Here is a 72,089-nt window from a genome sequence, read left to right as displayed (position 1 = left end):
TGTTTCAGAACGGCTCAATCAAAACTAATGTTCAACTCTTTTAGTTGAACAAACAGAACAGAAAGAAGTTTCACACAATTCTTCTCTGTAGTTTTTATTTGTAGACATTCTTTTTCCCAATATAGGCCTCCTAGCGCTCAGAATGTCCAATTGCAGTTTCTACAGAAAGAGTGTTTCAGAACGGCTCAATCAATAGTAAGGTTCAACTCTGATAGTTGAATGCACAGAACAGAAAGAAGTTTCATACAATGCTTCTGTGTAGTTTATATTTGAACATATTCTTTTTTCCGCTATTACCCACTTAGCGCTACGAATGTCCAGTTGCATTTTCTACAGACAGAGTGTTTCAAAACTGCTCAATCAAAAGTATGGTTTAACTCTGTTAGCTGAATGCTCAGATCACAAAGAAGTTTCACAGAATGCTTCTGTGTAGTTTATATTTGAATATATTCCTTTTTCCACTACTACTCTCTTAGCGCTCCAAATGTCCAGTTGCATTTTCTACAGAAAGAGTGTTCAGATCTGCTCTATCAAAAGTATGGTTTAACTCTGTTAGCTGAATGCACAGATCAGAAAAAAGTTTCACAGAATGATTCTGTGTAGTTTATATTTGAAGACATTCCTTTTTCCACTATTACCCTCTTATCGCTCCGAATCTCCACTTGCATTTTCTACAGAAAGAGTTTCTCAGAACGGCTCAATCAAAACTAAGGTTCAACTCTTTTAGTTGAACAAACAGAACAGAAAGAAGTTTCACACAATTCTTCTCTGTAGTTTTTATTTGTAGACATTCTTTTTCCCAATATAGGCCTCCTAGCGCTCAGAATGTCCAATTGCAGTTTCTACAGAAAGAGTGTTTCAGAACGGCTCAATCAAAAGTAAGGTTCAACTCTGTTAGTTGAATGCACAGAGCAGAAAGAAGTTTCATACAATGCTTCTGTGTAGTTTATATTTGAACATATTCTTTTTTCCACTATTACCCACTTAGCGCTACGAATGTCCAGTTGCATTTTCTACAGACAGAGTGTTTCAAAACTGCTCAATCAAAATATGGTTTAACTCTGTTTGCTGAATGCTCAGATAAGAAAGAAGTTTCACTGAATGCTTCTGTGTAGTTTATATTTGAATATATTCCTTTTTCCACTACTACGCTCTTAGCGCTCCAAATGTCCAGTTGCATTTTCTACAGAAAGAGTGTTCAGATCTGCTCAATCAAAAGTATGGTTTAACTCTGTTAGCTGAATGCACAGATCAGAAAGAAGTTTCACCGAATCATTCTGTGTAGTTTATATTTGAAGACATTCCTTTTTCCACTATTACCCTCTTAGCGCTCCGAATCTCCACTTGCATTTTCTACAAAAAGAGTGTTTCATAACTGCTCAATCAAAAATATGTTTTATCTCTGTTAACTGAATTTACAGATCAGAAATAAGTTTCACAGAATGCATCTGTGTAGTTTTTATTTGAAGATATTCTTTTTCCCAATGTAGGCCTCTTAGCGCTTAGCATGTCCAATTGCAGTTTCTACAGAAAGAGTGTTTCAGAACGGCTGAATCAAAAGTAAGGTTCAACTCTGTTAGTTGAATGCACAGAACAGGAAGAATTTTCACAGAATGCTACTGTGTAGTTTATATTTGAATATATTCCTTTTTCCACTATTACCCTCTTAGCGCTCCGAATGTCCACTTGCATTTTCTACAGAAAGAGTGTTCAGAACTGCGCAATCAAAAGTATGGTTTAACTCTGTTAGCTTAATGAACATATCAGAAATAAGTTTCACACAATGCTTCTGTGTAGTTTTTATTTGAAGATATTATTTTTCCCAATATAGGCCTCTTAGCGCTCAGAATGTCCAATTGCAGTTTCTACAGAAAGAGTGTTTCATAAAGGCTCTATCAAAAGTAAGGTTCAACTCTGTTAGTTGAATGCACAGAACAGAAAGAAGTTTCATACAATGCTTCTGTGTAGTTTATATTTGAACATATTCTTTTTTCCACTATTACCCACTTAGCGCTACGAATGTCCAGTTGCATTTTCTACAGACAGAGTGTTTCAAAACTGCTCAATCAAAAGTATGGTTTAACTCTGTTAGCTGAATGCTCAGATCAGAAAGAAGTTTCACAGAATGCTTCTGTGTAGTTTATATTTGAATATATTCCTTTTTCCACTACTACTCTCTTAGCGCTCCAAATGTCCAGTTGCATTTTCTACAGAAAGAGTGTTCAGATCTGCTCAATCAAAAGTATGGTTTAACTCTGTTAGCTGAATGCACAGATCAGAAAGAAGTTTCACAGAATGATTCTGTGTAGTTTATATTTGGAGACATTCCTTTTTCCACTATTACCGTCTTAGCGCTCCGAATCTCCACTTGCATTTTCTACAGAAAGAGTGTTTCAGAACGGCTCAATCAAAACTAAGGTTCAACTCTTTTAGTTGAACAAACAGAACAGAAAGAAGTTTCACACAATTCTTCTGTGTAGTTTTTATTTGTAGACATTCTTTTTCCCAATATAGGCCTCCTAGCGCTCAGAATGTCCAATTGCAGTTTCTACAGAAAGAGTGTTTCAGAACGGCTCAATCAAAAGTAAGGTTCAACTCTGTTAGTTGAATGCACAGAACAGAAAGGAGTTTCATACAATGCTTCTGTGTAGTTTATATTTGAACATATTCTTTTTTCCACCATACCCAATTAGCGCTACGAATGTCCAGTTGCATTTTCTACAGACAGAGTGTTTCAAAACTGCTCAATCAAAAGTATGGTTTAACTCTGTTAGCTGAATGCTCAGATCAGAAAGAAGTTTCACAGAATGCTTCTGTGTAGTTTATATTTGAATATATTGCTTTTTCCACTACTACTCTCTTAGCGCTCCAAATGTCCAGTTGCATTTTCTACAGAAAGAGTGTTCAGATCTGCTCAATCAAAAGTATTTTTTAATTCTGTTAGCTGAATGCACAGATCAGAAAGAAGTTTCACAGAATAATTCTGTGTAGTTTATATTTGGAGACATTCCTTTTTCCACTATTACCCTCTTAGCTCTCCGAATCTCCACTTGCATTTTCTACAGAAAGAGTGTTTCAGAACGGCTCAATCAAAACTAAGGTTCAACACTTTTAGTTGAACAAACAGAACAGAAAGAAGTTTCACACAATTCTTCTCTGTACTTTTTATTTGTAGACATTCTTTTTCCCAATATAGGCCTCCTAGCGCTCAGAATGTCCAATTGCAGTTTCTACAGAAAGAGTGTTTCAGAATGGCTCAATCAAAAGTAAGGTTCAACTCTGTTAGTTGAATGCACAGAACAGAAAGAAGTTTCATACAATGCTTCTGTGTAGTTTATATTTGAACATATTCTTTTTTCCACTATTACCCACTTAGCGCTACGAATGTCCAGTTGCATTTTCTACAGACAGAGTGTTTCAAAACTGCTCAATCAAAAGTATGGTTTATCTCTGTTAGCTGAATGCTCAGATCAGAAATTAGTTTCACAGAATGCTTCTGTGTAGTTTATATTTGAATATATTCCTTTTTCCACTACTACGCTCTTAGCGCTCCAAATGTCCAGTTGCATTTTCTACAGAAAGAGTGTTCAGATCTGCTCAATCAAAAGTATGGTTTAACTCTGTTAGCTGAATGCACAGATCAGAAAGTAGTTTCACCGAATGATTCCGTGTAGTTTATATTTGAAGACATACCTTTTTCCACTATTACCATCTTAGCGCTCCGAATCTCCACTTGCATTTTCTACAAAAAGTGTGTTTCATAACTGCTCAATCAAAAATATGTTTTATCTCTGTTAACTGAATTTACAGATCAGAAATAAGTTTCACAGAATGCATCTGTGTAGTTTTTATTTGAAGATATTCTTTTTCCCAATGTAGGCCTCTTAGCGCTTAGCATGTCCAATTGCAGTTTCTACAGAAAGAGTGTTTCAGAACGGCTGAGTCAAAAGTTAGGTTCAACTCTGTTAGTTGAATGCACAGAACAGAAAGGATTTTCACAGAATGCTACTGTGTAGTTTATATTTCAATATATTCCTTTTTCCAATATTACCCTCTTAGCGCTCCGAATGTCCACTTGCATTTTCTACAGAAAGAGTGTTCAGAACTGCGCAATCAAAAGTATGGTTTAACTCTGTTAGCTTAATGAACATATCAGAAATAAGTTTCACACAATGCTTCTGTGTAGTTTTTATTTGAAGATATTATTTTTCCCAATAGAGGCCTCTTAGCTCTCAGAATGTCCAATTGCAGTTTCTACAGAAAGAGTGTTTCAGAAAGGCTCAATCAAAAGTAAGGTTCAACTCTGTTAGTTGAATGCACAGAACAGAAAGAAGTTTCATACACTGCTTCTGTGTAGTTTATATTTGAACGTATTCTTTTTTCCACAATTACCCACTTAGTGCTACGAATGTCCAGTTGCATTTTCTACAGACAGAGTGTTTCAAAACTGCTCAATCAAAAGTATGGTTACCTCTGTTAGCTGAATGCTCAGATCAGAAAGAAGTTTCACAGAATGCTTCTGTGCAGTTTATATTTGAATATATTCCTTTTTCCACTACTACTCTCTTAGCGCTCCAAATGTCCAGTTGCATTTTCTACAGAAAGAGAGTTCAGATCTGCTCAATCAAAAGTATGGTTTAACTCTGTTAGCTGAATGCACAGATCAGAAAGAAGTTTCACAGAATGATTCTGTGTAGTTTATATTTGGAGACATTCCTTTTTCCACTATTACCCTCTTAGCGCTCCGAATCTCCACTTGCATTTTCTACAGAAAGATTGTTTCAGAACGGCTCAATCAAAACTAAGGTTCAACTCTTTTAGTTGAACAAACAGAACAGAAAGAAGTTTCACACAATTCTTCTGTGTAGTTTTTATTTGTAGACATTCTTTTTCCCAATATAGGCCTCTTAGCGCTCAGAATGTCCAATTGCAGTTTCTACAGAAAGAGTGTTTCAGAACGGCTCAATCAAAAGTAAGATTCAACTCTGTTAGTTGAATGCACAGAACAGAAAGAAGTTTCATACAATGCTTCTGTGTAGTTTATATTTGAACATATTCTTTTTTCCACTATTACCCACTTAGCGCTACGAATGTCCAGTTGCATTTTCTACAGACAGAGTGTTTCAAAACTGCTCAATCAAAAGGATGGTTTAACTCTGTTAGCTGAATGCTCAGATCAGAAAGAAGTTTCACAGAATGCTTCTGTGTAGTTTATATTTGAATATATTCCTTTTTCCACTACTACGCTCTTAGCGCTCCAAATGTCCATTTGCATTTTCTACAGAAAGAGTGTTCAGATCTGCTCAATCAAAAGTATGGTTTAACTCTGTTAGCTGAATGCACAGATCAGAAAGAAGTTTCACCGAATGCTTCTGTGTAGTTTATATTTGAATATATTCCTTTTTCCACTACTACTCTCTTAGCGCTCCAAATGTCCAGTTGCATTTTCTACAGAAAGAGAGTTCAGATCTGCTCAATCAAAGGTATGGTTTAACTCTGTTAGCTGTATGCACAGATCAGAAAGAATTTTCACAGAATGCTACTGTGTAGTTTATATTTGAATATATTCCTTTTTCCACTATTACCCTCTTAGCGCTCCGAATGTCCACTTGCATTTTCTACAGAAAGAGTGTTCAGAACTGCGCAATCAAAACTAAGGTTCAACTCTTTTAGTTGAACAAACAGAACAGAAAGAAGTTTCACACAATGCTTCTGTGTAGTTTTTATTTGTAGACATTCTTTTTCCCAATATAGGCCTCTTAGCGCTCAGAATGTCCAATTGCAGTTTCTACAGAAAGAGTGATTCAGAACGGCTCAATCAAACGTAAGGTTCGACTCTGTTAGTTGAATGCACAGAACAGAAAGAAGTTTCATACAATGCTTCTGTGTAGTTTATATTTGAACATATTCTTTTTTCCACTATTACCCACTTAGCGCTACGAATGTCCAGTTGCATTTTCTACAGACAGAGTGTTTCAAAACTGCTCAATCAAAAGTATGGTTTAACTCTGTTAGCTGAATGCTCAGATCAGAAAGAAGTTTCACAGAATGCTTCTGTGTAGTTTATATTTGAATATATTCCTTTTTCCACTACTACTCTCTTAGCGCTCCAAATGTCCAGTTGCATTTTCTACAGAAAGAGTGTTCAGATCTGCTCAATCAAAAGTATGGTTTAACTCTGTTAGCTGAATGCACAGATCAGAAAGAAGTTTCACAGAATGATTCTGTGTAGTTTATATTTGGAGACATTCCTTTTTCCACTATTACCGTCTTAGCGCTCCGAATCTCCACTTGCATTTTCTACAGAAAGAGTGTTTCAGAACGGCTCAATCAAAACTAAGGTTCAACTCTTTTAGTTGAACAAACAGAACAGAAAGAAGTTTCACACAATTCTTCTGTGTAGTTTTTATTTGTAGACATTCTTTTTCCCAATATAGGCCTCCTAGCGCTCAGAATGTCCAATTGCAGTTTCTACAGAAAGAGTGTTTCAGAACGGCTCAATCAAAAGTAAGGTTCAACTCTGTTAGTTGAATGCACAGAACAGAAAGGAGTTTCATACAATGCTTCTGTGTAGTTTATATTTGAACATATTCTTTTTTCCACCATACCCAATTAGCGCTACGAATGTCCAGTTGCATTTTCTACAGACAGAGTGTTTCAAAACTGCTCAATCAAAAGTATGGTTTAACTCTGTTAGCTGAATGCTCAGATCAGAAAGAAGTTTCACAGAATGCTTCTGTGTAGTTTATATTTGAATATATTGCTTTTTCCACTACTACTCTCTTAGCGCTCCAAATGTCCAGTTGCATTTTCTACAGAAAGAGTGTTCAGATCTGCTCAATCAAAAGTATTTTTTAATTCTGTTAGCTGAATGCACAGATCAGAAAGAAGTTTCACAGAATAATTCTGTGTAGTTTATATTTGGAGACATTCCTTTTTCCACTATTACCCTCTTAGCTCTCCGAATCTCCACTTGCATTTTCTACAGAAAGAGTGTTTCAGAACGGCTCAATCAAAACTAAGGTTCAACACTTTTAGTTGAACAAACAGAACAGAAAGAAGTTTCACACAATTCTTCTCTGTACTTTTTATTTGTAGACATTCTTTTTCCCAATATAGGCCTCCTAGCGCTCAGAATGTCCAATTGCAGTTTCTACAGAAAGAGTGTTTCAGAATGGCTCAATCAAAAGTAAGGTTCAACTCTGTTAGTTGAATGCACAGAACAGAAAGAAGTTTCATACAATGCTTCTGTGTAGTTTATATTTGAACATATTCTTTTTTCCACTATTACCCACTTAGCGCTACGAATGTCCAGTTGCATTTTCTACAGACAGAGTGTTTCAAAACTGCTCAATCAAAAGTATGGTTTATCTCTGTTAGCTGAATGCTCAGATCAGAAATTAGTTTCACAGAATGCTTCTGTGTAGTTTATATTTGAATATATTCCTTTTTCCACTACTACGCTCTTAGCGCTCCAAATGTCCAGTTGCATTTTCTACAGAAAGAGTGTTCAGATCTGCTCAATCAAAAGTATGGTTTAACTCTGTTAGCTGAATGCACAGATCAGAAAGTAGTTTCACCGAATGATTCCGTGTAGTTTATATTTGAAGACATACCTTTTTCCACTATTACCATCTTAGCGCTCCGAATCTCCACTTGCATTTTCTACAAAAAGTGTGTTTCATAACTGCTCAATCAAAAATATGTTTTATCTCTGTTAACTGAATTTACAGATCAGAAATAAGTTTCACAGAATGCATCTGTGTAGTTTTTATTTGAAGATATTCTTTTTCCCAATGTAGGCCTCTTAGCGCTTAGCATGTCCAATTGCAGTTTCTACAGAAAGAGTGTTTCAGAACGGCTGAGTCAAAAGTTAGGTTCAACTCTGTTAGTTGAATGCACAGAACAGAAAGGATTTTCACAGAATGCTACTGTGTAGTTTATATTTCAATATATTCCTTTTTCCAATATTACCCTCTTAGCGCTCCGAATGTCCACTTGCATTTTCTACAGAAAGAGTGTTCAGAACTGCGCAATCAAAAGTATGGTTTAACTCTGTTAGCTTAATGAACATATCAGAAATAAGTTTCACACAATGCTTCTGTGTAGTTTTTATTTGAAGATATTATTTTTCCCAATAGAGGCCTCTTAGCTCTCAGAATGTCCAATTGCAGTTTCTACAGAAAGAGTGTTTCAGAAAGGCTCAATCAAAAGTAAGGTTCAACTCTGTTAGTTGAATGCACAGAACAGAAAGAAGTTTCATACACTGCTTCTGTGTAGTTTATATTTGAACGTATTCTTTTTTCCACAATTACCCACTTAGTGCTACGAATGTCCAGTTGCATTTTCTACAGACAGAGTGTTTCAAAACTGCTCAATCAAAAGTATGGTTACCTCTGTTAGCTGAATGCTCAGATCAGAAAGAAGTTTCACAGAATGCTTCTGTGCAGTTTATATTTGAATATATTCCTTTTTCCACTACTACTCTCTTAGCGCTCCAAATGTCCAGTTGCATTTTCTACAGAAAGAGAGTTCAGATCTGCTCAATCAAAAGTATGGTTTAACTCTGTTAGCTGAATGCACAGATCAGAAAGAAGTTTCACAGAATGATTCTGTGTAGTTTATATTTGGAGACATTCCTTTTTCCACTATTACCCTCTTAGCGCTCCGAATCTCCACTTGCATTTTCTACAGAAAGATTGTTTCAGAACGGCTCAATCAAAACTAAGGTTCAACTCTTTTAGTTGAACAAACAGAACAGAAAGAAGTTTCACACAATTCTTCTGTGTAGTTTTTATTTGTAGACATTCTTTTTCCCAATATAGGCCTCTTAGCGCTCAGAATGTCCAATTGCAGTTTCTACAGAAAGAGTGTTTCAGAACGGCTCAATCAAAAGTAAGATTCAACTCTGTTAGTTGAATGCACAGAACAGAAAGAAGTTTCATACAATGCTTCTGTGTAGTTTATATTTGAACATATTCTTTTTTCCACTATTACCCACTTAGCGCTACGAATGTCCAGTTGCATTTTCTACAGACAGAGTGTTTCAAAACTGCTCAATCAAAAGGATGGTTTAACTCTGTTAGCTGAATGCTCAGATCAGAAAGAAGTTTCACAGAATGCTTCTGTGTAGTTTATATTTGAATATATTCCTTTTTCCACTACTACGCTCTTAGCGCTCCAAATGTCCATTTGCATTTTCTACAGAAAGAGTGTTCAGATCTGCTCAATCAAAAGTATGGTTTAACTCTGTTAGCTGAATGCACAGATCAGAAAGAAGTTTCACCGAATGCTTCTGTGTAGTTTATATTTGAATATATTCCTTTTTCCACTACTACTCTCTTAGCGCTCCAAATGTCCAGTTGCATTTTCTACAGAAAGAGAGTTCAGATCTGCTCAATCAAAGGTATGGTTTAACTCTGTTAGCTGTATGCACAGATCAGAAAGAATTTTCACAGAATGCTACTGTGTAGTTTATATTTGAATATATTCCTTTTTCCACTATTACCCTCTTAGCGCTCCGAATGTCCACTTGCATTTTCTACAGAAAGAGTGTTCAGAACTGCGCAATCAAAACTAAGGTTCAACTCTTTTAGTTGAACAAACAGAACAGAAAGAAGTTTCACACAATGCTTCTGTGTAGTTTTTATTTGTAGACATTCTTTTTCCCAATATAGGCCTCTTAGCGCTCAGAATGTCCAATTGCAGTTTCTACAGAAAGAGTGATTCAGAACGGCTCAATCAAACGTAAGGTTCGACTCTGTTAGTTGAATGCACAGAACAGAAAGAAGTTTCATACAATGCTTCTGTGTAGTTTATATTTGAACATATTCTTTTTTCCACTATTACCCACTTAGCGCTACGAATGTCCAGTTGCATTTTCTACAGACAGAGTGTTTCAAAACTGCTCAATCAAAAGTATGGTTTAACTCTGTTAGCTGAATGCTCAGATCAGAAAGAAGTTTCACAGAATGCTTCTGTGTAGTTTATATTTGAATATATTCCTTTTTCCACTACTACTCTCTTAGCGCTCCAAATGTCCAGTTGCATTTTCTACAGAAAGAGTGTTCAGATCTGCTCAATCAAAAGTATGGTTTAACTCTGTTAGCTGAATGCACAGATCAGAAAGAAGTTTCACAGAATGATTCTGTGTAGTTTATATTTGGAGACATTCCTTTTTCCACTATTACCGTCTTAGCGCTCCGAATCTCCACTTGCATTTTCTACAGAAAGAGTGTTTCAGAACGGCTCAATCAAAACTAAGGTTCAACTCTTTTAGTTGAACAAACAGAACAGAAAGAAGTTTCACACAATTCTTCTGTGTAGTTTTTATTTGTAGACATTCTTTTTCCCAATATAGGCCTCCTAGCGCTCAGAATGTCCAATTGCAGTTTCTACAGAAAGAGTGTTTCAGAACGGCTCAATCAAAAGTAAGGTTCAACTCTGTTAGTTGAATGCACAGAACAGAAAGGAGTTTCATACAATGCTTCTGTGTAGTTTATATTTGAACATATTCTTTTTTCCACCATACCCAATTAGCGCTACGAATGTCCAGTTGCATTTTCTACAGACAGAGTGTTTCAAAACTGCTCAATCAAAAGTATGGTTTAACTCTGTTAGCTGAATGCTCAGATCAGAAAGAAGTTTCACAGAATGCTTCTGTGTAGTTTATATTTGAATATATTGCTTTTTCCACTACTACTCTCTTAGCGCTCCAAATGTCCAGTTGCATTTTCTACAGAAAGAGTGTTCAGATCTGCTCAATCAAAAGTATTTTTTAATTCTGTTAGCTGAATGCACAGATCAGAAAGAAGTTTCACAGAATAATTCTGTGTAGTTTATATTTGGAGACATTCCTTTTTCCACTATTACCCTCTTAGCTCTCCGAATCTCCACTTGCATTTTCTACAGAAAGAGTGTTTCAGAACGGCTCAATCAAAACTAAGGTTCAACACTTTTAGTTGAACAAACAGAACAGAAAGAAGTTTCACACAATTCTTCTCTGTACTTTTTATTTGTAGACATTCTTTTTCCCAATATAGGCCTCCTAGCGCTCAGAATGTCCAATTGCAGTTTCTACAGAAAGAGTGTTTCAGAATGGCTCAATCAAAAGTAAGGTTCAACTCTGTTAGTTGAATGCACAGAACAGAAAGAAGTTTCATACAATGCTTCTGTGTAGTTTATATTTGAACATATTCTTTTTTCCACTATTACCCACTTAGCGCTACGAATGTCCAGTTGCATTTTCTACAGACAGAGTGTTTCAAAACTGCTCAATCAAAAGTATGGTTTATCTCTGTTAGCTGAATGCTCAGATCAGAAATTAGTTTCACAGAATGCTTCTGTGTAGTTTATATTTGAATATATTCCTTTTTCCACTACTACGCTCTTAGCGCTCCAAATGTCCAGTTGCATTTTCTACAGAAAGAGTGTTCAGATCTGCTCAATCAAAAGTATGGTTTAACTCTGTTAGCTGAATGCACAGATCAGAAAGTAGTTTCACCGAATGATTCCGTGTAGTTTATATTTGAAGACATACCTTTTTCCACTATTACCATCTTAGCGCTCCGAATCTCCACTTGCATTTTCTACAAAAAGTGTGTTTCATAACTGCTCAATCAAAAATATGTTTTATCTCTGTTAACTGAATTTACAGATCAGAAATAAGTTTCACAGAATGCATCTGTGTAGTTTTTATTTGAAGATATTCTTTTTCCCAATGTAGGCCTCTTAGCGCTTAGCATGTCCAATTGCAGTTTCTACAGAAAGAGTGTTTCAGAACGGCTGAGTCAAAAGTTAGGTTCAACTCTGTTAGTTGAATGCACAGAACAGAAAGGATTTTCACAGAATGCTACTGTGTAGTTTATATTTCAATATATTCCTTTTTCCAATATTACCCTCTTAGCGCTCCGAATGTCCACTTGCATTTTCTACAGAAAGAGTGTTCAGAACTGCGCAATCAAAAGTATGGTTTAACTCTGTTAGCTTAATGAACATATCAGAAATAAGTTTCACACAATGCTTCTGTGTAGTTTTTATTTGAAGATATTATTTTTCCCAATAGAGGCCTCTTAGCTCTCAGAATGTCCAATTGCAGTTTCTACAGAAAGAGTGTTTCAGAAAGGCTCAATCAAAAGTAAGGTTCAACTCTGTTAGTTGAATGCACAGAACAGAAAGAAGTTTCATACACTGCTTCTGTGTAGTTTATATTTGAACGTATTCTTTTTTCCACAATTACCCACTTAGTGCTACGAATGTCCAGTTGCATTTTCTACAGACAGAGTGTTTCAAAACTGCTCAATCAAAAGTATGGTTACCTCTGTTAGCTGAATGCTCAGATCAGAAAGAAGTTTCACAGAATGCTTCTGTGCAGTTTATATTTGAATATATTCCTTTTTCCACTACTACTCTCTTAGCGCTCCAAATGTCCAGTTGCATTTTCTACAGAAAGAGAGTTCAGATCTGCTCAATCAAAAGTATGGTTTAACTCTGTTAGCTGAATGCACAGATCAGAAAGAAGTTTCACAGAATGATTCTGTGTAGTTTATATTTGGAGACATTCCTTTTTCCACTATTACCCTCTTAGCGCTCCGAATCTCCACTTGCATTTTCTACAGAAAGATTGTTTCAGAACGGCTCAATCAAAACTAAGGTTCAACTCTTTTAGTTGAACAAACAGAACAGAAAGAAGTTTCACACAATTCTTCTGTGTAGTTTTTATTTGTAGACATTCTTTTTCCCAATATAGGCCTCTTAGCGCTCAGAATGTCCAATTGCAGTTTCTACAGAAAGAGTGTTTCAGAACGGCTCAATCAAAAGTAAGATTCAACTCTGTTAGTTGAATGCACAGAACAGAAAGAAGTTTCATACAATGCTTCTGTGTAGTTTATATTTGAACATATTCTTTTTTCCACTATTACCCACTTAGCGCTACGAATGTCCAGTTGCATTTTCTACAGACAGAGTGTTTCAAAACTGCTCAATCAAAAGGATGGTTTAACTCTGTTAGCTGAATGCTCAGATCAGAAAGAAGTTTCACAGAATGCTTCTGTGTAGTTTATATTTGAATATATTCCTTTTTCCACTACTACGCTCTTAGCGCTCCAAATGTCCATTTGCATTTTCTACAGAAAGAGTGTTCAGATCTGCTCAATCAAAAGTATGGTTTAACTCTGTTAGCTGAATGCACAGATCAGAAAGAAGTTTCACCGAATGCTTCTGTGTAGTTTATATTTGAATATATTCCTTTTTCCACTACTACTCTCTTAGCGCTCCAAATGTCCAGTTGCATTTTCTACAGAAAGAGAGTTCAGATCTGCTCAATCAAAGGTATGGTTTAACTCTGTTAGCTGTATGCACAGATCAGAAAGAATTTTCACAGAATGCTACTGTGTAGTTTATATTTGAATATATTCCTTTTTCCACTATTACCCTCTTAGCGCTCCGAATGTCCACTTGCATTTTCTACAGAAAGAGTGTTCAGAACTGCGCAATCAAAACTAAGGTTCAACTCTTTTAGTTGAACAAACAGAACAGAAAGAAGTTTCACACAATGCTTCTGTGTAGTTTTTATTTGTAGACATTCTTTTTCCCAATATAGGCCTCTTAGCGCTCAGAATGTCCAATTGCAGTTTCTACAGAAAGAGTGATTCAGAACGGCTCAATCAAACGTAAGGTTCGACTCTGTTAGTTGAATGCACAGAACAGAAAGAAGTTTCATACAATGCTTCTGTGTAGTTTATATTTGAACATATTCTTTTTTCCACTATTACCCACTTAGCGCTACGAATGTCCAGTTGCATTTTCTACAGACAGAGTGTTTCAAAACTGCTCAATCAAAAGTATGGTTTAACTCGGTTAGCTGAATGCTCAGATCACAAAGAAGTTTCACAGAATGCTTCTGTGTAGTTTATATTTGAATATATTCCTTTTTCCACTACTACTCTCTTAGCGCTCCAAATGTCCAGTTGCATTTTCTACAGAAAGAGTGTTCAGATCTGCTCAATCAAAAGTATGGTTTAAGTCTGTTAGCTGAATGCACAGATCAGAAAGAAGTTTCACAGAATGATTCTGTGTAGTTTATATTTGGAGACATTCCTTTTTCCACTATTACCCTCTTAGCGCTCCGAATCTCCACTTGCATTTTCTACAGAAAGAGTGTTTCAGAACGGCTCAATCAAAACTAAGGTTCAACTCTTTTAGTTGAACAAACAGAACAGAAAGAAGTTTCACACAATTCTTCTGTGTAGTTTTTATTTGTAGACATTCTTTTTCCAAATATAGGCCTCTTAGCGCTCAGAATGTCCAATTGCAGTTTCTACAGAAAGAGTGTTTCAGAACGGCTCAATCAAAAGTAAGGTTCAACTCTGTTAGTTGAATGCACAGAACAGAAAGAAGTTTCATACAATGCTTCTGTGTAGTTTATATTTGAACATATTCTTTTTTCCACTATTACCCACTTAGCGCTACGAATGTCCAGTTGCATTTTCTACAGACAGAGTGTTTCAAAACTGCTCAATCAAAAGTATGGTTTAACTCTGTTAGCTGAATGCTCAGATCAGAAAGAAGTTTCACAGAATGCTTCTGTGTAGTTTATATTTGAATATATTCCTTTTTCCACTACTACGCTCTTAGCGCTCCAAATGTCCAGTTGCATTTTCTACAGAAAGAGTGTTCAGATCTGCTCAATCAAAAGTATGGTTTAACTCTGTTAGCTGAATGCACAGATCAGAAAGTAGTTTCACCGAATGATTCCGTGTAGTTTATATTTGAAGACATACCTTTTTCCACTATTACCATCTTAGCGCTCCGAATCTCCACTTGCATTTTCTACAAAAAGAGTGTTTCATAACTGCTCAATCAAAAATATGTTTTATCTCTGTTAACTGAATTTACAGATCAGAAATAAGTTTCACAGAATGCATCTGTGTAGTTTTTATTTGAAGATATTCTTTTTCCCAATGTAGGCCTCTTAGCGCTTAGCATGTCCAATTGCAGTTTCTACAGAAAGAGTGTTTCAGAACGGCTGAGTCAAAAGTTAGGTTCAACTCTGTTAGTTGAATGCACAGATCAGAAAGGATTTTCACAGAATGCTACTGTGTAGTTTATATTTCAATATATTCCTTTTTCCAATATTACCCTCTTAGCGCTCCGAATGTCCACTTGCATTTTCTACAGAAAGAGTGTTCAGAACTGCGCAATCAAAAGTATGGTTTAACTCTGTTAGCTTAATGAACATATCAGAAATAAGTTTCACACAATGCTTCTGTGTAGTTTTTATTTAAAGATATTATTTTTCCCAATAGAGGCCTCTTAGCTCTCAGAATGTCCAATTGCAGTTTCTACAGAAAGAGTGTTTCAGAAAGGCTCAATCAAAAGTAAGGTTCAACTCTGTTAGTTGAATGCACAGAACAGAAAGAAGTTTCATACACTGCTTCTGTGTAGTTTATATTTGAACGTATTCTTTTTTCCACAATTACCCACTTAGCGCTACGAATGTCCAGTTGCATTTTCTACAGACAGAGTGTTTCAAAACTGCTCAATCAAAAGTATGGTTTAACTCTGTTAGCTGAATGCTCAGATCAGAAAGAAGTTTCACAGAATGCTTCTGTGCAGTTTATATTTGAATATATTCCTTTTTCCACTACTACTCTCTTAGCGCTCCAAATGTCCAGTTGCATTTTCTACAGAAAGAGAGTTCAGATCTGCTCAATCAAAAGTATGGTTTAACTCTGTTAGCTGAATGCACAGATCAGAAAGAAGTTTCACAGAATGATTCTGTGTAGTTTATATTTGGAGACATTCCTTTTTCCACTATTACCCTCTTAGCGCTCCGAATCTCCACTTGCATTTTCTACAGAAAGAGTGTTTCAGAACGGCTCAATCAAAACTAAGGTTCAACTCTTTTAGTTGAACAAACAGAACAGAAAGAAGTTTCACACAATTCTTCTGTGTAGTTTTTATTTGTAGACATTCTTTTTCCCAATATAGGCCTCTTAGCGCTCAGAATGTCCAATTGCAGTTTCTACAGAAAGAGTGTTTCAGAACGGCTCAATCAAAAGTAAGGTTCAACTCTGTTAGTTGAATGCACAGAACAGAAAGAAGTTTCATACAATGCTTCTGTGTAGTTTATATTTGAACATATTTTTTTTCCACTATTATCCACTTAGCGCTACGAATGTCCAGTTGCATTTTCTACAGACAGAGTGTTTCAAAACTGCTCAATCAAAAGGATGGTTTAACTCTGTTAGCTGAATGCTCAGATCAGAAAGAAGTTTCACAGAATGCTTCTGTGTAGTTTATATTTGAATATATTCCTTTTTCCACTACTACGCTCTTAGCGCTCCAAATGTCCAGTTGCATTTTCTACAGAAAGAGTGTTCAGATCTGCTCAATCAAAAGTATGGTTTAACTCTGTTAGCTGAATTCACAGATCAGAAAGAATTTTCACCGAATGCTTCTGTGTAGTTTATATTTGAATATATTCCTTTTTCCACTACTACTCTCTTAGCGCTCCAAATGTCCAGTTGCATTTTCTACAGAAAGAGAGTTCAGATCTGCTCAATCAAAGGTATGGTTTAACTCTGTTAGCTGTATGCACAGATCAGAAAGAATTTTCACAGAATGCTACTGTGTAGTTTATATTTGAATATATTCCTTTTTCCACTATTACCCTCTTAGCGCTCCGAATGTCCACTTGCATTTTCTACAGAAAGAGTGTTCAGAACTGCGCAATCAAAACTAAGGTTCAACTCTTTTAGTTGAACAAACAGAACAGAAAGAAGTTTCACACAATGCTTCTGTGTAGTTTTTATTTGTAGACATTCTTTTTCCCAATATAGGCCTCTTAGCGCTCAGAATGTCCAATTGCAGTTTCTACAGAAAGAGTGATTCAGAACGGCTCAATCAAACGTAAGGTTCGACTCTGTTAGTTGAATGCACAGAACAGAAAGAAGTTTCATACAATGCTTCTGTGTAGTTTATATTTGAACATATTCTTTTTTCCACTATTACCCACTTAGCGCTACGAATGTCCAGTTGCATTTTCTACAGACAGAGTGTTTCAAAACTGCTCAATCAAAAGTATGGTTTAACTCGGTTAGCTGAATGCTCAGATCACAAAGAAGTTTCACAGAATGCTTCTGTGTAGTTTATATTTGAATATATTCCTTTTTCCACTACTACTCTCTTAGCGCTCCAAATGTCCAGTTGCATTTTCTACAGAAAGAGTGTTCAGATCTGCTCAATCAAAAGTATGGTTTAAGTCTGTTAGCTGAATGCACAGATCAGAAATAAGTTTCACAGAATGATTCTGTGTAGTTTATATTTGGAGACATTCCTTTTTCCACTATTACCCTCTTAGCGCTCCGAATCTCCACTTGCATTTTCTACAGAAAGAGTGTTTCAGAACGGCTCAATCAAAACTAAGGTTCAACTCTTTTAGTTGAACAAACAGAACAGAAAGAAGTTTCACACAATTCTTCTGTGTAGTTTTTATTTGTAGACATTCTTTTTCCAAATATAGGCCTCTTAGCGCTCAGAATGTCCAATTGCAGTTTCTACAGAAAGAGTGTTTCAGAACGGCTCAATCAAAAGTAAGGTTCAACTCTGTTAGTTGAATGCACAGAACAGAAAGAAGTTTCATACAATGCTTCTGTGTAGTTTATATTTGAACATATTCTTTTTTCCACTATTACCCACTTAGCGCTACGAATGTCCAGTTGCATTTTCTACAGACAGAGTGTTTCAAAACTGCTCAATCAAAAGTATGGTTTAACTCTGTTAGCTGAATGCTCAGGTCAGAAAGTAGTTTCACAGAATGCTTCTGTGTAGTTTATATTTGAATATATTCCTTTTTCCACTACTACGCTCTTAGCGCTCCAAATGTCCAGTTGCATTTTCTACAGAAAGAGTGTTCAGATCTGCTCAATCAAAAGTATGGTTTAACTCTGTTAGCTGAATGCACAGATCAGAAAGAAGTTTCACCGAATGATTCTGTGTAGTTTATATTTGAAGACATTCCTTTTTCCACTATTACCCTCTTAGCGCTCCGAATCTCCACTTGCATTTTCTTCAAAAAGAGTGTTTCATAACTGCTCAATCAAAAATATGTTTTATCTCTGTTAACTGAATTTACAGATCAGAAATAAGTTTCACAGAATGCATCTGTGTAGTTTTTATTTGAAGATATTCTTTTTCCCAATGTAGGCCTCTTAGCGCTTAGCATGTCCAATTGCAGTTTCTACAGAAAGAGTGTTTCAGAACGGCTCAATCAAAAGTAAGGTTCAACTCTGTTAGTTGAATGCACAGAACAGAAAGAATTTTCACAGAATGCTACTGTGTAGTTTATATTTGAATATATTCCTTTTACCACTATTACCCTCTTAGCGCTCCGAATGTCCACTTGCATTTTCTACAGAAAGAGTGTTCAGAACTGCGCAATCAAAACTAAGGTTCAACTCTTTTAGTTGAACAAACAGAACAGAAAGAAGTTTCACACAATGCTTCTGTGTAGTTTTTATTTGTAGACATTCTTTTTCCCAATATAGGCCTCTTAGCGCTCAGAATGTCCAATTGCAGTTTCTACAGAAAGAGTGATTCAGAACGGCTCAATCAAACGTAAGGTTCAACTCTGTTAGTTGAATGCACAGAACAGAAAGAAGTTTCATACAATGCTTCTGTGTAGTTTATATTTGAACATATTCTTTTTTCCACTATTACCCACTTAGCGCTACGAATGTCCAGTTGCATTTTCTACAGACAGAGTGTTTCAAAACTGCTCAATCAAAAGGATGGTTTAACTCTGTTAGCTGAATGCTCAGATCAGAAAGAAGTTTCACAGAATGCTTCTGTGTAGTTTATATTTGAATATATTCCTTTTTCCACTACTACGCTCTTAGCGCTCCAAATGTCCAGTTGCATTTTCTACAGAAAGAGTGTTCAGATCTGCTCAATCAAAAGTATGGTTTAACTCTGTTAGCTGAATGCACAGATCAGAAAGAAGTTTCACCGAATGCTTCTGTGTAGTTTATATTTGAATATATTCCTTTTTCCACTACTACTCTCTTAGCGCTCCAAATGTCCAGTTGCATTTTCTAAAGAAAGAGAGTTCAGATCTGCTCAATCAAAGGTATGGTTTAACTCTGTTAGCTGTATGCACAGATCAGAAAGAATTTTCACAGAATGCTACTGTGTAGTTTATATTTGAATATATTCCTTTTTCCACTATTACCCTCTTAGCGCTCCGAATGTCCACTTGCATTTTCTACAGAAAGAGTGTTCAGAACTGCGCAATCAAAACTAAGGTTCAACTCTTTTAGTTGAACAAACAGAACAGAAAGAAGTTTCACACAATGCTTCTGTGTAGTTTTTATTTGTAGACATTCTTTTTCCCAATATAGGCCTCTTAGCGCTCAGAATGTCCAATTGCAGTTTCTACAGAAAGAGTGATTCAGAACGGCTCAATCAAACGTAAGGTTCGACTCTGTTAGTTGAATGCACAGAACAGAAAGAAGTTTCATACAATGCTTCTGTGTAGTTTATATTTGAACATATTCTTTTTTCCACTATTACCCACTTAGCGCTACGAATGTCCAGTTGCATTTTCTACAGACAGAGTGTTTCAAAACTGCTCAATCAAAAGTATGGTTTAACTCGGTTAGCTGAATGCTCAGATCACAAAGAAGTTTCACAGAATGCTTCTGTGTAGTTTATATTTGAATATATTCCTTTTTCCACTACTACTCTCTTAGCGCTCCAAATGTCCAGTTGCATTTTCTACAGAAAGAGTGTTCAGATCTGCTCAATCAAAAGTATGGTTTAAGTCTGTTAGCTGAATGCACAGATCAGAAAGAAGTTTCACAGAATGATTCTGTGTAGTTTATATTTGGAGACATTCCTTTTTCCACTATTACCCTCTTAGCGCTCCGAATCTCCACTTGCATTTTCTACAGAAAGAGTGTTTCAGAACGGCTCAATCAAAACTAAGGTTCAACTCTTTTAGTTGAACAAACAGAACAGAAAGAAGTTTCACACAATTCTTCTGTGTAGTTTTTATTTGTAGACATTCTTTTTCCAAATATAGGCCTCTTAGCGCTCAGAATGTCCAATTGCAGTTTCTACAGAAAGAGTGTTTCAGAACGGCTCAATCAAAAGTAAGGTTCAACTCTGTTAGTTGAATGCACAGAACAGAAAGAAGTTTCATACAATGCTTCTGTGTAGTTTATATTTGAACATATTCTTTTTTCCACTATTACCCACTTAGCGCTACGAATGTCCAGTTGCATTTTCTACAGACAGAGTGTTTCAAAACTGCTCAATCAAAAGTATGGTTTAACTCTGTTAGCTGAATGCTCAGATCAGAAAGAAGTTTCACAGAATGCTTCTGTGTAGTTTATATTTGAATATATTCCTTTTTCCACTACTACGCTCTTAGCGCTCCAAATGTCCAGTTGCATTTTCTACAGAAAGAGTGTTCAGATCTGCTCAATCAAAAGTATGGTTTAACTCTGTTAGCTGAATGCACAGATCAGAAAGTAGTTTCACCGAATGATTCCGTGTAGTTTATATTTGAAGACATACCTTTTTCCACTATTACCATCTTAGCGCTCCGAATCTCCACTTGCATTTTCTACAAAAAGAGTGTTTCATAACTGCTCAATCAAAAATATGTTTTATCTCTGTTAACTGAATTTACAGATCAGAAATAAGTTTCACAGAATGCAACTGTGTAGTTTTTATTTGAAGATATTCTTTTTCCCAATGTAGGCCTCTTAGCGCTTAGCATGTCCAATTGCAGTTTCTACAGAAAGAGTGTTTCAGAACGGCTGAGTCAAAAGTTAGGTTCAACTCTGTTAGTTGAATGCACAGAACAGAAAGGATTTTCACAGAATGCTACTGTGTAGTTTATATTTCATATATTCCTTTTTCCAATATTACCCTCTTAGCGCTCCGAATGTCCACTTGCATTTTCTACAGAAAGAGTGTTCAGAACTGCGCAATCAAAAGTATGGTTTAACTCTGTTAGCTTAATGAACATATCAGAAATAAGTTTCACACAATGCTTCTGTGTAGGTTTTATTTGAAGATATTATTTTTCCCAATAGAGGCCTCTTAGCGCTCAGAATGTCCAATTGCAGTTTCTACAGAAAGAGTGTTTCAGAAAGGCTCAATCAAAAGTAAGGTTCAACTCTGTTAGTTGAATGCACAGAACAGAAAGAAGTTTCATACACTGCTTCTGTGTAGTTTATATTTGAACGTATTCTTTTTTCCACAATTACCCACTTAGCGCTACGAATGTCCAGTTGCATTTTCTACAGACAGAGTGTTTCAAAACTGCTCAATCAAAAGTATGGTTTAACTCTGTTAGCTGAATGCTCAGATCAGAAAGAAGTTTCACAGAATGCTTCTGTGTAGTTTATATTTGAATATATTCCTTTTTCCACTACTACTCTCTTAGCGCTCCAAATGTCCAGTTGCATTTTCTACAGAAAGAGAGTTCAGATCTGCTCAATCAAAAGTATGGTTTAACTCTGTTAGCTGAATGCACAGATCAGAAAGAAGTTTCACAGAATGATTCTGTGTAGTTTATATTTGGAGACATTCCTTTTTCCACTATTACCCTCTTAGCGCTCCGAATCTCCACTTGCATTTTCTACAGAAAGAGTGTTTCAGAACGGCTCAATCAAAACTAAGGTTCAACTCTTTTAGTTGAGCAAACAGAACAGAAAGAAGTTTCACACAATTCTTCTGTGTAGTTTTTATTTGTAGACATTCTTTTCCCAATATAGGCCTCCTAGCGCTCAGAATGTCCAATTGCAGTTTCTACAGAAAGAGTGTTTCAGAACGGCTCCATCAAAAGTAAGGTTCAACTCTGTTAGTTGAATGCACAGAACAGAAAGAAGTTTCATACAATGCTTCTGTGTAGTTTATATTTGAACATATTCTTTTTTCCACTATTACCCACTTAGCGCTACGAATGTCCAGTTGCATTTTCTGCAGACAGAGTGTTTCAAAACTGCTCAATCAAAAGGATGGTTTAACTCTGTTAGCTGAATGCTCAGATCAGAAAGAAGTTTCACAGAATGCTTCTGTGTAGTTTATATTTGAATATATTCCTTTTTCCACTACTACGCTCTTAGCGCTCCAAATGTCCAGTTGCATTTTCTACAGAAAGAGTGTTCAGATCTGCTCAATCAAAAGTATGGTTTAACTCTGTTAGCTGAATGCACAGATCAGAAAGAAGTTTCACCGAATGCTTCTGTGTAGTTTATATTTGAATATATTCCTTTTTCCACTACTACTCTCTTAGCGCTCCAAATGTCCAGTTGCATTTTCTACAGAAAGAGAGTTCAGATCTGCTCAATCAAAGGTATGGTTTAACTCTGTTAGCTGTATGCACAGATCAGAAAGAATTTTCACAGAATGCTACTGTGTAGTTTATATTTGAATATATTCCTTTTTCCACTATTACCCTCTTAGCGCTCCGAATGTCCACTTGCATTTTCTACAGAAAGAGTGTTCAGAACTGCGCAATCAAAACTAAGGTTCAACTCTTTTAGTTGAACAAACAGAACAGAAAGAAGTTTCACACAATGCTTCTGTGTAGTTTTTATTTGTAGACATTCTTTTTCCCAATATAGGCCTCTTAGCGCTCAGAATGTCCAATTGCAGTTTCTACAGAAAGAGTGATTCAGAACGGCTCAATCAAACGTAAGGTTCGACTCTGTTAGTTGAATGCACAGAACAGAAAGAAGTTTCATACAATGCTTCTGTGTAGTTTATATTTGAACATATTCTTTTTTCCACTATTACCCACTTAGCACTACGAATGTCCAGTTGCATTTTCTACAGACAGAGTGTTTCAAAACTGCTCAATCAAAAGTATGGTTTAACTCGGTTAGCTGAATGCTCAGATCACAAAGAAGTTTCACAGAATGCTTCTGTGTAGTTTATATTTGAATATATTCCTTTTTCCACTACTACTCTCTTAGCGCTCCAAATGTCCAGTTGCATTTTCTACAGAAAGAGTGTTCAGATCTGCTCAATCAAAAGTATGGTTTAAGTCTGTTAGCTGAATGCACAGATCAGAAAGAAGTTTCACAGAATGATTCTGTGTAGTTTATATTTGGAGACATTCCTTTTTCCACTATTACCCTCTTAGCGCTCCGAATCTCCACTTGCATTTTCTACAGAAAGAGTGTTTCAGAACGGCTCAATCAAAACTAAGGTTCAACTCTTTTAGTTGAACAAACAGAACAGAAAGAAGTTTCACACAATTCTTCTGTGTAGTTTTTATTTGTAGACATTCTTTTTCCAAATATAGGCCTCTTAGCGCTCAGAATGTCCAATTGCAGTTTCTACAGAAAGAGTGTTTCAGAACGGCTCAATCAAAAGTAAGGTTCAACTCTGTTAGTTGAATGCACAGAACAGAAAGAAGTTTCATACAATGCTTCTGTGTAGTTTATATTTGAACATATTCTTTTTTCCACTATTACCCACTTAGCGCTACGAATGTCCAGTTGCATTTTCTACAGCCAGAGTGTTTCAAAACTGCTCAATCAAAAGTATGGTTTAACTCTGTTAGCTGAATGCTCAGATCAGAAAGAAGTTTCACAGAATGCTTCTGTGTAGTTTATATTTGAATATATTCCTTTTTCCACTACTACGCTCTTAGCGCTCCAAATGTCCAGTTGCATTTTCTACAGAAAGAGTGTTCAGATCTGCTCAATCAAAAGTATGGTTTAACTCTGTTAGCTGAATGCACAGATCAGAAAGAAGTTTCACCGAATGCTTCTGTGTAGTTTATATTTGAATATATTCCTTTTTCCACTACTACTCTCTTAGCGCTCCAAACGTCCAGTTGCATTTTCTACAGAAAGAGAGTTCAGATCTGCTCAATCAAAGGTATGGTTTAACTCTGTTAGCTGTATGCACAGATCAGAAAGAATTTTCACAGAATGCTACTGTGTAGTTTATATTTGAATATATTCCTTTTTCCACTATTACCCTCTTAGCGCTCCGAATGTCCACTTGCATTTTCTACAGAAAGAGTGTTCAGAACTGCGCAATCAAAACTAAGGTTCAACTCTTTTAGTTGAACAAGCAGAACAGAAAGAAGTTTCACACAATGCTTCTGTGTAGTTTTTATTTGTAGACATTCTTTTTCCCAATATAGGGCTCTTAGCGCTCAGAATGTCCAATTGCAGTTTCTACAGAAAGAGTGATTCAGAACGGCTCAATCAAACGTAAGGTTCGACTCTGTTAGTTGAATGCACAGAACAGAAAGAAGTTTCATACAATGCTTCTGTGTAGTTTATATTTGAACATATTCTTTTTTCCACTATTACCCACTTAGCGCTACGAATGTCCAGTTGCATTTTCTACAGACAGAGTGTTTCAAAACTGCTCAATCAAAAGTATGGTTTAACTCGGTTAGCTGAATGCTCAGATCACAAAGAAGTTTCACAGAATGCTTCTGTGTAGTTTATATTTGAATATATTCCTTTTTCCACTACTACTCTCTTAGCGCTCCAAATGTACAGTTGCATTTTCTACAGAAAGAGTGTTCAGATCTGCTCAATCAAAAGTATGGTTTAAGTCTGTTAGCTGAATGCACAGATCAGAAAGAAGTTTCACAGAATGATTCTGTGTAGTTTATATTTGGAGACATTCCTTTTTCCACTATTACCCTCTTAGCGCTCCGAATCTCCACTTGCATTTTCTACAGAAAGAGTGTTTCAGAACGGCTCAATCAAAACTAAGGTTCAACTCTTTTAGTTGAACAAACAGAACAGAAAGAAGTTTCACACAATTCTTCTGTGTAGTTTTTATTTGTAGACATTCTTTTTCCAAATATAGGCCTCTTAGCGCTCAGAATGTCCAATTGCAGTTTCTACAGAAAGAGTGTTTCAGAACGGCTCAATCAAAAGTAAGGTTCAACTCTGTTAGTTGAATGCACAGAACAGAAAGAAGTTTCATACAATGCTTCTGTGTAGTTTATATTTGAACATATTCTTTTTTCCACTATTACCCACTTAGCGCTACGAATGTCCAGTTGCATTTTCTACAGCCAGAGTGTTTCAAAACTGCTCAATCAAAAGTATGGTTTAACTCTGTTAGCTGAATGCTCAGATCAGAAAGAAGTTTCACAGAATGCTTCTGTGTAGTTTATATTTGAATATATTCCTTTTTCCACTACTACGCTCTTAGCGCTCCAAATGTCCAGTTGCATTTTCTACAGAAAGAGTGTTCAGATCTGCTCAATCAAAAGTATGGTTTAACTCTGTTAGCTGAATGCACAGATCAGAAAGAAGTTTCACCGAATGCTTCTGTGTAGTTTATATTTGAATATATTCCTTTTTCCACTACTACTCTCTTAGCGCTCCAAACGTCCAGTTGCATTTTCTACAGAAAGAGAGTTCAGATCTGCTCAATCAAAGGTATGGTTTAACTCTGTTAGCTGTATGCACAGATCAGAAAGAATTTTCACAGAATGCTACTGTGTAGTTTATATTTGAATATATTCCTTTTTCCACTATTACCCTCTTAGCGCTCCGAATGTCCACTTGCATTTTCTACAGAAAGAGTGTTCAGAACTGCGCAATCAAAACTAAGGTTCAACTCTTTTAGTTGAACAAGCAGAACAGAAAGAAGTTTCACACAATGCTTCTGTGTAGTTTTTATTTGTAGACATTCTTTTTCCCAATATAGGGCTCTTAGCGCTCAGAATGTCCAATTGCAGTTTCTACAGAAAGAGTGATTCAGAACGGCTCAATCAAACGTAAGGTTCGACTCTGTTAGTTGAATGCACAGAACAGAAAGAAGTTTCATACAATGCTTCTGTGTAGTTTATATTTGAACATATTCTTTTTTCCACTATTACCCACTTAGCGCTACGAATGTCCAGTTGCATTTTCTACAGACAGAGTGTTTCAAAACTGCTCAATCAAAAGTATGGTTTAACTCGGTTAGCTGAATGCTCAGATCACAAAGAAGTTTCACAGAATGCTTCTGTGTAGTTTATATTTGAATATATTCCTTTTTCCACTACTACTCTCTTAGCGCTCCAAATGTACAGTTGCATTTTCTACAGAAAGAGTGTTCAGATCTGCTCAATCAAAAGTATGGTTTAAGTCTGTTAGCTGAATGCACAGATCAGAAATAAGTTTCACAGAATGATTCTGTGTAGTTTATATTTGGAGACATTCCTTTTTCCACTATTACCCTCTTAGCGCTCCGAATCTCCACTTGCATTTTCTACAGAAAGAGTGTTTCAGAACGGCTCAATCAAAACTAAGGTTCAACTCTTTTAGTTGAACAAACAGAACAGAAAGAAGTTTCACACAATTCTTCTGTGTAGTTTTTATTTGTAGACATTCTTTTTCCAAATATAGGCCTCTTAGCGCTCAGAATGTCCAATTGCAGTTTCTACAGAAAGAGTGTTTCAGAACGGCTCAATCAAAAGTAAGGTTCAACTCTGTTAGTTGAATGCACAGAACAGAAAGAAGTTTCATACAATGCTTCTGTGTAGTTTATATTTGAACATATTCTTTTTTCCACTATTACCCACTTAGCGCTACGAATGTCCAGTTGCATTTTCTACAGCCAGAGTGTTTCAAAACTGCTCAATCAAAAGTATGGTTTAACTCTGTTAGCTGAATGCTCAGATCAGAAAGAAGTTTCACAGAATGCTTCTGTGTAGTTTATATTTGAATATATTCCTTTTTCCACTACTACGCTCTTAGCGCTCCAAATGTCCAGTTGCATTTTCTACAGAAAGAGTGTTTCATAACTGCTCAATCAAAAATATGTTTTATCTCTGTTAACTGAATTTACAGATCAGAAATAAGTTTCACAGAATGCAACTGTGTAGTTTTTATTTGAAGATATTCTTTTTCCCAATGTAGGCCTCTTAGCGCTTAGCATGTCCAATTGCAGTTTCTACAGAAAGAGTGTTTCAGAACGGCTGAGTCAAAAGTTAGGTTCAACTCTGTTAGTTGAATGCACAGAACAGAAAGGATTTTCACAGAATGCTACTGTGTAGTTTATATTTCATATATTCCTTTTTCCAATATTACCCTCTTAGCGCTCCGAATGTCCACTTGCATTTTCTACAGAAAGAGTGTTCAGAACTGCGCAATCAAAAGTATGGTTTAACTCTGTTAGCTTAATGAACATATCAGAAATAAGTTTCACACAATGCTTCTGTGTAGTTTTTATTTGAAGATATTATTTTTCCCAATAGAGGCCTCTTAGCGCTCAGAATGTCCAATTGCAGTTTCTACAGAAAGAGTGTTTCAGAAAGGCTCAATCAAAAGTAAGGTTCAACTCTGTTAGTTGAATGCACAGAACAGAAAGAAGTTTCATACACTGCTTCTGTGTAGTTTATATTTGAACGTATTCTTTTTTCCACAATTACCCACTTAGCGCTACGAATGTCCAGTTGCATTTTCTACAGACAGAGTGTTTCAAAACTGCTCAATCAAAAGTATGGTTTAACTCTGTTAGCTGAATGCTCAGATCAGAAAGAAGTTTCACAGAATGCTTCTGTGCAGTTTATATTTGAATATATTCCTTTTTCCACTACTACTCTCTTAGCGCTCCAAATGTCCAGTTGCATTTTCTACAGAAAGAGAGTTCAGATCTGCTCAATCAAAAGTATGGTTTAACTCTGTTAGCTGAATGCACAGATCAGAAAGAAGTTTCACAGAATGATTCTGTGTAGTTTATATTTGGAGACATTCCTTTTTCCACTATTACCCTCTTAGCGCTCCGAATCTCCACTTGCATTTTCTACAGAAAGAGTGTTTCAGAACGGCTCAATCAAAACTAAGGTTCAACTCTTTTAGTTGAGCAAACAGAACAGAAAGAAGTTTCACACAATTCTTCTGTGTAGTTTTTATTTGTAGACATTCTTTTTCCCAATATAGGCCTCCTAGCGCTCAGAATGTCCAATTGCAGTTTCTACAGAAAGAGTGTTTCAGAACGGCTCCATCAAAAGTAAGGTTCAACTCTGTTAGTTGAATGCACAGAACAGAAAGAAGTTTCATACAATGCTTCTGTGTAGTTTATATTTGAACATATTCTTTTTTCCACTATTACCCACTTAGCGCTACGAATGTCCAGTTGCATTTTCTGCAGACAGAGTGTTTCAAAACTGCTCAATCAAAAGGATGGTTTAACTCTGTTAGCTGAATGCTCAGATCAGAAAGAAGTTTCACAGAATGCTTCTGTGTAGTTTATATTTGAATATATTCCTTTTTCCACTACTACGCTCTTAGCGCTCCAAATGTCCAGTTGCATTTTCTACAGAAAGAGTGTTCAGATCTGCTCAATCAAAAGTATGGTTTAACTCTGTTAGCTGAATGCACAGATCAGAAAGAAGTTTCACCGAATGCTTCTGTGTAGTTTATATTTGAATATATTCCTTTTTCCACTACTACTCTCTTAGCGCTCCAAATGTCCAGTTGCATTTTCTACAGAAAGAGAGTTCAGATCTGCTCAATCAAAGGTATGGTTTAACTCTGTTAGCTGTATGCACAGATCAGAAAGAATTTTCACAGAATGCTACTGTGTAGTTTATATTTGAATATATTCCTTTTTCCACTATTACCCTCTTAGCGCTCCGAATGTCCACTTGCATTTTCTACAGAAAGAGTGTTCAGAACTGCGCAATCAAAACTAAGGTTCAACTCTTTTAGTTGAACAAACAGAACAGAAAGAAGTTTCACACAATGCTTCTGTGTAGTTTTTATTTGTAGACATTCTTTTTCCCAATATAGGCCTCTTAGCGCTCAGAATGTCCAATTGCAGTTTCTACAGAAAGAGTGATTCAGAACGGCTCAATCAAACGTAAGGTTCGACTCTGTTAGTTGAATGCACAGAACAGAAAGAAGTTTCATACAATGCTTCTGTGTAGTTTATATTTGAACATATTCTTTTTTCCACTATTACCCACTTAGCACTACGAATGTCCAGTTGCATTTTCTACAGACAGAGTGTTTCAAAACTGCTCAATCAAAAGTATGGTTTAACTCGGTTAGCTGAATGCTCAGATCACAAAGAAGTTTCACAGAATGCTTCTGTGTAGTTTATATTTGAATATATTCCTTTTTCCACTACTACTCTCTTAGCGCTCCAAATGTCCAGTTGCATTTTCTACAGAAAGAGTGTTCAGATCTGCTCAATCAAAAGTATGGTTTAAGTCTGTTAGCTGAATGCACAGATCAGAAAGAAGTTTCACAGAATGATTCTGTGTAGTTTATATTTGGAGACATTCCTTTTTCCACTATTACCCTCTTAGCGCTCCGAATCTCCACTTGCATTTTCTACAGAAAGAGTGTTTCAGAACGGCTCAATCAAAACTAAGGTTCAACTCTTTTAGTTGAACAAACAGAACAGAAAGAAGTTTCACACAATTCTTCTGTGTAGTTTTTATTTGTAGACATTCTTTTTCCAAATATAGGCCTCTTAGCGCTCAGAATGTCCAATTGCAGTTTCTACAGAAAGAGTGTTTCAGAACGGCTCAATCAAAAGTAAGGTTCAACTCTGTTAGTTGAATGCACAGAACAGAAAGAAGTTTCATACAATGCTTCTGTGTAGTTTATATTTGAACATATTCTTTTTTCCACTATTACCCACTTAGCGCTACGAATGTCCAGTTGCATTTTCTACAGCCAGAGTGTTTCAAAACTGCTCAATCAAAAGTATGGTTTAACTCTGTTAGCTGAATGCTCAGATCAGAAAGAAGTTTCACAGAATGCTTCTGTGTAGTTTATATTTGAATATATTCCTTTTTCCACTACTACGCTCTTAGCGCTCCAAATGTCCAGTTGCATTTTCTACAGAAAGAGTGTTCAGATCTGCTCAATCAAAAGTATGGTTTAACTCTGTTAGCTGAATGCACAGATCAGAAAGAAGTTTCACCGAATGCTTCTGTGTAGTTTATATTTGAATATATTCCTTTTTCCACTACTACTCTCTTAGCGCTCCAAATGTCCAGTTGCATTTTCTACAGAAAGAGAGTTCAGATCTGCTCAATCAAAGGTATGGTTTAACTCTGTTAGCTGTATGCACAGATCAGAAAGAATTTTCACAGAATGCTACTGTGTAGTTTATATTTGAATATATTCCTTTTTCCACTATTACCCTCTTAGCGCTCCGAATGTCCACTTGCATTTTCTACAGAAAGAGTGTTCAGAACTGCGCAATCAAAACTAAGGTTCAACTCTTTTAGTTGAACAAGCAGAACAGAAAGAAGTTTCACACAATGCTTCTGTGTAGTTTTTATTTGTAGACATTCTTTTTCCCAATATAGGGCTCTTAGCGCTCAGAATGTCCAATTGCAGTTTCTACAGAAAGAGTGATTCAGAACGGCTCAATCAAACGTAAGGTTCGACTCTGTTAGTTGAATGCACAGAACAGAAAGAAGTTTCATACAATGCTTCTGTGTAGTTTATATTTGAACATATTCTTTTTTCCACTATTACCCACTTAGCGCTACGAATGTCCAGTTGCATTTTCTACAGACAGAGTGTTTCAAAACTGCTCAATCAAAAGTATGGTTTAACTCGGTTAGCTGAATGCTCAGATCACAAAGAAGTTTCACAGAGTGCTTCTGTGTAGTTTATATTTGAATATATTCCTTTTTCCACTACTACTCTCTTAGCGCTCCAAATGTACAGTTGCATTTTCTACAGAAAGAGTGTTCAGATCTGCTCAATCAAAAGTATGGTTTAAGTCTGTTAGCTGAATGCACAGATCAGAAATAAGTTTCACAGAATGATTCTGTGTAGTTTATATTTGGAGACATTCCTTTTTCCACTATTACCCTCTTAGCGCTCCGAATCTCCACTTGCATTTTCTACAGAAAGAGTGTTTCAGAACGGCTCAATCAAAACTAAGGTTCAACTCTTTTAGTTGAACAAACAGAACAGAAAGAAGTTTCACACAATTCTTCTGTGTAGTTTTTATTTGTAGACATTCTTTTTCCAAATATAGGCCTCTTAGCGCTCAGAATGTCCAATTGCAGTTTCTACAGAAAGAGTGTTTCAGAACGGCTCAATCAAAAGTAAGGTTCAACTCTGTTAGTTGAATGCACAGAACAGAAAGAAGTTTCATACAATGCTTCTGTGTAGTTTATATTTGAACATATTCTTTTTTCCACTATTACCCACTTAGCGCTACGAATGTCCAGTTGCATTTTCTACAGCCAGAGTGTTTCAAAACTGCTCAATCAAAAGTATGGTTTAACTCTGTTAGCTGAATGCTCAGATCAGAAAGAAGTTTCACAGAATGCTTCTGTGTAGTTTATATTTGAATATATTCCTTTTTCCACTACTACGCTCTTAGCGCTCCAAATGTCCAGTTGCATTTTCTACAGAAAGAGTGTTCAGATCTGCTCAATCAAAAGTATGGTTTAACTCTGTTAGCTGAATGCACAGATCAGAAAGAAGTTTCACCGAATGATTCTGTGTAGTTTATATTTGAAGACATTCCTTTTTCCACTATTACCCTCTTAGCGCTCCGAATCTCCACTTGCATTTTCTACAAAAAGAGTGTTTCATAACTGCTCAATCAAAAATATGTTTTATCTCTGTTAACTGAATTTACAGATCAGAAATAAGTTTCACAGAATGCATCTGTGTAGTTTTTATTTGAAGATATTCTTTTTCCCAATGTAGGCCTCTTAGCGCTTAGAATGTCCAATTGCAGTTTCTACAGAAAGAGTGTTTCAGAACGGCTCAATCAAAAGTAAGGTTCAACTCTGTTAGTTGAATGCACAGAACAGGAAGAATTTTCACAGAATGCTACTGTGTAGTTTATATTTGAATATATTCCTTTTTCCACTATTACCCTCTTAGCGCTCCGAATGTCCACTTGCATTTTCTACAGAAAGAGTGTTCAGAACTGCGCAATCAAAACTAAGGTTCAACTCTTTCAGTTGAACAAACAGAACAGAAAGAAGTTTCACACAATGCTTCTGTGTAGTTTTTATTTGTAGACATTCTTTTTCCCAATATAGGCCTCTTAGCGCTCAGAATGTCCAATTGCAGTTTCTACAGAAAGAGTGATTCAGAACGGCTCAATCAAACGTAAGGTTCAACTCTGTTAGTTGAATGCACAGAACAGAAAGAAGTTTCATACAATGCTTCTGTGTAGTTTATATTTGAACATATTCTTTTTTCCACTATTACCCACTTAGCGCTACGAATGTCCAGTTGCATTTTCTACAGACAGAGTGTTTCAAAACTGCTCAATCAAAAGTATGGTTTAACTCTGTTAGCTGAATGCTCAGGTCAGAAAGTAGTTTCACAGAATGCTTCTGTGTAGTTTATATTTGAATATATTCCTTTTTCCACTACTACGCTCTTAGCGCTCCAAATGTCCAGTTGCATTTTCTACAGAAAGAGTGTTCAGATCTGCTCAATCAAAAGTATGGTTTAACTCTGTTAGCTGAATGCACAGATCAGAAAGAAGTTTCACCGAATGATTCTGTGTAGTTTATATTTGAAGACATTCCTTTTTCCACTATTAAGCTCTTAGCTCTCCGAATCTCCACTTGCATTTTCTTCAAAAAGAGTATTTCATAACTGCTCAATCAAAAATATGTTTTATGTCTGTTAACTGAATTTACAGATCAGAAATAAGTTTCACAGAATGCATCTGTGTAGTTTTTATTTGAAGATATTCTTTTTCCCAATGTAGGCCTCTTAGCGCTTAGCATGTCCAATTGCAGTTTCTACAGAAAGAGTGTTTCAGAACGGCTCAATCAAAAGTAAGGTTCAACTCTGTTAGTTGAATGCACAGAACAGAAAGAATTTTCACAGAATGCTACTGTGTAGTTTATATTTGAATATATTCCTTTTACCACTATTACCCTCTTAGCGCTCCGAATGTCCACTTGCATTTTCTACAGAAAGAGTGTTCAGAACTGCGCAATCAAAACTAAGGTTCAACTCTTTTAGTTGAACAAACAGAACAGAAAGAAGTTTCACACAATGCTTCTGTGTAGTTTTTATTTGTAGACATTCTTTTTCCCAATATAGGCCTCTTAGCGCTCAGAATGTCCAATTGCAGTTTCTACAGAAAGAGTGATTCAGAACGGCTCAATCAAACGTAAGGTTCAACTCTGTTAGTTGAATGCACAGAACAGAAAGAAGTTTCATACAATGCTTCTGTGTAGTTTATATTTGAACATATTCTTTTTTCCACTATTACCCACTTAGCGCTACGAATGTCCAGTTGCATTTTCTACAGACAGAGTGTTTCAAAACTGCTCAATCAAAAGGATGGTTTAACTCTGTAAGCTGAATGCTCAGATCAGAAAGAAGTTTCACAGAATGCTTCTGTGTAGTTTATATTTGAATATATTCCTTTTTCCACTACTACGCTCTTAGCGCTCCAAATGTCCAGTTGCATTTTCTACAGAAAGAGTGTTCAGATCTCCTCAATCAAAAGTATGGTTTAACTCTGTTAGCTGAATGCACAGATCAGAAAGAAGTTTCACCGAATGATTCTGTGTAGTTTATATTTGAAGACATTCCTTTTTCCACTATTACCCACTTAGCGCTCCGAATCTCCACTTGCATTTTCTACAAAAAGAGTGTTTCATAACTGCTCAATCAAAAATATGTTTTATCTCTGTTAACTGAATTTACAGATCAGAAATAAGTTTCACAGAATGCATCTGTGTAGTTTTTATTTGAAGATATTCTTTTTCCCAATGTAGGCCTCTTAGCGCTTAGCATGTCCAATTGCAGTTTCTACAGAAAGAGTGTTTCAGAACGGCTCAATCAAAAGTAAGGTTCAACTCTGTTATTTGAATGCACAGAACAGGAAGAATTTTCACAGAATCCTACTGTGTAGTTTATATTTGAATATATTCCTTTTTCCACTATTACCCTCTTAGCGCTCCGAATGTCCACTTGCATTTTCTACAGAAAGAGTGTTCAGAACTGCGCAATCAAAACTAAGGTTCAACTCTTTTAGTTGAACAAAGAGAACAGAAAGAAGTTTCACACAATGCTTCTGTGTAGTTTTTATTTGAAGATATTATTTTTCCCATTAGAGGCCTCTTAGCGCTCAGAATGTCCAATTGCAGTTTCTACAGAAAGAGTGTTTCAGAAAGGCTCAATCAAAAGTAAGGTTCAACTCTGTTAGTTGAATGCACAGAACAGAAAGACGTTTCATACAATGCTTCTGTGTAGTTTATATTTGAACATATTCTTTTTTCCACTATTACCCACTTAGCGCTACGAATGTCCAGTTGCATTTTCTACAGACAGAGTGTTTCAAAACTGCTCAATCAAAAGTATGGTTTAACTCTGTTAGCTGAATGCTCAGATCAGAAAGAAGTTTCACAGAATGCTTCTGTGTAGTTTATATTTGAATATATTCCTTTTTCCACTACTACTCTCTTAGCGCTCCAAATGTCCAGTTGCATATTCTACAGAAAGAGTGTTCAGATCTGCTCAATCAAAAGTATGGTTTAACTCTGTTAGCTGAATGCACAGATCAGAAAGAAGTTTCACAGAATGATTCTGTGTAGTTTATATTTGGAGAAATTCCTTTTTCCACTATTACCCTCTTAGCACTCCGAATCTCCACTTGCATTTTCTACAGAAAGAGTGTTTCAGAACGGCTCAATCAAAACTAAGGTTCAACTCTTTTAGTTGAACAAACAGAACAGAAAGAAGTTTCACACAATTCTTCTGTGTAGTTTTTATTTGTAGACATTCTTTTTCCAAATATAGGCCTCTTAGCGCTCAGAATGTCCAATTGCAGTTTCTACAGAAAGAGTGTTTCAGAACGGCTCAATCGAAAGTAAGGTTCAACTCTGTTAGTTGAATGCACAGAACAGAAAGAAGTTTCATACAATGCTTCTGTGTAGTTTATATTTGAACATATTCTTTTTTCCACTATTACCCCCTTAGCGCTACGAATGTCCAGTTGCATTTTCTACAGACAGAGTGTTTCAAAACTGCTCAATCAAAAGTATGGTTTAACTCTGTTAGCTGAATGCTCAGATCAGAAAGAAGTTTCACAGAATGCTTCTGTGTAGTTTATATTTGAATATATTCCTTTTTCCACTACTACGCTCTTAGCGCTCCAAATGTCCAGTTGCATTTTCTACAGAAAGAGTGTTCAGATCTGCTCAATCAAAAGTATGGTTTAACTCTGTTAGCTGAATGCACAGATCAGAAAGAAGTTTCACCGAATGATTCTGTGTAGTTTATATTTGAAGACATTCCTTTTTCCACTATTACCCTCTTAGCGCTCCGAATCTCCACTTGCATTTTCTACAAAAAGAGTGTTTCATAACTGCTCAATCAAAAATATGTTTTATCTCTGTTAACTGAATTTACAGATCAGAAATAAGTTTCACAGAATGCATCTGTGTAGTTTTTATTTGAAGATATTCTTTTTCCCAATGTAGGCCTCTTAGCGCTTAGCATGTCCAATTGCAGTTTCTACAGAAAGAGTGTTTCAGAACGGCTCAATCAAAAGTAAGGTTCAACTCTGTTAGTTGAATGCACAGAACAGGAAGAATTTTCACAGAATGCTACTGTGTAGTTTATATTTGAATATATTCCTTTTTCCACTATTACCCTCTTAGCGCTCCGAATGTCCACTTGCATTTTCTACAGAAAGAGTGTTCAGAACTGCGCAATCAAAAGTATGGTTTAACTCTGTTAGCTTAATGAACATATCAGAAATAAGTTTCACACAATGCTTCTGTGTAGTTTTTATTTGAAGATATTATTTTTCCCAATAGAGGCCTCTTAGCGCTCAGAATGTCCAATTGCAGTTTCTACAGAAAGAGTGTTTCAGAAAGGCTCAATCAAAAGTAAGGTTCAACTCTGTTAGTTGAATGCACAGAACAGAAAGGAGTTTCATACAATGCTTCTGTGTAGTTTATATTTGAACATATTCTTTTTTCCACTATTACCCACTTAGCGCTACGAATGTCCAGTTGCATTTTCTACAGACAGAGTGTTTCAAAACTGCTCAATCAAAAGTATGGTTTAACTCTGTTAGCTGAATGCTCAGATCAGAAAGAAGTTTCACAGAATGCTTCTGTGTAGTTTATATTTGAATATATTCCTTTTTCCACTACTACGCTCTTAGCGCTCCAAATGTCCAGTTGCATTTTCTACAGAAAGAGTGTTCAGATCTGCTCAATCAAAAGTATGGTTTAACTCTGTTAGCTGAATGCACAGATCAGAAAGAAGTTTCACCGAATGCTTCTGTGTAGTTTATATTTGAATATATTCCTTTTTCCACTACTACTCTCTTAGCGCTCCAAATGTCCAGTTGCATTTTCTACAGAAAGAGAGTTCAGATCTGCTCAATCAAAGGTATGGTTTAACTCTGTTAGCTGTATGCACAGATCAGAAAGAATTTTCACAGAATGCTACTGTGTAGTTTATATTTGAATATATTCCTTTTTCCACTATTACCCTCTTAGCGCTCCGAATGTCCACTTGCATTTTCTACAGAAAGAGTGTTCAGAACTGCGCAATCAAAACTAAGGTTCAACTCTTTTAGTTGAACAAGCAGAACAGAAAGAAGTTTCACACAATGCTTCTGTGTAGTTTTTATTTGTAGACATTCTTTTTCCCAATATAGGGCTCTTAGCGCTCAGAATGTCCAATTGCAGTTTCTACAGAAAGAGTGATTCAGAACGGCTCAATCAAACGTAAGGTTCGACTCTGTTAGTTGAATGCACAGAACAGAAAGAAGTTTCATACAATGCTTCTGTGTAGTTTATATTTGAACATATTCTTTTTTCCACTATTACCCACTTAGCGCTACGAATGTCCAGTTGCATTTTCTACAGACAGAGTGTTTCAAAACTGCTCAATCAAAAGTATGGTTTAACTCGGTTAGCTGAATGCTCAGATCACAAAGAAGTTTCACAGAGTGCTTCTGTGTAGTTTATATTTGAATATATTCCTTTTTCCACTACTACTCTCTTAGCGCTCCAAATGTACAGTTGCATTTTCTACAGAAAGAGTGTTCAGATCTGCTCAATCAAAAGTATGGTTTAAGTCTGTTAGCTGAATGCACAGATCAGAAATAAGTTTCACAGAATGATTCTGTGTAGTTTATATTTGGAGACATTCCTTTTTCCACTATTACCCTCTTAGCGCTCCGAATCTCCACTTGCATTTTCTACAGAAAGAGTGTTTCAGAACGGCTCAATCAAAACTAAGGTTCAACTCTTTTAGTTGAACAAACAGAACAGAAAGAAGTTTCACACAATTCTTCTGTGTAGTTTTTATTTGTAGACATTCTTTTTCCAAATATAGGCCTCTTAGCGCTCAGAATGTCCAATTGCAGTTTCTACAGAAAGAGTGTTTCAGAACGGCTCAATCAAAAGTAAGGTTCAACTCTGTTAGTTGAATGCACAGAACAGAAAGAAGTTTCATACAATGCTTCTGTGTAGTTTATATTTGAACATATTCTTTTTTCCACTATTACCCACTTAGCGCTACGAATGTCCAGTTGCATTTTCTACAGCCAGAGTGTTTCAAAACTGCTCAATCAAAAGTATGGTTTAACTCTGTTAGCTGAATGCTCAGATCAGAAAGAAGTTTCACAGAATGCTTCTGTGTAGTTTATATTTGAATATATTCCTTTTTCCACTACTACGCTCTTAGCGCTCCAAATGTCCAGTTGCATTTTCTACAGAAAGAGTGTTCAGATCTGCTCAATCAAAAGTATGGTTTAACTCTGTTAGCTGAATGCACAGATCAGAAAGAAGTTTCACCGAATGATTCTGTGTAGTTTATATTTGAAGACATTCCTTTTTCCACTATTACCCTCTTAGCGCTCCGAATCTCCACTTGCATTTTCTACAAAAAGAGTGTTTCATAACTGCTCAATCAAAAATATGTTTTATCTCTGTTAACTGAATTTACAGATCAGAAATAAGTTTCACAGAATGCATCTGTGTAGTTTTTATTTGAAGATATTCTTTTTCCCAATGTAGGCCTCTTAGCGCTTAGAATGTCCAATTGCAGTTTCTACAGAAAGAGTGTTTCAGAACGGCTCAATCAAAAGTAAGGTTCAACTCTGTTAGTTGAATGCACAGAACAGGAAGAATTTTCACAGAATGCTACTGTGTAGTTTATATTTGAATATATTCCTTTTTCCACTATTACCCTCTTAGCGCTCCGAATGTCCACTTGCATTTTCTACAGAAAGAGTGTTCAGAACTGCGCAATCAAAACTAAGGTTCAACTCTTTCAGTTGAACAAACAGAACAGAAAGAAGTTTCACACAATGCTTCTGTGTAGTTTTTATTTGTAGACATTCTTTTTCCCAATATAGGCCTCTTAGCGCTCAGAATGTCCAATTGCAGTTTCTACAGAAAGAGTGATTCAGAACGGCTCAATCAAACGTAAGGTTCAACTCTGTTAGTTGAATGCACAGAACAGAAAGAAGTTTCATACAATGCTTCTGTGTAGTTTATATTTGAACATATTCTTTTTTCCACTATTACCCACTTAGCGCTACGAATGTCCAGTTGCATTTTCTACAGACAGAGTGTTTCAAAACTGCTCAATCAAAAGTATGGTTTAACTCTGTTAGCTGAATGCTCAGGTCAGAAAGTAGTTTCACAGAATGCTTCTGTGTAGTTTATATTTGAATATATTCCTTTTTCCACTACTACGCTCTTAGCGCTCCAAATGTCCAGTTGCATTTTCTACAGAAAGAGTGTTCAGATCTGCTCAATCAAAAGTATGGTTTAACTCTGTTAGCTGAATGCACAGATCAGAAAGAAGTTTCACCGAATGATTCTGTGTAGTTTATATTTGAAGACATTCCTTTTTCCACTATTAAGCTCTTAGCTCTCCGAATCTCCACTTGCATTTTCTTCAAAAAGAGTATTTCATAACTGCTCAATCAAAAATATGTTTTATGTCTGTTAACTGAATTTACAGATCAGAAATAAGTTTCACAGAATGCATCTGTGTAGTTTTTATTTGAAGATATTCTTTTTCCCAATGTAGGCCTCTTAGCGCTTAGCATGTCCAATTGCAGTTTCTACAGAAAGAGTGTTTCAGAACGGCTCAATCAAAAGTAAGGTTCAACTCTGTTAGTTGAATGCACAGAACAGAAAGAATTTTCACAGAATGCTACTGTGTAGTTTATATTTGAATATATTCCTTTTACCACTATTACCCTCTTAGCGCTCCGAATGTCCACTTGCATTTTCTACAGAAAGAGTGTTCAGAACTGCGCAATCAAAACTAAGGTTCAACTCTTTTAGTTGAACAAACAGAACAGAAAGAAGTTTCACACAATGCTTCTGTGTAGTTTTTATTTGTAGACATTCTTTTTCCCAATATAGGCCTCTTAGCGCTCAGAATGTCCAATTGCAGTTTCTACAGAAAGAGTGATTCAGAACGGCTCAATCAAACGTAAGGTTCAACTCTGTTAGTTGAATGCACAGAACAGAAAGAAGTTTCATACAATGCTTCTGTGTAGTTTATATTTGAACATATTCTTTTTTCCACTATTACCCACTTAGCGCTACGAATGTCCAGTTGCATTTTCTACAGACAGAGTGTTTCAAAACTGCTCAATCAAAAGGATGGTTTAACTCTGTAAGCTGAATGCTCAGATCAGAAAGAAGTTTCACAGAATGCTTCTGTGTAGTTTATATTTGAATATATTCCTTTTTCCACTACTACGCTCTTAGCGCTCCAAATGTCCAGTTGCATTTTCTACAGAAAGAGTGTTCAGATCTCCTCAATCAAAAGTATGGTTTAACTCTGTTAGCTGAATGCACAGATCAGAAAGAAGTTTCACCGAATGATTCTGTGTAGTTTATATTTGAAGACATTCCTTTTTCCACTATTACCCACTTAGCGCTCCGAATCTCCACTTGCATTTTCTACAAAAAGAGTGTTTCATAACTGCTCAATCAAAAATATGTTTTATCTCTGTTAACTGAATTTACAGATCAGAAATAAGTTTCACAGAATGCATCTGTGTAGTTTTTATTTGAAGATATTCTTTTTCCCAATGTAGGCCTCTTAGCGCTTAGCATGTCCAATTGCAGTTTCTACAGAAAGAGTGTTTCAGAACGGCTCAATCAAAAGTAAGGTTCAACTCTGTTATTTGAATGCACAGAACAGGAAGAATTTTCACAGAATCCTACTGTGTAGTTTATATTTGAATATATTCCTTTTTCCACTATTACCCTCTTAGCGCTCCGAATGTCCACTTGCATTTTCTACAGAAAGAGTGTTCAGAACTGCGCAATCAAAACTAAGGTTCAACTCTTTTAGTTGAACAAAGAGAACAGAAAGAAGTTTCACACAATGCTTCTGTGTAGTTTTTATTTGAAGATATTATTTTTCCCATTAGAGGCCTCTTAGCGCTCAGAATGTCCAATTGCAGTTTCTACAGAAAGAGTGTTTCAGAAAGGCTCAATCAAAAGTAAGGTTCAACTCTGTTAGTTGAATGCACAGAACAGAAAGACGTTTCATACAATGCTTCTGTGTAGTTTATATTTGAACATATTCTTTTTTCCACTATTACCCACTTAGCGCTACGAATGTCCAGTTGCATTTTCTACAGACAGAGTGTTTCAAAACTGCTCAATCAAAAGTATGGTTTAACTCTGTTAGCTGAATGCTCAGATCAGAAAGAAGTTTCACAGAATGCTTCTGTGTAGTTTATATTTGAATATATTCCTTTTTCCACTACTACTCTCTTAGCGCTCCAAATGTCCAGTTGCATATTCTACAGAAAGAGTGTTCAGATCTGCTCAATCAAAAGTATGGTTTAACTCTGTTAGCTGAATGCACAGATCAGAAAGAAGTTTCACAGAATGATTCTGTGTAGTTTATATTTGGAGAAATTCCTTTTTCCACTATTACCCTCTTAGCACTCCGAATCTCCACTTGCATTTTCTACAGAAAGAGTGTTTCAGAACGGCTCAATCAAAACTAAGGTTCAACTCTTTTAGTTGAACAAACAGAACAGAAAGAAGTTTCACACAATTCTTCTGTGTAGTTTTTATTTGTAGACATTCTTTTTCCAAATATAGGCCTCTTAGCGCTCAGAATGTCCAATTGCAGTTTCTACAGAAAGAGTGTTTCAGAACGGCTCAATCGAAAGTAAGGTTCAACTCTGTTAGTTGAATGCACAGAACAGAAAGAAGTTTCATACAATGCTTCTGTGTAGTTTATATTTGAACATATTCTTTTTTCCACTATTACCCCCTTAGCGCTACGAATGTCCAGTTGCATTTTCTACAGACAGAGTGTTTCAAAACTGCTCAATCAAAAGTATGGTTTAACTCTGTTAGCTGAATGCTCAGATCAGAAAGAAGTTTCACAGAATGCTTCTGTGTAGTTTATATTTGAATATATTCCTTTTTCCACTACTACGCTCTTAGCGCTCCAAATGTCCAGTTGCATTTTCTACAGAAAGAGTGTTCAGATCTGCTCAATCAAAAGTATGGTTTAACTCTGTTAGCTGAATGCACAGATCAGAAAGAAGTTTCACCGAATGATTCTGTGTAGTTTATATTTGAAGACATTCCTTTTTCCACTATTACCCTCTTAGCGCTCCGAATCTCCACTTGCATTTTCTACAAAAAGAGTGTTTCATAACTGCTCAATCAAAAATATGTTTTATCTCTGTTAACTGAATTTACAGATCAGAAATAAGTTTCACAGAATGCATCTGTGTAGTTTTTATTTGAAGATATTCTTTTTCCCAATGTAGGCCTCTTAGCGCTTAGCATGTCCAATTGCAGTTTCTACAGAAAGAGTGTTTCAGAACGGCTCAATCAAAAGTAAGGTTCAACTCTGTTAGTTGAATGCACAGAACAGGAAGAATTTTCACAGAATGCTACTGTGTAGTTTATATTTGAATATATTCCTTTTTCCACTATTACCCTCTTAGCGCTCCGAATGTCCACTTGCATTTTCTACAGAAAGAGTGTTCAGAACTGCGCAATCAAAAGTATGGTTTAACTCTGTTAGCTTAATGAACATATCAGAAATAAGTTTCACACAATGCTTCTGTGTAGTTTTTATTTGAAGATATTATTTTTCCCAATAGAGGCCTCTTAGCGCTCAGAATGTCCAATTGCAGTTTCTACAGAAAGAGTGTTTCAGAAAGGCTCAATCAAAAGTAAGGTTCAACTCTGTTAGTTGAATGCACAGAACAGAAAGGAGTTTCATACAATGCTTCTGTGTAGTTTATATTTGAACATATTCTTTTTTCCACTATTACCCACTTAGCGCTACGAATGTCCAGTTGCATTTTCTACAGACAGAGTGTTTCAAAACTGCTCAATCAAAAGTATGGTTTAACTCTGTTAGCTGAATGCTCAGATCAGAAAGAAGTTTCACAGAATGCTTCTGTGTAGTTTATATTTGAATATATTCCTTTTTCCACTACTACTCTCTTAGCGCTCCAAATGTCCAGTTGCATTTTCTACAGAAAGAGAGTTCAGATCTGCTCAATCAAAAGTGTGGTTTAACTCTGTTAGCTGAATGCACAGATCAGAAAGAAGTTTCACAGAATGATTCTGTGTAGTTTATATTTGGAGACATTCCTTTTTCCACTATTACACTCTTAGCGCTCCGAATCTCCACTTGCGTTTTCTACAGAAAGAGTGTTTCAGAACGGCTCAATCAAAACTAAGGTTCAACTCTTTTAGTTGAACAAACAGAACAGAAAGAAGTTTCACACAATTCTTCTGTGTAGTTTTTATTTGTAGACATTCTTTTTCCCAATATAGGCCTCTTAGCGCTCAGAATGTCCAATTGCAGTTTCTACAGAAAGAGTGTTTCAGAACGGCTCAATCAAAAGTAAGGTTCAACTCTGTTAGTTGAATGCACAGAACAGAAAGAAGTTTCATACAATGCTTCTGTGTAGTTTATATTTGAACATATTCTTTTTTCCACTATTACCCACTTAGCGCTACGAATGTCCAGTTGCATTTTCTACAGACAGAGTGTTTCAAAACTGCTCAATCAAAAGTATGATTTAACTCTGTTAGCTGAATGCTCAGATCAGAAAGAAGTTTCACAGAATGCTTCTGTGTAGTTTATATTTGAATATATTCCTTTTTCCACTACTACGCTCTTAGTGCTCCAAATGTCCAGTTGCATTTTCTACAGAAAGTGTGATCAGATCTGCTGAATCAAAAGTATGTTTTAACTCTGTTAGCTGAATGCACAGATCAGAAAGAAGTTTCACCGAATGATTCTGTGTAGTTTATATTTGAAGACATTCCTTTTTCCACTATTACCCTCTTAGCGCTCCGAATCTCCACGTGCATTTTCTACAAAAAGAGTGTTTCATAACTGCTCAATCAAAAATATGTTTTATCTCTGTTAACTGAATTTACAGATCAGAAATAAGTTTCACAGAATGCATCTGTGTAGGTTTTATTTGAAGATATTCTTTTTCCCAATGTAGGCCTCTTGGCGCTTAGCATGTCCAATTGCAGTTTCTACAGAAAGAGTGTTTCAGAACGGCTCAATGAAAGTAAGGTTCAACTCTGTTAGTTGAATGCACAGAACAGAAAGAATTTTCACAGAATGCTACTGTGTAGTTTATATTTGAATATATTCCTTTTTCCACTATTACCCTCTTAGCGCTCCGAATGTCCACTTGTATTTTCTACAGAAAGAGTGTTCAGAACTGCGCAATCAAAAGTATGGTTTAACTCTGTTAGCTTAAAGAACATATCAGAAATATGTTTCACACAATGCTTCTGTGTAGTTTTTATTTGAAGATATTATTTTTCCCAATAGAGGCCTCTTAGCGCTCAGAATGTCCAACTGCAGTTTCTACAGAAAGAGTGTTTCAGAACGGCTCAATCAAAAGTAAGGTTCAACTCCGTTAGTTGAATGCACAGAACAGAAAGAAGTTTCATACAATGCTTCTGTGTAGTTTATATTTGAACATATTCTTTTTTCCACTATTACCCACTTAGCGCTACGAATGTCCAGTTGCATTTTCTACAGACAGAGTGATTCAAAACTGCTCAATCAAAAGTATGGTTTAACTCTGTTAGCTGAATGCACAGATCAGAAAGAAGTTTCACAGAATGATTCTGTGTAGTTTATATTTGGAGACATTCCTTTTTCCACTATTACACTCTTAGCGCTCCGAATCTCCACTTGCATTTTCTACAGAAAGAGTGTTTCAGAACGGCTCAATCAAAACTAACGTTCAACTCTTTTAGTTGAACAAACAGAACAGAAAGAAGTTTCACACAATTCTTCTGTGTAGTTTTTATTTGTAGACATTCTTTTTCCCAATATAGGCCTCTTAGCGCTCAGAATGTCCAATTGCAGTTTCTACAGAAAGAGTGTTTCAGAACGGCTCAATCAAAAGTAAGGTTCAACTCTGTTAGTTGAATGCACAGAACAGAAAGTAGTTGCATACAATGCTTCTGTGTAGTTTATATTTGAACATATTCTTTTTTCCACTATTACCCACTTAGCGCTAAGAATGTCCAGTTGCATTTTCTACAGACAGAGTGTTTCAAAACTGCTCAATCAAAAGTATGATTTAACTCTGTTAGCTGAATGCTCAGATCAGAAAAAAGTTTCACAGAATGCTTCTGTTTAGTTTATATTTGAATATATTCCTTTTTCCACTACTACGCTCTTAGTGCTCAAAAGGTCCAGTTGCATTTTCTACAGAAAGAGTGATCAGATCTGCTCAATCAAAAGTATGGTTTAACTCTGTTAGCTGAATGCACAGATCAGAAAGAAGTTTCACCGAATGATTCTGTGTAGTTTATATTTGAAGACATTCCTTTTTCCACTATTACCCTCTTAGCGCTCCGAATCTCCACTTGCATTTTCTACAAAAAGAGTGTTTCATAACTGCTCAATCAAAAATATGTTTTATCTCTGTTAACTGAATTTACAGATCAGAAATAAGTTTCACAGAATGCATCTGTGTAGTTTTTATTTGAAGATATTCTTTTTCCCAATGTAGGCCTCTTAGCGCTTAGCATGTCCAATTGCAGTTTCTACAGAAAGAGTGTTTCAGAACGGCTCAATCAAAAGTAAGGTTCAACTCTGTTAGTTGAATGCACAGAACAGAAAGAATTTTCACAGAATGCTACTGTGTAGTTTATATTTGAATATATTCCTTTTTCCACTATTACCCTCTTAGCACTCCGAATGTCCACTTGCATTTTCTACAGAAAGAGTGTTCAGAACTGCGCAATCAAAAGTATGGTTTAACTCTGTTAGCTTAAAGAACATATCAAAAATAGGTTTCACACAATGCTTCTGTGTAATTTTTATTTGAAGATATTATTTTTCCCAATAGAGGCCTCTTAGCGCTCAGAATGTCCAATTGCAGTTTCTACAGAAAGAGTGTTTCAGAACGGCTCAATCAAAAGTAAGGTTCAACACCGTTAGTTGAATGCACAGAACAGAAAGTAGTTTCATACAATGCTTCTGTGTAGTTTATATTTGAACATATTATTTTTTCCACTATTACCAACTTAGCGCTACGAATGTCCAGTTGCATTTTCTACAGACAGAGTGTTTCAAAACTGCTCAATCAAAAGTATGGTTTAACTCTGTTAGCTGAATGCTCAGATCAGAAAGAAGTTTCACCGAATGCTTCTGTGTAGTTTATATTTGAATATATTCCTTTTTCCACTACTACGCTCTTAGCGCTCCAAATGTCCAGTTGCATTTTCTACAGAAAGAGGGTTCAGATCTGCTCAATCAAAAGTATGGTTTAACTCTGTTAGCTGAATGCACAGACCAGAAAGAAGTTTCACTGAATGATTCTGTGTAGTTTATATTTGAAGACATTCCTTTTTCCACTATTACCCTCTTAGCGCTCCGAATCTCCACTTGCATTTTCTACAAAAAGAGTGTTTCATAACTGCTCAATCAAAAATATGTTTTATCTCTGTTAACTGAATTTACAGATCAGAAATAAGTTTCACAGAATGCATCTGTGTAGTTTATATTTGAAGATATTCTTTTTCCCAATGTAGGCCTCTTAGCGCTTAGCATGTCCAATTGCAGTTTCTACAGAAAGAGTGTTTCAGAACGGCTCAATCAAAAGTAAGGTTCAACTCTGTTAGTTGAATGCACAGAACAGGAAGAATTTTCACAGAATGCTACTGTGTAGTTTATATTTGAATATATTCCTTTTTCCACTATTACCCTCTTAGCGCTCCGAATGTCCACTTGCATTTTCTACAGAAAGAGTGTTCAGAACTGCGCAATCAAAACTAAGGTTCAACTCTTTTAGTTGAACAAACAGAACAGAAAGAAGTTTCACACAATGCTTCTGTGTAGTTTTTATTTGAAGATATTATTTTTCCCAATAGAGGCCTCTTAGCCCTCAGAATGTCCAATTGCAGTTTCTACAGAAAGAGTGATTCAGAAAGGCTCAATCAAAAGTAAGTTTCAACTCTGTTAGTTGAATGCACAGAACAGAAAGAAGTTTCATACAATGCTTCTGTGTAGTTTATATTTGAACATATTCTTTTTTCCACTATTACCCAGTTAGCGCTACGAATGTCCAGTTGCATTTTCTACAGACAGAGTGTTTCAAAACTGCTCAATCAAAAGTATGGTTTAACTCTGTTAGCTGAATGCTCAGATCAGAAAGAAGTTTCACAGTATGCTTCTGTGTAATTTATATTTGAATATATTCCTTTTTCCACTACTACCCTCTTAGCGCTCCGAATGTCCACTTGCATTTTCTACAGAAAGAGTGTTCAGAACTGCGCAATCAAAAGTATGGTTTAACTCTGTTAGCTTAATGAACATATCAGAAATAAGTTTCACACAATGCTTCTGTGTAGTTTTTATTTGAAGATATTATTTTTCCCAATAGAGGCCTCTTAGCGCTCAGAATGTCCAATTGCAGTTTCTACAGAAAGAGTGTTTCAGAAAGGCTCAATCAAAAGTAAGGTTCAACTCTGTTAGTTGAATGCACAGAACAGAAAGAAGTTTCATACAATGCTTCTGTGTAGTTTATATTTGAACATATTCTTTTTTCCACTATTACCCACTTAGCGCTACGAATGTCCAGTTGCATTTTCTACAGACAGAGTGTTTCAAAACTGCTCAATCAAAAGTATGGTTTAACTCTGTTAGCTGAATGCTCAGATCAGAAAGAAGTTTCACAGAATTCTTCTGTGTAGTTTATATTTGAATATATTCCTTTTTCCACTACTACTCTTTTAGCGCTCCAAATGTCCAGTTGCATTTTCTACAGAAAGAGAGTTCAGATCTGCTCAATCAAAAGTGTGGTTTAACTCTGTTAGCTGAATGCACAGATCAGAAAGAAGTTTCACAGAATGATTCTGTGTAGTTTATATTTGGAGACATTCCTTTTTCCACTATTACCCTCTTAGCGCTCCGAATCTCCACTTGCATTTTCTACAGAAAGATTGTTTCAGAACGGCTCAATCAAAACTAAGGTTCAACTCTTTTAGTTGAACAAACAGAACAGAAAGAAGTTTCACACAATTCTTCTGTGTAGTTTTTATTTGTAGACATTCTTTTTCCCAATATAGGCCTCTTAGCGCTCAGAATGTCCAATTGCAGTTTCTACAGAAAGAGTGTTTCAGAACGGCTCAATCAAAAGTAAGGTTCAACTCTGTTAGTTGAATGCACAGAACAGAAAGTAGTTTCATACAATGCTTCTGTGTAGTTTATATTTGAACATATTCTTTTTTCCAATATTACCCACTTAGCGCTACGAATGTCCAGTTGCATTTTCTACAGACAGAGTGTTTCAAAACTGCTCAATCAAAAGTATGATTTAACTCTGTTAGCTGAATGCTCAGATCAGAAAGAAGTTTCACAGAATGCTTCTGTGTAGTTTATATTTGAATATATTCCTTTTTCCACTACTACGCTCTTAGTGCTCCAAATGTCCAGTTGCATTTTCAACAGAAAGAGTGATCAGATCTGCTCAATCAAAAGTATGTTTTAACTCTGTTAGCTGAATGCACAGATCAGAAAGAAGTTTCACCGAATGATTCTGTGTAGTTTATATTTGAAGACATTCCTTTTTCCACTATTACCCCCTTAGCGCTCCGAATCTCCACTTGCATTTTCTACAAAAAGAGGGTTTCATAACTGCTCAATCAAAAATATGTTTTATCTCTGTTAACTGAATTTACAGATCAGAAATAAGTTTCACAGAATGCATCTGTGTAGTTTTTATTTGAAGATATTCTTTTTCCCAATGTAGGCCTCTTAGCGCTTAGCATGTCCAATTGCAGTTTCTACAGAAAGAGTGTTTCAGAACGGCTCAATCAAAAGTAAGGTTCAACTCTGTTAGTTGAATGCACAGAACAGAAAGAATTTTCACAGAATGCTACTGTGTAGTTTATATTTGAATGTATTCCTTTTTCCACTATTACCCTCTTAGCGCTCCGAATGTCCACTTGCATTTTCTACATTAAGAGTGTTCAGAACTGCGCAATCAAAAGTATGGTTTAACTCTGTTAGCTTAAAGAACATATCAAAAATATGTTTCACACAATGCTTCTGTGTAGTTTTTATTTGAAGATATTATTTTTCCCAATAGAGGCCTCTTAGCGCTCAGAATGTCCAATTGCAGTTTCTACAGAAAGAGTGTTTCAGAACGGCTCAATCAAAAGTAAGGTTCAACACCGTTAGTTGAATGCACAGAACAGAAAGTAGTTTCATACAATGCTTCTGTGTAGTTTATATTTGAACATATTCTTTTTTCCACTATTACCAACTTAGCGCTACGAATGTCCAGTTGCATTTTCTACAGACAGAGTGTTTCAAAACTGCTCAATCAAAAGTATGGTTTAACTCTGTTAGCTGAATGCTCAGATCAGAAAGAAGTTTCACCGAATGCTTCTGTGTAGTTTATATTTGAATATATTCCTTTTTCCACTACTACGCTCTTAGCGCTCCAAATGTCCAGTTGCGTTTTCTACAGAAAGAGGGTTCAGATCTGCTCAATCAAAAGTATGGTTTAACTCTGTTAGCTGAATGCACAGACCAGAAAGAAGTTTCACCGAATGATTCTGTGTAGTTTATATTTGAAGACATTCCTTTTTCCACTATTACCCTCTTAGCGCTCCGAATCTCCACTTGCATTTTCTACAAAAAGAGTGTTTCATAACTGCTCAATCAAAAATATGTTTTATCTCTGTTAACTGAATTTACAGATCAGAAATAAGTTTCACAGAATGCATCTGTGTAGTTTATATTTGAAGATATTCTTTTTCCCAATGTAGGCCTCTTAGCGCTTAGCATGTCCAATTGCAGTTTCTACAGAAAGAGTGTTTCAGAACGGCTCAATCAAAAGTAAGGTTCAACTCTGTTAGTTGAATTCACAGAACAGGAAGAATTTTCACAGAATGCTACTGTGTAGTTTATATTTGAATATATTCCTTTTTCCACTATTACCCTCTTAGCGCTCCGAATGTCCACTTGCATTTTCTACAGAAAGAGTGTTCAGAACTGCGCAATCAAAACTAAGGTTCAACTCTTTTAGTTGAACAAACAGAACAGAAAGAAGTTTCACACAATGCTTCTGTGTAGTTTTTATTTGAAGATATTATTTTTCCCAATAGAGGCCTCTTAGCGCTCAGAATGTCCAATTGCAGTTTCTACAGAAAGAGTGATTCAGAAAGGCTCAATCAAAAGTAAGGTTCAACTCTGTTAGTTGAATGCACAGAACAGAAAGAAGTTTCATACAATGCTTCTGTGTAGTTTATATTTGAACATATTCTTTTTTCCACTATTACCCAGTTAGCGCTACGAATGTCCAGTTGCATTTTCTACAGACAGAGTGTTTCAAAACTGCTCAATCAAAAGTATGGTTTAACTCTGTTAGCTGAATGCTCAGATCAGAAAGAAGTTTCACAGTATGCTTCTGTGTAGGTTATATTTGAATATATTCCTTTTTTCACTACTACCCTCTTAGCGCTCCGAATGTCCACTTGCATTTTCTACAGAAAGAGTGTTCAGAACTGCGCAATCAAAAGTATGGTTTAACTCTGTTAGCTTAATGAACATATCAGAAATAAGTTTCACACAATGCTTCTGTGTAGTTTTTATTTGAAGTTATTATTTTTCCCAATAGAGGCCTCTTAGCGCTCAGAATGTCCAATTGCAGTTTCTACAGAAAGAGTGTTTCAGAAAGGATCAATCAAAAGTAAGGTTCAACTCTGTTAGTTGAATGCACAGAACAGAAAGAAGTTTCATACAATGCTTCTGTGTAGTTTATATTTGAACATATTCTTTTTTCCACTATTACCCACTTAGCGCTACGAATGTCCAGTTGCATTTTCTACAGACAGAGTGTTTCAAAACTGCTCAATCAAAAGTATGGTTTAACTCTGTTAGCTGAATGCTCAGATCAGAAAGAAGTTTCACAGAATTCTTCTGTGTAGTTTATATTTGAATATATTCCTTTTTCCACTACTACTCTCTTAGCGCTCCAAATGTCCAGTTGAATTTTCTACAGAAAGAGAGTTCAGATCTGCTCAATCAAAAGTGTGGTTTAACTCTGTTAGCTGAATGCACAGATCAGAAAGAAGTTTCACAGAATGATTCTGTGTAGTTTATATTTGGAGACATTCCTTTTTCCACTATTACCCTCTTAGCGCTCCGAATCTCCACTTGCATTTTCTACAGAAAGAGTGTTTCAGAACGGCTCAATCAAAACTAAGGTTCAACTCTTTTAGTTGAACAAACAGAACAGAAAGAAGTTTCACACAATTCTTCTGTGTAGTTTTTATTTGTAGACATTCTTTTTCCCAATATAGGCCTCTTAGCGCTCAGAATGTCCAATTGCAGTTTCTACAGAAAGAGTGTTTCAGAACGGCTCAATCAAAAGTAAGGTTCAACTCTGTTAGTTGAATGCACAGAACAGAAAGTAGTTTCATACAATGCTTCTGTGTAGTTTATATTTGAACATATTCTTTTTTCCACTATTACCCACTTAGCGCTACGAATGTCCAGTTGCATTTTCTACAGACAGAGTGTTTCAAAACTGCTCAATCAAAAGTATGATTTAACTCTGTTAGCTGAATGCTCAGATCAGAAAGAAGTTTCACAGAATGCTTCTGTGTAGTTTATATTTGAATGTATTCCTTTTTTCCACTACTACGCTCTTAGTGCTCCAAATGTATAGTTGCATTTTCAACAGAAAGAGTGATCAGATCTGCTCAATCAAAAGTATGTTTTAACTCTGTTAGCTGAATGCACAGATCAGAAAGAAGTTTCACCGAATGATTCTGTGTAGTTTATATTTGAAGACATTCCTTTTTCCACTATTACCCTCTTAGCGCTCCGAATCTCCACTTGCATTTTCTACAAAAAGAGTGTTTCATAACTGCTCAATCAAAAATATGTTTTATCTCTGTTAACTGAATTTACAGATCAGAAATAAGTTTCACAGAATGCATCTGTGTAGTTTTTATTTGAAGATATTCTTTTTCCCAATGTAGGCCTCTTAGTGCTTAGCATGTCCAATTGCAGTTTCTACAGAAAGAGTGTTTCAGAACGGCTCAATCAAAAGTAAGGTTCAACTCTGTTAGTTGAATGCACAGAACAGAAAGAATTTTCACAGAATGCTACTGTGTAGTTTATATTTGAATATATTCCTTTTTCCACTATTACCCTCTTAGCGCTCCGAATGTCCACTTGCATTTTCTACAGAAAGAGTGTTCAGAACTGCGCAATCAAAAGTATGGTTTAACTCTGTTAGCTTAAAGAACATATCAAAAATATGTTTCACACAATGCTTCTGTGTAGTTTTTATTTGAAGATATTATTTTTCCCAATAGAGGCCTCTTAGCGCTCAGAATGTCCAATTGCAGTTTCTACAGAAAGAGTGTTTCAGAACGGCTCAATCAAAAGTAAGGTTCAACACCGTTAGTTGAATGCACAGAACAGAAAGTAGTTTCATACAATGCTTCTGTGTAGTTTATATTTGAACATATTCTTTTTTCCACTATTACCAACTTAGCGCTACGAATGTCCAGTTGCATTTTCTTCAGACAGAGTGTTTCAAAACTGCTCAATCAAAAGTATGGTTTAACTCTGTTAGCTGAATGCTCAGATCAGAAAGAAGTTTCACCGAATGCTTCTGTGTAGTTTATATTTGAATATATTCCTTTTTCCACTACTACGCTCTTAGCGCTCCAAATGTCCAGTTGCATTTTCTACAGAAAGAGGGTTCAGATCTGCTCCATCAAAAGTATGGTTTAACTCTGTTAGCTGAATGCACAGACCAGAAAGAAGTTTCACCGAATGATTCTGTGTAGTTTATATTTGAAGACATTCCTTTTTCCACTATTACCCTCTTAGCGCTCCGAATCTCCACTTGCATTTTCTACAAAAAGAGTGTTTCATAACTGCTCAATCAAAAATATGTTTTATCTCTGTTAACTGAATTTACAGATCAGAAATAAGTTTCACAGAATGCATCTGTGTAGTTTATATTTGAAGATATTCTTTTTCCCAATGTAGGCCTCTTAGCGCTTAGCATGTCCAATTGCAGTTTCTACAGAAAGAGTGTTTCAGAACGGCTCAATCAAAAGTAAGGTTCAACTCTGTTAGTTGAATGCACAGAACAGGAAGAATTTTCACAGAATGCTACTGTGTAGTTTATATTTGAATATATTCCTTTTTCCACTATTACCCTCTTAGCGCTCCGAATGTCCACTTGCATTTTCTACAGAAAGAGTGTTCAGAACTGCGCAATCAAAACTAAGGTTCAACTCTTTTAGTTGAACAAACAGAACAGAAAGAAGTTTCACACAATGCTTCTGTGTAGTTTTTATTTGAAGATATTGTTTTTCCCAATAGAGGCCTCCTAGCGCTCAGAATGTCCAATTGCAGTTTCTACAGAAAGAGTGATTCAGAAAGGCTCAATCAAAAGTAAGGTTCAACTCTGTTAGTTGAATGCACAGAACAGAAAGAAGTTTCATACAATGTTTCTGTGTAGTTTATATTTGAACATATTCTTTTTTCCACTATTACCCAGTTAGCGCTACGAATGTCCAGTTGCATTTTCTACAGACAGAGTGTTTCAAAACTGCTCAATCAAAAGTATGGTTTAACTCTGTTAGCTGAATGCTCAGATCAGAAAGAAGTTTCACAGTATGCTTCTGTGTAGTTTATATTTGAATATATTCCTTTTTCCACTACTACCCTCTTAGCGCTCCGAATGTCCACTTGCATTTTCTACAGAAAGAGTGTTCAGAACTGCGCAATCAAAAGTATGGTTTAACTCTGTTAGCTTAATGAACATATCAGAAATAAGTTTCACACAATGCTTCTGTGTAGTTTTTATTTGAAGATATTATTTTTCCCAATAGAGGCCTCTTAGCGCTCAGAATGTCCAATTGCAGTTTCTACAGAAAGAGTGTTTCAGAAAGGCTCAATCAAAAGTAAGGTTCAACTCTGTTAGTTGAATGCACAGAACAGAAAGAAGTTTCATACAATGCTTCTGTGTAGTTTATATTTGAACATATTCTTTTTTCCACTATTACCCACTTAGCGCTACGAATGTCCAGTTGCATTTTCTACAGACAGAGTGTTTCAAAACTGCTCAATCAAAAGTATGGTTTAACTCTGTTAGCTGAATGCTCAGATCAGAAAGAAGTTTCACAGAATTCTTCTGTGTAGTTTATATTTGAATATATTCCTTTTTCCACTACTACTCTCTTAGCGCTCCAAATGTCCAGTTGCATTTTCTACAGGAAGAGAGTTCAGATCTGCTCAATCAAAAGTGTGGTTTAACTCTGTTAGCTGAATGCACAGATCAGAAAGAAGTTTCACAGAATGATTCTGTGTAGTTTATATTTGGAGACATTCCTTTTTCCACTATTACCCTCTTAGCGCTCCGAATCTCCACTTGCATTTTCTACAGAAAGAGTGTTTCAGAACGGCTCAATCAAAACTAAGGTTCAACTCTTTTAGTTGAACAAACAGAACAGAAAGAAGTTTCACACAATTCTTCTGTGTAGTTTTTATTTGTAGACATTCTTTTTCTCAATATAGGCCTCTTAGCGCTCAGAATGTCCAATTGCAGTTTCTACAGAAAGAGTGTTTCAGAACGGCTCAATCAAAAGTAAGGTTCAACTCTGTTAGTTGAATGCACAGAACAGAAAGTAGTTTCATACAATGCTTCTGTGTAGTTTATATTTGAACATATTCTTTTTTCCACTATTACCCACTTAGCGCTACGAATGTCCAGTTGCATTTTCTACAGAAAGAGTGTTTCAAAACTGCTCAATCAAAAGTATGATTTAACTCTGTTAGCTGAATGCTCAGATCAGAAAGAAGTTTCACAGAATGCTTCTGTGTAGTTTATATTTGAATATATACCTTTTTTCCACTACTACGCTCTTAGTGCTCCAAATGTCCAGTTGCATTTTCAACAGAAAGAGTGATCAGATCTGCTCAATCAAAAGTATGTTTTAACTCTGTTAGCTGAATGCACAGATCAGAAAGAAGTTTCACCGAATGATTCTGTGTAGTTTATATTTGAAGACATTCCTTTTTCCACTATTACCCTCTTAGCGCTCCGAATCTCCACTTGCATTTTCTACAAAAAGAGTGTTTCATAACTGCTCAATCAAAAATATGTTTTATCTCTGTTAACTGAATTTACAGATCAGAAATAAGTTTCACAGAATGCATCTGTGTAGTTTTTATTTGAAGATATTCTTTTTCCCAATGTAGGCCTCTTAGCGCTTAGCATGTCCAATTGCAGTTTCTACAGAAAGAGTGTTTCAGAACGGCTCAATCAAAAGTAAGGTTCAACCCTGTTAGTTGAATGCACAGAACAGAAAGAATTTTCACAGAATGCTACTGTGTAGTTTATATTTGAATATATTCCTTTTTCCACTATTACCTTCTTAGCGCTCCGATTGTCCACTTGCATTTTCTACAGAAAGAGTGTTCAGAACTGCGCAATCAAAAGTATGGTTTAACTCTGTTAGCTTAAAGAACATATCAAAAATATGTTTCACACAATGCTTCTGTGTAGTTTTTATTTGAAGATATTATTTTTCCCAATAGAGGCCTCTTAGCGCTCAGAATGTCCAATTGCAGTTTCTACAGAAAGAGTGTTTCAGAACGGCTCAATCAAAAGTAAGGTTCAACACCGTTAGTTGAATGCACAGAACAGAAAGTAGTTTCATACAATGCTTCTGTGTAGTTTATATTTGAACATATTCTTTTTTCCACTATTACCAACTTAGCGCTACGAATGTCCAGTTGCATTTTCTACAGACAGAGTGTTTCAAAACTGCTCAATCAAAAGTATGGTTTAACTCTGTTAGCTGAATGCTCAGATCAGAAAGAAGTTTCACCGAATGCTTCTGTGTAGTTTCTATTTGAATATATTCCTTTTTCCACTACTACGCTCTTAGCGCTCCAAATGTCCAGTTGCGTTTTCTACAGAAAGAGGGTTCAGATCTGCTCAATCAAAAGTATGGTTTAACTCTGTTAGCTGAATGCACAGACCAGAAAGAAGTTTCACCGAATGATTCTGTGTAGTTTATATTTGAAGACATTCCTTTTTCCACTATTACCCTCTTAGCGCTCCGAATCTCCACTTGCATTTTCTACAAAAAGAGTGTTTCATAACTGCTCAATCAAAAATATGTTTTATCTCTGTTAACTGAATTTACAGATCAGAAATAAGTTTCACAGAATGCATCTGTGTAGTTTATATTTGAAGATATTCTTTTTCCCAATGTAGGCCTCTTAGCGCTTAGCATGTCCAATTGCAGTTTCTACAGAAAGAGTGTTTCAGAACGGCTCAATCAAAAGTAAGGTTCAACTCTGTTAGTTGAATGCACAGAACAGGAAGTATTTTCACAGAATGCTACTGTGTAGTTTATATTTGAATATATTCCTTTTTCCACTATTACCCTCTTAGCGCTCCGAATGTCCACTTGCATTTTCTACAGAAAGAGTGTTCAGAACTGCGCAATCAAAAGTATGGTTTAACTCTGTTAGCTTAAAGAACATATCAAAAATATGTTTCACACAATTCTTCTGTGTAGTTTTTATTTGTAGACATTCTTTTTCCCAATATGGGCCTCTTAGCGCTCAGAATGTCCAATTGCAGTTTCTACAGAAAGAGTGTTTCAGAACGGCTCAATCAAAAGTAAGGTTCAACTCTGTTAGTTGAATGCACAGAACAGAAAGTAGTTTCATACAATGCTTCTGTGTAGTTTATATTTGAACATATTCTTTTTTCCACTATTACCCACTTAGCGCTACGAATGTCCAGTTGCATTTTCTACAGACAGAGTGTTTCAAAACTGCTCAATCAAAAGTATGATTTAACTCTGTTAGCTGAATGCTCAGATCAGAAAGAAGTTTCACAGAATGCTTCTGTGTAGTTTATATTTGAATATATTCCTTTTTCCACTACTACGCTCTTAGTGCTCCAAATGTCCAGTTGCATTTTCAACAGAAAGAGTGATCAGATCTGCTCAATCAAAAGTATGTTTTAACTCTGTTAGCTGAATGCACAGATCAGAAAGAAGTTTCACCGAATGATTCTGTGTAGTTTATATTTGAAGACATTCCTTTTTCCACTATTACCCTCTTAGCGCTCCGAATCTCCACTTGCATTTTCTACAAAAAGAGTGTTTCATAACTGCTCAATCAAAAATATGTTTTATCTCTGTTAACTGAATTTACAGATCAGAAATAAGTTTCACAGAATGCATCTGTGTAGTTTTTATTTGAAGATATTCTTTTTCCCAATGTAGGCCTCTTAGCGCTTAGCATGTCCAATTGCAGTTTCTACAGAAAGAGTGTTTCAGAACGGCTCAATCAAAAGTAAGGTTCAACTCTGTTAGTTGAATGCACAGAACAGAAAGAATTTTCACAGAATGCTACTGTGTAGTTTATATTTGAATATATTCCTTTTTCCACTATTACCCTCTTAGCGCTCCGAATGTCCACTTGCATTTTCTACAGAAAGAGTGTTCAGAACTGCGCAATCAAAAGTATGGTTTAACTCTGTTAGCTTAAAGAACATATCAAAAATATGTTTCACACAATGCTTCTGTGTAGTTTTTATTTGAAGATATTATTTTTCCCAATAGAGGCCTCTTAGCGCTCAGAATGTCCAATTGCAGTTTCTACAGAAAGAGTGTTTCAGAACGGCTCAATCAAACGTAAGGTTCAACACCGTTAGTTGAATGCACAGAACAGAAAGTAGTTTCATACAATGCTTCTGTGTAGTTTATATTTGAACATATTCTTTTTTCCACTATTACCAACTTAGCGCTACGAATGTCCAGTTGCATTTTCTACAGACAGAGTGTTTCAAAACTGCTCAATCAAAAGTATGGTTTAACTCTGTTAGCTGAATGCTCAGATCAGAAAGAAGTTTCACAGAATGCTTCTGTGTAGTTTATATTTGAATATATTCCTTTTTCCACTACTACGCTCTTAGCGCTCCAAATGTCCAGTTGCATTTTCTACAGAAAGAGGGTTCAGATCTGCTCAATCAAAAGTATGGTTTAACTCTGTTAGCTGAATGCACAGACCAGAAAGAAGTTTCACCGAATGATTCTGTGTAGTTTATATTTGAAGACATTCCTTTTTCCACTATTACCCTCTTAGCGCTCCGAATCTCCACTTGCATTTTCTACAAAAAGAGTGTTTCATAACTGCTCAATCAAAAATATGTTTTATCTCTGTTAACTGAATTTACAGATCAGAAATAAGTTTCACAGAATGCATCTGTGTAGTTTATATTTGAAGATATTCTTTTTCCCAATGTAGGCCTCTTAGCGCTTAGCATGTCCAATTGCAGTTTCTACAGAAAGAGTGTTTCAGAACGGCTCAATGAAAAGTAAGGTTCAACTCTGTTAGTTGAATGCACAGAACAGGAAGAATTTTCACAGAATGCTACTGTGTACTTTATATTTGAATATATTCCTTTTTCCACTATTACCCTCTTAGGGCTCCGAATGTCCACTTGCATTTTCTACAGAAAGAGTGTTCAGAACTGCGCAATCAAAACTAAGGTTCAACTCTTTTAGTTGAACAAACAGAACAGAAAGAAGTTTCACACAATGCTTCTGTGTAGTTTTTATTTGAAGATATTATTTTTCCCAATAGAGGCCTCTTAGCGCTCAGAATGTCCAATTGCAGTTTCTACAGAAAGAGTGTTTCAGAACGGCTCAATCAAAAGTAAGGTTCAACACCGTTAGTTGAATGCACAGAACAGAAAGTAGTTTCATACAATGCTTCTGTGTAGTTTATATTTGAACATATTCTTTTTTCCACTATTACCAACTTAGCGCTACGAATGTCCAGTTGCATTTTCTACAGACAGAGTGTTTCAAAACTGCTCAAACAAAAGTATGGCTTAACTCTGTTAGCTGAATGCTCAGATCAGAAAGAAGTTTCACCGAATGCTTCTGTGTAGTTTATATTTGAATATATTCCTTTTTCCACTACTACGCTCTTAGCGCTCCAAATGTCCAGTTGCATTTTCTACAGAAAGAGGGTTCAGATCTGCTCAATCAAAAGTATGGTTTAACTCTGTTAGCTGAATGCACAGACCAGAAAGAAGTTTCACCGAATGATTCTGTGTAGTTTATATTTGAAGACATTCCTTTTTCCACTATTACCCTCTTAGCGCTCCGAATCTCCACTTGCATTTTCTACAGAAAGAGTGTTTCAGAACGGCTCAATCAAAACTAAGGTTCAACTCTTTTAGTTGAACAAACAGAGCAGAAAGAAGTTTCACACAATTCTTCTGTGTAGTTTTTATTTGTAGACATTCTTTTTCCCAATATAGGCCTCTTAGCGCTCAGAATGTCCAATTGCAGTTTCTACAGAAAGATTGTTTCAGAACGGCTCAATCAAAAGTAAGGTTCAACTCTGTTAGTTGAATGCACAGAACTGAAAGAAGTTTCATAAAATGCTTCTGTGTAGTTTATATTTGAACATATACTTTTTTCCACTATTACCCACTTAGCGCTACGAATGTCCAGTTGCATTTTCTACAGACAGAGTGTTTCAAAACTGCTCAATCAAAAGTATGGTTTAACTCTGTTAGCTGAATGCTCAGATCAGAAAGAAGTTTCACAGAATGCTTCTGTGTAGTTTATATTTGAATATATTCCCTTTTCCACTACTACGCTCTTAGCGCTCCAAATGTCCAGTTGCATTTTCTACAGAAAGAGTGTTCAGATCTGCTCAATCAAAAGTATGGTTTAACTCTGTTAGCTGAATGCACAGATCAGAAAGAAGTTTCACCGAATGATTCTGTGTAGTTTATATTTGAAGACATTCCTTTTTATACTATTACCCTCTTAGCGTTCCGAATCTCCACTTGCATTTTCTACAAAAAGAGTGTTTCATAACTGCTCAATCAAAAATATGTTTTATCTCTGTTAACTGAATTTACAGATCAGAAATAAGTTTCACAAAATGCATCTGTGTAGTTTTTATTTGAAGATATTCTTTTTCCCAATGTAGGCCTCTTAGCGCTTAGCATGTCCATTTGCAGTTTCTACAGAAAGAGAGTTTCAGAACGGCTCAATCAAAAGTAAGGTTCAACTCTGTTAGTTGAATGCACAGAACAGAAAGAATTTTCACAGAATGCTACTGTGTAGTTTATATTTGAATATATTCCTTTTTCCACTATTACCCTCTTAGCGCTCCGAATGTCCACTTGCATTTTCTACAGAAAGAGTGTTCAGAACTGCTCAATCAAAAGTATGGTTTAACTCTGTTAGCTTAATGAACATATCAGAAATAAGTTTCACACAATGCTTCTGTGTAGTTTTTATTTGAAGATATTATTTTTCCCAATAGAGGCCTCTTAGCGCTCAGAATGTCCAATTGCAGTTTCTACAGAAAGAGTGTTTCAGAACGGCTCAATCAAAAGTAAGGTTCAACTCTGTTAGTTGAATGCACAGAACAGAAAGAAGTTTCATACAATGCTTCTGTGTAGTTCATATTTGAACATATTCTTTTTTCCACTATTACCCACTTAGCGCTACGAATGTCCAGTTGCATTTTCTACAGACAGAGTGTTTCAAAACTGCTCAATCAAAAGTATGGTTTAACTCTGTTAGCTGAATGCTCAGATCAGAAAGAAGTTTCACAGAATGCTTCTGTGTAGTTTATATTTGAATATATTCCTTTTTCCACTACTACTCTCTTAGCGCTCCAAATGTCCAGTTGCATTTTCTACAGAAAGAGTGTTCAGATCTGCTCAATCAAAAGTATTGTTTAACTCTGTTAGCTGAATGCACAGATCAGAAAGAAGTTTCACAGAATGATTCTGTGTAGTTTATATTTGGAGACATTCCTTTTTCCACTATTACCCTCTAAGCGCTCCGAATCTCCACTTGCATTTTCTACAGAAAGAGTGTTTCAGAACGGCTCAATCAAAACTAAGTTTCAACTCTTTTAGTTGAACAAACAGAACAGAAAGAAGTTTCACGCAATTCTTCTGTGTAGTTTTTATTTGTAGACATTCTTTTTCCCAATATAGGCCTCTTAGCGCTCAGAATGTCCAATTTCAGTTTCTACAGAAAGAGTGTTTCAGAACGGCTCAATCAAAAGTAAGGTTCAACTCTGTTAGTTGAATGCACAGAACAGAAAGTATTTTCATACAATGCTTCTGTGTAGTTCATATTTGAACATATTCTTTTTTCCACTATTACCCACTTAGCGCTACGAATGTCCAGTTGCATTTTCTACAGACAGAGTGTTTCAAAACTGCTCAATCAAAAGTATGGTTTAACTCTGTTAGCTGAATGCTCAGATCTGAAAGAAGTTTCACAGAATGCTTCTGTGTAGTTTATATTTGAATATATTCCTTTTTCCACTACTACGCTCTTAGCGCTCCAAATGTCCAGCTGCATTTTCTACAGAAAGAGTGTTCAGATCTGCTCAATCAAATGTATGGTTTAACTCTGTTAGCTGAATGCACAGATCAGAAAGAAGTTTCACCGAATGATTCTGTGTAGTTTATATTTGAAGACATTCCTTTTTCCACTATTACCCTCTTAGCGCTCCGAATCTCTACTTGCATTTTCTACAAAAAGAGTGTTTCATAACTGCTCAATCAAAAATATTTTTTATCTCTGTTAACTGAATTTACAGATCAGAAATAAGTTTCACAGAATGCATCTGTGTAGCTTTTATTTGAAGATATTCTTTTTCCCAATGTAGGCCTCTTAGCGCTTAGCATGTCCAATTGCAGTTTCTACAGAAAGAGTGTTTCAGAACGGCTCAATCAAAAGTAAGGTTCAACTCTGTTAGTTGAATGCACAGAACAGAAAGGATTTTCACAGAATTCTACTGTGTAGTTTATATTTGAATATATTCCTTTTTCCACTATTACCCTCTTAGCGCTCCGAATGTCCACTTGCATTTTCTACAGAAAGAGTGTTCAGAACTGCGCAATCAAAAGTATGGTTTAACTCTGTTAGCTTAATGAACATATCAAAAATCAGTTTCACACAATGCTTCTGTGTAGTTTTTATTTGAAGGTATTATTTTTCCCAATAGAGGCCTCTTAGCGCTCAGAATGTCCAATTGCAGTTTCTACAGAAAGAGTGTTTCAGAAAGGCTCAATCAAAAGTAAGGTTCAACTCTGTTAGTTGAATGCACAGAACAGAAAGAAGTTTCATACAATGCTTCTGTGTAGCTTATATTTGAACATATTCTTTTTTCCACTATTACCCACTTAGCGCTACGAATGTCCAGTTGCATTTTCTACAGACAGAGTGTTTCAAAACTGCTCAATCAAAAGTATGGTTTAACTCTGTTAGCTGAATGCTCAGATCAGAAAGAAGTTTCACAGAATGCTTCTGTGTAGTTTATATTTGAATATATTCCTTTTTCCACTACTACTCTCTTAGCGCTCCAAATGTCCAGATGCATTTTCTACAGAAAGAGTGTTCAGATCTGCTCAATCAAAAGTATGGTTTAACTCTGTTAGCTGAATGCACAGATCAGAAAGAAGTTTCACCGAATGATTCTGTTTAGTTTATATTTGAAGACATTCCTTTTTCCACTATTACCCTCTTAGCGCTCCGAATCTCCACTTGCATTTTCTACAAAAAGAGTGTTTCATAACTGCTCAAGCAAAAATATGTTTTATCTCTGTTAACTGAATTTACAGATCAGAAATAAGTTTCACAAAATGCATCTGTGTAGTTTTTATTTGAAGATATTCTTTTTCCCAATGTAGGCCTCTTAGCGCTTAGCATGTCCAATTGCAGTTTCTACAGAAAGAGAGTTTCAGAACGGCTCAATCAAAAGTAAGGTTCAACTCTGTTAGTTGAATGCACAGAACAGAAAGAATTTTCACAGAATGCTACTGTGTAGTTTATATTTGAATATATTCCTTTTTCCACTATTACCCTCTTAGCGCTCCGAATGTCCACTTGCATTTTCTACAGAAAGAGTGTTCAGAACTGCGCAATCAAAAGTATGGTTTAACTCTGTTAGCTTAATGAACATATCAGAAATAAGTTTCACACAATGCTTCTGTGTAGTTTTTATTTGAAGATATTATTTTTCCCAATAGAGGCCTCTTAGCTCTCAGAATGTCCAATTGCAGTTTCTACAGAAAGAGTGTTTCAGAACGGCTCAATCAAAAGTAAGGTTCAACTCTGTTAGTTGAATGCACAGAACAGAAAGAAGCTTCATACAATGCTTCTGTGTAGTTCATATTTGACCATATTCTTTTTTCCACTATTACCCACTTAGCGCTACGAATGTCCAGTTGCATTTACTACAGACAGAGTGTTTCAAAACTGCTCAATCAAAAGTATGGTTTAACTCTGTTAGCTGAATGCTCAGATCAGAAAGAAGTTTCACAGAATGCTTCTGTGTAGTTTATATTTGAATATATTCCTTTTTCCACTACTACTCTCTTAGCGCTCCAAATGTCCAGTTGCATTTTCTACAGAAAGAGTGTTCAGATCTGCTCAATCAAAAGTATTGTTTAACTCTGTTAGCTGAATGCACAGATCAGAAAGAAGTTTCACAGAATGATTCTGTGTAGTTTATATTTGGAGACATTCCTTTTTCCACTATTACCCTCTTAGCGCTCCGAATCTCCACTTGCATTTTCTACAGAAATAGTGTTTCAGAACGGCTCAATCAAAACTAAGGTTCAACTCTTTTAGTTGAACAAACAGAACAGAAAGAAGTTTCACGCAATTCTTCTGTGTAGTTTTTATTCGTAGACATTCTTTTTCCCAATATAGGCCTCTTAGCGCTCAGAATGTCCAATTGCAGTTTCTACAGAAAGAGTGTTTCAGAACGGCTCAATCAAAAGTAAGGTTCAACTCTGTTAGTTGAATGCACAGAACAGAAAGAATTTTCATACAATGCTTCTGTGTAGTTCATATTTGAACATATTCTTTTTTCCACTATTACCCTCTTAGCGCTCCGAATCTCCACTTGCATTTTCTACAAAAAGAGTGTTTCATAACTGCTCAATCAAAAATATGTTTTATCTCTGTTACCTGAATTTACAGATCAGAAATAAGTTTCACAGAATGCATCTGTGTAGTTTTTATTTGAAGATATTCTTTTTCCCAATGTAGGCCTCTTAGCGCTTAGCATGTCCAATTGCAGTTTCTACAGAAAGAGTGTTTCAGAACGGCTCAATCAAAAGTAAGGTTCAACTCTGTTAGTTGAATGCACAGAACAGAAAGAATTTTCACAGAATGCTACTGTGTAGTTTATATTTGAATATATTCCTTTTTCCACTATTACCCTCTTAGCGCTACGAATGTCCAGTTGCATTTTCTACCGACAGAGTGTATCAAATCTGCTCAATCAAAAGTATGGTTTAACTCTGTTAGCTTAATGAACATATCAGAAATAAGTTTCACACAATGCTTCTGTGTAGTTTTTATTTGAAGATATTATTTTTCCCAATAGAGGCCTCTTAGCGCTCAGAATGTCCATTTGCAGTTTCTACAGAAAGAGTGTTTCAGAAAGGCTCAATCAAAAGTAAGGTTCAACTCTGTTAGTTGAATGCACAGAACAGAAAGAAGTTTCATACAATGCTTCTGTGTAGTTTATATTTGAACATATTCTTTTTTCCACTATTACCCACTTAGCGCTACGAATGTCCAGTTGCATTTTCTACAGACAGAGTGTTTCAAAACTGCTCAATCAAAAGTATGGTTTAACTCTGTTAGCTGAATGCTCAGATCAGAAAAAAGTTTCACAGAATGCTTCTGTGTAGTTTATATTTGAATATATTCCTTTTTCCACTACTACTCTCTTAGCGCTCCAAATGTCCAGTTGCATTTTCTACAGAAAGAGTGTTCAGATCTGCTGAATCAAAAGTATGGTTTAACTCTGTTAGCTGAATGCACAGATCAGAAAGAAGTTTCACAGAATGATTCTGTGTAGTTTATATTTGGAGACATTCCTTTTTCCACTATTACCCTCTTAGTGCTCCGAATCTCCACTTGCATTTACTACAGAAAGAGTGTTTCAGAACGGCTCAATCAAAACTAAGGTTCAACTCTTTTAGTTGAACAAACAGAACAGAAAGAAGTTTCACACAATTCTTCTGTGTAGTTTTTATTTGTAGACATTCTTTTTCCCAATATAGGCCTATTAGCGCTCAGAATGTCCAATTGCAGTTTCTAAAGAAAGAGTGTTTCAGAGCGGCTCAATCAAAAGTAAGGTTCAACTCTGTTAGTTGAATGCACAGAACCGAAAGAAGTTTCATACAATGCTTCTGTGTAGTTTATATTTGAACATATTCTTTTTTCCACTATTACCCACTTAGCGCTACAAATGTCCAGTTGCATTTTCTACAGACAGAGTGTTTCAAAACTGCTCAATCAAAAGTATGGTTTAACTCTGTTAGCTGAATGCTCAGATCAGAAAGAAGTTTCACAGAATGCTTCTGTGTAGTTTATATTTGAATATATTCCTTTTTCCACTACTACGCTCTTAGCGCTCCAAATGTCCAGTTGCATTTTCTACAGAAAGAGTGTTCAGATCTGCTCAATCAAAAGTATGGTTTAACTCTGTTAGCTGAATGCACAGATCAGAAAGAAGTTTCACCGAATGATTCCGTGCAGTTTATATTTGAAGACATTCCTTTTTCCACTATTACCCTCTTAGCGCTCCGAATCTCCACTTGCATTTTCTACAAAAAGAGTGTTTCATAACTGCTCAATCAAAAATATGTTTTATCTCTGTTAACTGAATTTACAGATCAGAAATAAGTTTCACAGAATGCATCTGTGTAGTTTTTATTTGAAGATATTTTTTTTCCCAATGTAGGCCTCTTAGCGCTTAGCATGTCCAATTGCAGTTTCTACAGAAAGAGTGTTTCAGAACGGCTCAATCAAAAGTAAGGTTCAACTCTGTTAGTTGAATGCACAGAACAGAAAGAATTTTCACAGAATGCTACTGTGTAGTTTATATTTGAATATATTCCTTTTTCCACTATTACCATCTTAGCGCTCCGAATGTCCACTTGCATTTTCTACAGAAAGAGTGTTCAGAACTGCGCAATCAAAAGTATGGTTTAACTCTGTTAGCTTAATGAACATATCAGAAATAAGTTTCACACAATGCTTCTGTGTAGTTTTTATTTGAAGATATTATTTTTCCCAATAGAGGCCTCTTAGCGCTCAGAATGTCCAATTGCAGTTTCTACAGAAAGAGTGTTTCAGAAAGGCTCAATCAAAAGTAAGGTTCAACTCTATTAGTTGAATGCACAGAACAGAAAGAAATTTCATACAATGCTTCTGTGTAGTTTATATTTGAATATATTCTTTTTTCCACTATTACCCACTTGGCGCTACGAATGTCCAGTTGCATTTTCTACAGACAGAGTGTTTCAAAACTGCTCAATCAAAAGTATGGTTTAACTCTGTTAGCTGAATGCTCAGATCAGAAAGAAGTTTCACAGAATGCTTCTGTGTAGTTTATATTTGAATATATTCCATTTTCCACTACTACTCTCTTAGCGCTCCCAATGTCCAGTTGCATTTTCTACAGAAAGAGTGTTCAGATCTGCTCAATAAAAAGTATGGTTTAACTCTGTTAGCTGAATGCACAGATCAGAAAGAAGTTTCACAGAATGATTCTGTGTAGTTTATATTTGTAGACATTCCTTTTTCCACTATTACCCTCTTAGCGCTCCGAATCTCCACTTGCATTTTCTACAGTAAGAGTGTTTCAGAACGGCTCAATCAAAACTAAGTTTCAACTCTTTTAGTTGAACAAACAGAACAGAAAGATGTTTCACACAATTCTTCTGTGTAGTTTTTATTTCTAGACATTCTTTTTCCCAATATAGGACTCTTAGCGCTCAGAATGTCCAATTGCAGTTTCTACAAAGAGTGTTTCAGAATGGCTCAATCAAAAGTAAGGTTCAACTCTGTTAGTTCAATGCACAGAACAGAAAGAAGTTTCATACAATGCTTCTGTGTAGTTTATATTTGAACATATTCTTTTTTCCACTATTACCCACTTAGCGCTACGAATGTCCAGTTGCATTTTCTACAGACAGAGTGTTTCAAAACTTCTCAATCAAAAGTATGGTTTAACTCTGTTAGCTGAATGCTCAGATCAGAAAGAAGTTTCACAGAATGCTTCTGTGTAGTTTATATTTGAATATATACCTTTTTCCACTACTACGCTCTTAGCGCTCCAAATGTCCAGTTGCATTTTCTACAGAAATAGTGTTCAGATCTGCTCAATCAAAAGTATGCTTTAACTCTGTTAGCTGAATGCACAGATCAGAAAGAAGTTTCACCGAATGATTCTGTGTAGTTTATATTTGAAGACATTCCTTTTTCCACTATTACCCTCTTAGCGCTCCGAATCTCCACTTGCATTTTCTACAAAGGAGTGTTTCATAACTGCTCAATCAAAAATATGTTTTATCTCTGTTAACTGAATTTACAGATCAGAAATAAGTTTCACAGAATGCATCTGTGTAGTTTTTATTTGAAGATATTCTTTTTCCCAATGTAGGCCTCTTAGCGCTTAGCATGTCCAACTGCAGTTTCTACAGAAAGAGTGTTTCAGAACGGCTCAATCAAAAGTAAGGTTCAACTCTGTTAGTTGAATGCACAGAACAGAAAGAAGTTTCACAGAATGCTTCTGTGTAGTTTATATTTTTATATATTCCTTTTTCCACTACTACGCTCTTAGCGCTCCAAATGTCCAGTTGCATTTTCTACAGAAAGAGTGTTCAGATCTGCTCAATCAAAAGTATGGTTTAACTCTGTTAGCTGAATGCACAGATCAGAAAGAAGTTTCACCGAATGATTCTGTGTAGTTTGTATTTGAAGACATTCCTTTTTCCACTATTACCCTCTTAGCGCTCCGAATCTCCACTTGCATTTTCTACAAAAAGAGTGTTTCATAACTGCTCAATCAAAAATATGTTTTATCTCTGTTAACTGAATTTACAGATCAGAAATAAGTTTCACAGAATGCATCTGTGTAGTTTTTATTTGAAGATATTCTTTTTCCCAATGTAGGCCTCTTAGCGCTTAGCATGTCCAATTGCAGTTTCTACAGAAAGAGTGTTTCAGAACGGCTCAATCAAAAGTAAGGTTCAACTCTGTTAGTTGAATGCACAGAACAGAAAGAATTTTCACAGAATGCTACTGTGTAGTTTATATTTGAATATATTCCTTTTTCCACTATTACCCTCTTAGCGCTACGAATGTCCAGTTGCATTTTCTACCGACAGAGTGTTTCAAATCTGCTCAATCAAATGTATGGTTTAACTCTGTTAGCTTAATGAACATATCAGAAATAAGTTTCACACAATGCTTCTGTGTAGTTTTTATTTGAAGATATTATTTTTCCCAATAGAGGCCTCTTAGCGCTCAGAATGTCCATTTGCAGTTTCTACAGAAAGAGTGTTTCAGAAAGGCTCAATCAAAAGTAAGGTTCAACTCTGTTAGTTGAATGCACAGAACAGAAAGAAGTTTCATACAATGCTTCTGTGTAGTTTATATTTGAACATATTCTTTTTTCCACTATTACCCACTTAGCGCTACAAATGTCCAGTTGCATTTTCTACAGACAGAGTGTTTCAAAACTGCTCAATCAAAAGTATGGTTTAACTCTGTTAGCTGAATGCTCAGATCAGAAAAAAGTTTCACAGAATGCTTCTGTGTAGTTTATATTTGAATATATTCCTTTTTCCACTACTACTCTCTTAGCGCTCCAAATGTCCAGTTGCATTTTCTACAGAAAGAGTGTTCAGATCTGCTCAATCAAAAGTATGGTTTAACTCTGTTAGCTGAATGCACAGATCAGAAAGAAGTTTCACAGAATGATTCTGTGTAGTTTATATTTGGAGACATTCCTTTTTCCACTATTACCATCTTAGTGCTCCGAATCTCCACTTGCATTTACTACAGAAAGAGTGTTTCAGAACGGCTCAATCAAAACTAAGGTTCAACTCTTTTAGTTGAACAAACAGAACAGAAAGAAGTTTCACACAATTCTTCTGTGTAGTTTTTATTCGTAGACATTCTTTTTCCCAATATAGGCCTATTAGCGCTCAGAATGTCCAATTGCAGTTTCTAAAGAAAGAGTGTTTCAGAGCGGCTCAATCAAAAGTAAGGTTCAACTCTGTTAGTTGAATGCACAGAACAGAAAGAAGTTTCATACAATGCTTCTGTGTAGTTTATATTTGAACATATTCTTTTTTCCACTATTACCCACTTAGCGCTACGAATGTCCAGTTGCATTTTCTACAGACAGAGTGTTTCAAAACTGCTCAATCAAAAGTATGGTTTAACTCTGTTAGCTGAATGCTCAGATCAGAAAGAAGTTTCACAGAATGCTTCTGTGTAGTTTATATTTGAATATATTCCTTTTTCCACTACTACGCTCTTAGCGCTCCAAATGTCCAGTTGCATTTTCTACAGAAAGAGTGTTCAGATCTGCTCAATCAAAAGTATGGTTTAACTCTGTTAGCTGAATGCACAGATGAGAAAGAAGTTTCACCGAATGATTCCGTGTAGTTTATATTTGAAGACATTCCTTTTTCCACTATTACCCTCTTAGCGCTCCGAATCTCCACTTGCATTTTCTACAAAAAGAGTGTTTCATAACTGCTCAATCAAAAATATGTTTTATCTCTGTTAACTGAATTTACAGATCAGAAATAAGTTTCACAGAATGCATCTGTGTAGTTTTTATTTGAAGATATTATTTTTCCCAATGTAGGCCTCTTAGCGCTTAGCATGTCCAATTGCAGTTTCTACAGAAAGAGTGTTTCAGAACGGCTCAATCAAAAGTAAGGTTCAACTCTGTTAGTTGAATGCACAGAACAGAAAGAATTTTCACAGAATGCTACTGTGTAGTTTATATTTGAATATATTCCTTTTTCCACTATTACCCTCTTAGCGCTCCGAATGTCCACTTGCATTTTCTACAGAAAGAGTGTTCAGAACTGCGCAATCAAAAGTATGGTTTAACTCTGTTAGCTTAATGAACATATCAGAAATAAGTTTCACACAATGCTTCTGTGTAGTTTTTATTTGAAGATATTATTTTTCCCAATAGAGGCCTCTTAGCGCTCAGAATGTCCAATTGCAGTTTCTACAGAAAGAGTGTTTCAGAAAGGCTCAATCAAAAGTAAGGTTCAACTCTATTAGTTGAATGCACAGAACAGAAAGAAATTTCATACAATGCTTCTGTGTAGTTTATATTTGAATATATTCTTTTTTCCACTATTACCCACTTGGCGCTACGAATGTCCAGTTGCATTTTCTACAGACAGAGTGTTTCAAAACTGCTCAATCAAAAGTATGGTTTAACTCTGTTAGCTGAATGCTCAGATCAGAAAGAAGTTTCACAGAATGCTTCTGTGTAGTTTATATTTGAATATATTCCTTTTTCCACTACTACTCTCTTAGCGCTCCCAATGTCCAGTTGCATTTTCTACAGAAAGAGTGTTCAGATCTGCTCAATAAAAAGTATGGTTTAACTCTGTTAGCTGAATGCACAGATCAGAAAGAAGTTTCACAGAATGATTCTGTGTAGTTTATATTTGTAGACATTCCTTTTTCCACTATTACCCTCTTAGCGCTCCGAATCTCCACTTGCATTTTCTACAGTAAGAGTGTTTCAGAACGGCTCAATCAAAACTAAGGTTCAACTCTTTTAGTTGAACAAACAGAACAGAAAGATGTTTCACACAATTCTTCTGTGTAGTTTTTATTTCTAGACATTCTTTTTCCCAATATAGGCCTCTTAGCGCTCAGAATGTCCAATTGCAGTTTCTACAAAGAGTGTTTCAGAATGGCTCAATCAAAAGTAAAGTTCAACTCTGTTAGTTGAATGCACAGAACAGAAAGAAGTTTCATACAATGCTTCTGTGTAGTTTATATTTGAACATATTCTTTTTTCCACTATTACCCACTTAGCGCTACGAATGTCCAGTTGCATTTTCTACAGACAGAGTGTTTCAAAACTGCTCAATCAAAAGTATGGTTTAACTCTGTTAGCTGAATGCTCAGATCAGAAAGAAGTTTCACAGAATGCTTCTGTGTAGTTTATATTTGAATATATACCTTTTTCCACTACTACGCTCTTAGCGCTCCAAATGTCCAGTTGCATTTTCTACAGAAATAGTGTTCAGATCTGCTCAATCAAAAGTATGCTTTAAATCTGTTAGCTGAATGCACAGATCAGAAAGAAGTTTCACCGAATGATTCTGTGTAGTTTATATTTGAAGACATTCCTTTTTCCACTATTACCCTCTTAGCGCTCCGAATCTCCACTTGCATTTTCTACAAAGGAGTGTTTCATAACTGCTCAATCAAAAATATGTTTTATCTCTGTTAACTGAATTTACAGATCAGAAATAAGTTTCACAGAATGCATCTGTGTAGTTTTTATTTGAAGATATTCTTTTTCCCAATGTAGGCCTCTTAGCGCTTAGCATGTCCAATTGCAGTTTCTACAGAAAGAGTGTTTCAGAACGGCTCAATCAAAAGTAAGGTTCAACTCTGTTAGTTGAATGCACAGAACAGAAAGAATTTTCACAGAATGCTACTGTGTAGTTTATATTTGAATATATTCCTTTTTCCACTATTACCCTCTTAGCGCTCCGAATGTCCACTTGCATTTTCTACAGAAAGAGTGTTCAGAACTGCGCAATCAAAAGTATGGTTTAACTCTGTTAGCTTAATGAACATATCAGAAAGAAGTTTCACACAATGCTTCCGTGTACTTTTTATTTGAAGATATTATTTTTCCCAATATAGGCCTCTTAGCGCTCAGAATGTCCAATTGCAGTTTCTACAGAAAGAGTGTTTCAGAAAGGCTCAATCAAAAGTAAGGTTCAACTCTGTTAGTTGAATGCACAGAACAGAAAGAAGTTTCATACAATGCTTCTGTGTAGTTTATATTTGAACATATTCTTTTTTCCACTATTACCCACTTAGCGCTACGAATGTCCAGTTGCATTTTCTACAGACAGACTGTTTCAAAACTGCTCAATCAAAAGTATGGTTTAACTCTGTTAGCTGAATGCTCAGATCAGAAAGAAGTTTCACAGAATGCTTCTGTGTAGTTTATATTTGAATATATTCCTTTTTCCACTACTACGCTCTTAGCGCTCCAATTGTCCAGTTGCATTTTCTACAGAAAGAGTGTTCAGATCTGCTCAATCAAAAGTATGGTTTAACTCTGTTAGCTGAATGCACAGATCAGAAAGAAGTTTCACAGAATGATTCTGTGTAGTTTATATTTGGAGACCTTCCTTTTTCCACTATTACCCTCTTAGCGCTCCGAATCTCCACTTGCATTTTCTACAGGAAGAGTGTTTCAGAACGGCTCAATCAAAACTAAGGTTCAAATCTTTTAGTTGAACAAACAGAACAGAAAGAAGTTTCACACAGTTCTTCTGTGTAGTTTTTATTTGTAGACATTCTTTTTCCCAATATAGGCCTCTTAGCACTCAGAATGTCCAATTGCAGTTTCTACAGAAAGAGTGTTTCAGAACGGCTCAATCAAACGTAAGGTTCAACTCTGTTAGTTGAATGCACAGAACAGAAAGAAGTTTCATACAAGGCT

This window comes from Symphalangus syndactylus, chromosome 7 (genome assembly GCF_028878055.3).
Source record: "Symphalangus syndactylus isolate Jambi chromosome 7, NHGRI_mSymSyn1-v2.1_pri, whole genome shotgun sequence".
Taxonomy (NCBI): Eukaryota; Metazoa; Chordata; class Mammalia; order Primates; family Hylobatidae; genus Symphalangus; species Symphalangus syndactylus.
This window is presented reverse-complemented; position numbering follows the sequence as displayed.